The following is a 62,982-nucleotide window of genomic DNA, read 5'->3' on the forward strand; positions in this document are numbered from 1 at the left end:
TGATATTAAGATGTGCGATTTGTTTGTTTGCCCTACAGTGTTTTTGTTTTGTCTTTAACCAGATTTACTTTAACCAGATTTACTTTTTTATTTTTACTAAAATGCCAGTGAGGTGTGAAAAACATAACCTTTGAAAGTCTTTGAAAACAATAATTAATAATTTAATGCTTTGTTATTATTATTTGTAAATTAATTTAGAATAGTTTGCATTATTTTAATGATTTTTTTACTTTTTAATAGAATAACAAATTGCTAAATAAAATTATAATTTTGGTGATAAATTGTGCACATATGAATCAACTTATAATACTACAATGTATTGTGTAAAGAGTTTAGCTTAAATTTGTAAATTAAAACAGTAAGTTTGACTTGTTTTAATGATTTTTTATTTTTAATTAACATTTTACAGTGCTAAAGATGATAAATTGTGTACATCAAGATCAACTAATAATTATTATTGTCTCTGCATAAAAATATTATAGTCTTTTTTGTGTACGCACTAATTAATCGTTAACTATTACTTTAAGTATTCATCTTTTAGTCCATTGGTACTTCTAAATGAAAAGCTTTGGGAAAATATCAGTCCTTATATTTTATTTTTTTTGAGTACACACTAGTTAATCTTTAATTATTACTTTAAGTATTCATTTTTGAGAATGTTCAGCAAATGTATAATACACAAATAATCAAATAATAAAATGCATTTAATAGCATATTAATTGATAGATGCGCTACATTTTATTAGCATTAATATCTACAACTGCAGTTTAGGTCTCAGTTTAGGCTACCATAGCTTTGTCAAACATATTGGAGTGAAGTATTTTGCATTGCCTTGCTTTGGTTTTACACATTTCAAATAGGCAAAATCTTATTTGCATTTAACTTTTCATATCAAATAACCAAGCGCCTGAGTTCCACCCTAGACATTTTCAGGCCTTAAACTGAAGCAAGGCTTTTGGGTTTCAGCATTGACCTCCTCATATTGAGCGCAGATCATCCGGTGTTTATCACACTCTCCCCAAATTCAATGGCAAACTAATGAGCAACTGAACAGATCAATGTCTGTCTCACTATTTCAAATGCATTACTTGTCTTATAGCTCGACTCACAAAGATTCCCAATGATTGATCTGCTGCAAACACACAGCAACTCCACAACTAGCAACTAAATGCACCATGATTTTAGTTGAAATGGCAGCAGGGTTTTGTTTTGAAACATTGAGTCATTCTTAATGACTTCTGTAACAGGAAACGTACTATTAAAGTTATCTCAAGTAAACCTGTCTTGCTGTATTAACGTTTTAAGGACATTATTACTGACAAATAACCCATTACTTAAGAAACTGATGATTACGATTAGGATAAATTGTGTACACTGACATCAACTCATATTATTAATTGTCCTATAGAATCAGAATCACGTTGATTACCAATTGCTATCACTGCCCTAACAGTAAGATTCCTTAATACAGTGTTTCTTTACTACATTTCTGGAGGACCACCTCCAGCTCTACACATTTTCCATTCTCCTTAATCAAACACACCAGATTTAGACCATCACCTTATTAGTAGTTGTTTTTGACATTATGTCATGGTTATTATTATTTTTTTCATCAGTTATGTACATTAGCGTTTTATATTATGTATCACTTTGGTTTCATTTATGCTACCATGATATTGTTTAGCTGTTGCGTAAATGACACTGAACACCTTCACCACCTATATTTCTATGCTTGTGGAAAAGCTGTTTGTGATGAGCTTCATCATACACTAAAAAAATTCTTGCTGCCTTAATTTTTTTAGTTGAATCAAATGAACTTTTCTAGTCATTTCAAGTCAATCAAACTGACTAATAATATTAAGTAAATATTGTCATATTTTTGACAGTGTATGACTTTCTCATGCACACATGCTTTTGGAGGTGTTTTTGTCTTTGTAACAAAAGTCCAATGTGTACAATGTGTTGGCACTTCAAACTGCCTGCTCTACCTAACGGTTGACCATATTTTGACTGTTTTAAATAATGACTGTTAAAGTCATTTAAAGAATGACTGTTTTACATAATGGTTTACACACGCAACATTGTTGGTTTACAAAAAAAAATCTTTAACCATAAACCAACATATTAACCATTTGGTAGAGGTTGATTTTTTGAAAATTATGGGATGTTTTGGAAAAAAAAATGCATTGAGTGTGTTAACTGGCGACATTAGGAGTTAAGAAATGCAATCCAAATTTTTTTCTTGGTGGGGCAGTTAAATGGTTAATGAAACCCGATAGTTTATCATAAGAAAATTATTTAATATATTTGATGGTTTCTACAGTATTTTTTACCTTAATTTAGTTTTTTACATACATGGACAAAGAACTTTTCTTGGTAAATTAGTGGTTAAAAAAAGACAACAGAACAAGTAAAAATAATTAATAGCATCACAAAAGGTAAACACTTGTAAAGTGAGTCGAGCAAAAGCTATAAAATAAGAGCTAGAAAGAAAAAATGAGAAGTCAAACTAATAGCTTGGCTATTCAAACACTCCCAATGATTGATCTGCTCCAACCAGACAGCAACTAGCAACTAAACGCAGCATGTTAAAATGGCATCAGAAAAGCAATTGATCCATTCTTAATGACTTCTGTAAAAGGAAAACTCCAAATAATGAGGTGGATGTGAATGAGGAGGGAGTAAAACACAATCATTCTGGCCGCTCTTTTTACCTCATTCTGCGATCTGTTAGTGGTTGAAATGATCAGCGCTCCATTTTCAGGAGACTAATCTGCGTGCCAGAATATAAATTGGGCTGCAAGAAAAAAGGGAGAGGAATCGAGCGACGGGGGAGGGGCGAGCGAAGACAGAGTGTCATTTCCTCTTGACTAACAGCCCTCACCGTCTATTCTTTATCCCTCCACTTCTGCCTGTAATTGCACAAAGCAGCCGTATTCATCTGACTGGACGTTTTCCACTGCGGCTCCCTCTCACATCTGTTCCCTGTCTTTCAGGTGGAGCATTACTACTGCTATTTCCTCAGCTGCCTCCAGCCGTCCTCCTCCACTTCCCTACGTGGCAAAACCCCCCACGCCTCCGCTTTGTTCACCTGATTGTGTGCGCAAACCTGTGCCAGGCTTCACCAGGGAGAACAGAAAGACAAACAGCGAGGTGAACAATGAATCCAGGCCGCAAACATTGGCCGCTGTTGTGAAACGGCGACATTTATCAGTCCTGTGGAAACACTGAAGACGGCTGTTGTGAGCAGGCCTTGTGCTTTCTAGCATTCAGGGAAATTATAACTAGCCTACAGCAGCAGCGGCGACAGGAAAATAATTACACATTTTAATTAGGAAGAAGTATACCGGTGGCTTATTTTCAGAGTGATTTCCAGGGACTGCAGAGTTAGAGAGGAAATGGCTGAAATGGCATTGACAACTGTTTTTAGTTACTTAATGTGACATTTTAGGGTTTCAAGTAACATTGGGGTCGTTGGGTTGTGAAAAGTGGGTTGTTTGGAAGGTAAATGGTCAAAAAAGGTTATATTTACTGAAAAATGTATGTAATATATGTCTAAAGTTAGACTAAAATGTCATATAGCTAATTAATGTGAAATTTTAGTTGATGAAAGGGCAGATTTTCAATCATTTAGTCGCAGACAGTTTCACAACAAAATCTGGTTTTAGTTGTTAAACTTTTAGTTTGCAAGAATTAAACCAAATAGTTAAACATGTACAGTAGTTAACATTTAAATTGGATCAAAAAATGACCAGAATAAGACAAGAATGGGTGCTGTTGTTAGTTTTAGGACAACTTTGACGACAGGGTTTGACGCACTTCAAATGCTGACTACTGTATATATATTTAAACCAGAGATGCCCAAACAAGGGCCCGTGGGACAAATTTTACCCATATTAAGCTTTGATTTGGTGCACCATACCATCTGAGATTGGTTTAGAGATTGTAATTTTAATGTAAACTGAAATTAAATAGTTAAATTTCAATGATGTAAATGAATCAGATTTTGTTTAAAATGTACTTACGACAGATAGAGGATAATGCAGAGACTTTGGTCAGCGAATCAAGGCAAAGAAGGATTCTGCTTGAGTAGTGTATTCAGCATTGAACTCCACTGTGTTATAAATATGATTTTTGTTTTGTAGTTTAATTTGGAATGTGTATCTTCAGCCCACGGCTCTCTATGATATTTGGTTTTTGGCTCTTTATACAAAATAATTTGGGCACCCCTAATTTAAACAATCACATAAGCGATGCAATAACAATGTTAGTTATAAAAAGCATATTTAAATCTTAACATTGCACTAAATTATGGCTGCACAATATATCGTTTCAGCATCAATATCGCAATATGATCATTTGCAATAGTCACATCGCGAGCATACGCAATGTTGAGTCTAGACTATAATTCATCTAGCATGTGTTTTTGACGTCTGTGATTGTATTCAGGCATAATAAATTGTACCATTTGTAACTTTAACAACGATTAATTTTATTGAATTCTTTTTATTTTGATAATTTCGTCAGTCACTGTACTTGAATACTGTTAGACTCGGAAAACGATAAAACATTTTTTCAATTGTATCTTTTTTCTTGATTGTATTTATAGATTGTTAAAATACTCACAACACATGCAAGCAGAAACACATTGCAAATAGCACAGACCACAACGAAAATGTGTCTGGGGACCCCAAAAACTTATAGATTGTTTATTAGATTTTATGGACATGCACTCCCACTGCAGAATCATCCCAATCCATCTAACATTATTACTTCTTTCGAAACAGAGATATTCAAGTTATCTGGTCAATTTGTATTCATATCACAATACTTATCGCAAAATAAAAAATATCACAATGCTAGATTTTTCCAATACCGTGCACTAAATACTTTATTAAATATCACATTTATTTTTTTATTAAAATAACTACATTATAATAAATGTGTACTGTTTGTCTTGTGTTTATAAAAATATCAAGACTCAAAATGCATTATTTATATAAGAATATTACCTATTTATCAAACTATTAATTTGCTTTCTTGCTGCCATTGGCATCCATCAAGTCCTTGACATTCCCATTTTTGTGATGTTGCAGCATGTTAATAATTCTTGTGCGGTATCAATCAAATCTTGATGTGTATTTCACAGTACATTACCCAGACTGTTGCATTATGGGATGTTAAAATGTTTCTAAAGGAGCAACATATTTACTCTAAACTAAACTAGAACTAAAAACAAAAAGTAAACGCCACCGCTCATGCTTAATTTTCATGTGACGTCCACCAGGTCGAAGAGCTTTCATAGTGTGAGGAAAATGCTGATACCCGCCGACATGCTAGCCAATGATCAAATTAGCATAATTTCAAAAAAGAGAGGGAAGAAAAGCGATATAACTCAAGCTGTTATCAAGCAGGGTGCTAATTTCAAGTCTGTCATATCTTAAACGCACAATTGGACATCTTATTCGAACTAAGCAAGAAATATTCTGGGCTCACTAATGAGGGTGCTTTACACACTCCGAGGCCAAATCATAATCTGCCGGTCGTGGGCTGAGTCCAGGCACTCTGTCAAGTCACATTTTGCTGTACGGATATTTGTTGGAGATGAAAGCCGTAACAGAAAATGAAAAGAGAGGTTATTGGATACCTCATTTATTTTCAGCATAGTTCCTCCAAGGATCTTAAATGCCTCCTGGCCTCCAAAATTACTCGACGCTTTTCCCTTTCTCTATACTTTATTGAAAGTCACACCCAATTTCGGTGATATAATATGCCGTGGAATAAAATCATTGTAAGAGGAAATTCAAAGCATTAAAAGCTCTGTTGCGCAGTCTATTCCTTGTTCCCTGGAGATGCACCCAGCATCGCACCCCAACACCTGTGTATTTGATTAGTGCCAGCGACAGCTTACTTTCTGAACCGTGAAGGTGTGCCATCTTCCTCCCATGGCATCCAATTTAAACAATAAAAACAAGGAAGCCAGATCCTTAGAGAACGCAAGCATAATCCAATCCTTGTCTTCGCTCTTGAGTCTTACCTGCTAACCAGGAATAGGGTGAAAGGCCATTCATGTAACAGAGTGCAATAGTCAGGGTTTTAGAAGTAAAAACTCATTCTCTCCATAGGGAAACTGATTTCGACACTAACTGATAAATGCTTAAAAACAGACTCCATGTGAGTGCTGAAGCTGTTAATCAATTGTATATCTTATTGTCGGTCCTATGTGTTTGCATTTATTCAGGTTAGTTTTAAAAGTAGAGTTCACGCAAAAATGAAAATTGACTGGCTAATTGACCAATCTCATCCTGGAGGGCCGGTGTCCCAGCAGGATTTAGCTCCAACTTGCCTCAACACACCTGCCTGGATGTTTCAAGTATACCTAGTAAGACCTTGATTAGCTTGTTCAGGTGTGTTTGATTAGGGTTGGAGCTAAAATCTGCAGGACACCGGCCCTCCGGAAACAAGTTTGGTGACCCCTGCTCTAGACGATGCAAATTTTTATGAGTTTATTGAACACAAAAGAAGATATTTTGAAAACTTGTACCCATTGGCATTCAAACTATAGAGGGAAAAAAATCTGTCAATTTTAGATTTTTGGGTAAACTATAGTTTTAAAAACATATTTTGCAATAGAATAGTTTCTATAGATAAAAACCAACCAGTTTTAACTGATCGATTTTTATTTCACAGTTTGTCTTATTCGTAATATGAATGGGTTTATACAGTATTCAACATTTGAAGAGGATCAAAGACATTTTTCACAATTGTCCTTATACAAGAATGGGTGTTGTTCAATAATTGTAGGACAACTTTGATTAAAAGTTTTGATTCACTTCAAATGTGTAGCTGCTAAGTACACAGACTTGTATTTTTGTCTTTCAATCCAATTTCCATTTACTCTCCTTGTAGCTGGTTGGTTTGGTTTGTGGTGAACAACGCTTTAGCAAAGACTTTTTTAAAAATCCCTATGGGGGATTTTACATATACATGAGAAAAATACTTCTGGAACCAGCACTACTGAAAAAGTGAGCATGCAGGCACTCCAACTCTCAGAAATAAAGGCACAAAAGTTGTCACTGAACTAGTCCCACTTTTAAAGATGCACATTTTAGGAACATGTTGTACCTAAAGGGTACAATTTGGTTAATTAAAGTACATATTAGTACCTTAAATGTACATTTTAGAACACTGAAAAACCTTCAGCGTTAAATGCAGTGTTTGTATAATTCTCAAAGTGTTAAAAAATTGTGAGATAACCGATAAGGGTTGATTTAGCATTAATGATGAACACCAGCACTTAACAAGCAGAATCACTGAAGAGAAACACAAAACTACAACTTGCTTCAGTCACAGCCTTAGATGAAACCAACTGAAATGAAGTTTGTTGAGTTGTTTAATGATCTTCTACTGAGATTTTGAGAGATTGAATGTTTTATTTATTCATCTAAGACTATGACTGAAGTCAGCTGTAGTTTGTAGTTGATTCAGCTTATTAATAGCAGGTGTTCATCATTAATGCTCCATCAACACTTATCACACTGCCTTAGTGCTATATGTAACATCCTGAGTGAGATTATATAAACACTGACAGTGTTAATTTAACACTGGAGTATTTGCTGTCTACTTAAAAAGTCAATGTCAGTGCCTTAAAGGTACATATTAGTATTGGAATTGTACATATTAGCACTAAAAGGTTCAGTCCCAGTGCCAATTTTGGTACCTTTGTTTCTGAGAGTGTATAGGGTGAGATTTAATGATTAGATAATGCCCAAATTTTCCTAGAAAAGTACTAATAGCTCTAGAGTAACACAAAACAGTAGTAAACACAAGCACAGCACTGGACATGGATGACACTGGATGATGTGTCAATTGCCTATATTTGTGTAATAACAATTATTAATAGTTTAAAGGTGACACTGGGTCAATAATGTCCTAGAATTGGGTTTGCCTGTATAAATGGTGGGAGGTTAAATCTCTATCTCTCTTGTCTCTGTGGTTGTGTTGGAGGTCTAAAATGTCTTCATCATCCCTGATGGGTGTCCCGCTGGGAGGCAGGGACAGATGGTGGACAATGAGATGGGTTGGCTGTTTCTGCATGATCTCACCCTGCTCTCACACTCTCGCTCAGAGAGACTTTCTCAATTTTCCACAAACTCCAGATGCCGCCATCTTTCGCATCATTTCCTGGTCGCCCTTTCTGTTGCACAGATATTTGTCTTTCTTCAGACTACTAACATAAATCATCTGCTTTCTGCTGCAGTTTGTTGCTACAATGTGAAATCTTCAATAATGATGCCGCAAAGGAATTTATGAGCACGATTCTGATCAATTGTTAAAGGTAAAGTCATTTCTGCATCAATCAGTGCATGTTAAATACGCTCAACTGCCATATTGATTACTGGAATTAGGGCTAGGTGATATGGCAAAAATGCAAACTCTATAATTATTTCTATATTAACCGATAACGATATACATTTTAATATAAGTTGTTAATGCTTACGCTTTAAAAAGAGTATCCCAAACATGAGCGAAGGTGGATACTGTTGGCGGGAAAGTGTACTACTGGTGGGAAAGTGAAATGAGCGTGCTAAACAATACCTATTTTTGAGACCAAAAATTTGGTGACTCTCCAATATCAACACAATTATAGATTCCTGCTGTTGCAAGCTTCTGCTGTGTGCTCCTAGAATCAATATTGACGAAAATGTCCAGAGCTTATCATTGTTATCATTATAAATTTTATTGGGATTCGATATGATATTGTTTATTGGGCCAGCCCTAATTGTTTTGCTATTTATTTAAATAATAATACATATATTTTAGTTTCTACTGTAAATGTAAATAATATATAACATCCAATGTAATACAATTCAACATTTTAATTTAGACAATTTTTTGTCATGTTATTTGTTTTTTTTAACCAATTTTACATAAAATTATATCTTTTTCAGTGACCGATAAAAATGTAATTGTAATACAAAAAATCATATTAATATGAATTTTATTTTTAATTTGTGTAACTTTTTACCTAAAAACAATCTAATTTATCTTTTCAGCTAATTTGATATGTTAATTTTACATATTTACTAAATAATATATCATAAAATGGAAAATTTGAAAAAAAAAAACGAAATACATGTAAAAAATAATAGAGAAAATTCCTTCATATTAATAATATATTATTTTCAAATGTATATAGCGTGCTTGCAAATGTATATATTTTATTTTTAAAAAGTATACCTGCTTTTTAACCCTTTAATAAACTTATCAACATTATTTTTCTCTTTTTTTAGTAACAAAATGATTTCTCCCTCCTTAAATTATCCACTCTAATTATCGTTATCTTTCCTCATTAAGCTGTATTCAAAGGAAGTGTTTTAATACAAATTCCAATAAAAAAAAAAAAAAGAAAAACCACAATAGCGAGATTAAGGACAGCATGTGAATGACTTTCCCCCTCTTCAAGCCCTTTAGTTTTGACCCCTTATCTGTGCACCACTGTTTTGCTCTCTCATACATCATACTCTTCCATCCTCTCTCCCAAGAGACGATCCAGGGTAGATACAGAGAATAAGCTTCCTCTGAGAGATGGGCGATGCCATTATGAGCACAGTCAGCACATTTCATAAAGCGATGTGCTTGCAACCCAGATAATGATATGAATAATCATAAAAAAGATATGGAACAGAAGCACTTGTATTTATTTATAAAGGTGCATAAACACTGACTAATATTTTCCAAAACAAAGCATGAGAAACAGCTGTTCAGCAATACACTAAAAGCTCCAAAACACACACTAAATGCAACTTGCATCATCACCATCACCCCAAGGTGAATGGCAGAGATGGTGTAGAATAACACTGCATTATTTTATCAATGCAACCTCACCCTTAAACCACTGCCAGAGAGTTAAATGAGCTTTTGCTGATGGTGCAATACACAATCATGCTATTGCTGCACACTACGGGGCCACAAAATCCCCATTACGTAATCACACACACATAAGAAACAGGTACCAGCAGAGGTGACACCATTCAAACCGCCATTCACCATTCAGAATTGAGCATGTTTCTTTATTGAGGACATGTAGTGCTGTTGTTTTCCCTGAGCATGCACACATTTAGTGTGTAATAGGAGAGTGTGTGAGCCTCAGCAACTCTGGGCCATTTGTTTAGGTGTACCTTGACTGAAACACAGCCTCCGGTGTTTGGGCTGGCACAGTTTGGGGATCGGAAATCTATTTATAGGCTTGTGTGTGCGTGTGTGTGTGGTGCTATTAATATATTCATCACATATGCCTCAAACCAGTGTGGAGTAAATTAACCTAGTTTGGTGGAGGATAATAAGGCCCAGAGTGTGAGACTCGCCATAGGGCTTCACACCTTCAAATGCAAGGGACTCGTCACTTCTGCTAACTGAAGTAGCGAACTCTCTGTTTTTGTCTTTTCCATTGGTTGCACATTATTCATGTCAGTGCACATGAATGAGGCGCTAATGTTTTGTGTGGGTCTTTTGCGATTCTTGAGGGTTATACAAACACTTGTAGGGTAACACTTGCATTCATTTTCAGGGTGTTACTTCATATTTTTATCCAACAATACAGGCATAACTTAAATAAGCAACCAGAATTCAAGAAATCCAATTAAAGCAATGACATCTCTGCGGTTACATTTCGAATGATAAATATTTAGATATATTGGTTTTACCCAATATATATCAGTGACAGGTTTTAAAACGTTAAACTCACATTTGTTTATAGATTTCTTGTTGTTGAATTGTTTATATATTCAAAAAAGGCGGCAACACCAAAGCTCCAAAAATGCAAAATTTATTAAATTAAAGAGGCTGACACTGTGTCAGCCTTTTTAATTTAATAAATTTTTCATTTTTGGAGCTTTGGTGTTGCCGCCTTTGTTGAATATATAGTTTGCACCTTTTGCTTTTTTGGCTGAGCACCCAGTTAAGAGGGCTGTGCATGCTTTTGTACAGTTTTTAATTGAATTGTTTATAACCAATAGTCATACAAATACTTATTTGAGAGTTCGGTGGAATATAAATAATTCATATTTTAAACTAAATATTAATAATAAAAACACAACCAATAATTATCAGCAAAGTTTAATCAACTTACTAATCAACGTTATAGCCTACTTATGTTGTTAATAACATTAACAACAGTAGTAGCAGTAATCCTATTGATTGTTGTTGTTGTTACTTTGGTTATTTATTTCCTCCTCCGTATTATATTATTATTATTACTACTACAACTATTATTAATATTGTTATTGTTTTATTATTACTATCATTATTATTATTATTACCAAATTATTCGTGGCTAATAATGGAATTTTTATTTTAATTAACTGTTGACCCAAAACCATTATTATTATTATTATTATTATTATTATATTAATTGAATTAAGTAGAATATTGTGGGAAATGGGCAAAAATATATCGGCCTATGTGAATATCGGGTCTTGGTTTAACTCATCACCATTCTGTTTGTTTTCATAAAGTTACATTAGACATCGGGAGCTACTAACTTTAGGAAAACAAATAGAATGGTTGTGATTTAATTTCTCAGGTTTTAGGGATAGCATCTTATGGGTTCAGAACAGCCAAAACATGATCCACAATTTGTATATCGACACACCTTTCAAGAAGGATGTTTGACTGACATCACGTCTGCACTGCACACATTGACTGACAGACATAGAGCATCATTGTCCTACCGTTTCGGATGAGGTCCTCAATTTCTTGGTCAAATCCCAGCCGATGGCACTTGCTCCAGAGCCCCATGTTGGTGGAGTTGTAGCGTTTGCTGCACTCATCGGCGGCGCTCATGGCGAACAGCTGCCGTCTGTTGCGCGCCAGCAGCAGCTTCTCCTCCCAGCGGTCCAGGCGCGAGCGGCTCGCCCGCAGAGGGAGGCTGTTGTTGGGGATGTAAATAAAACCCCGGTCCTTCCGGCGGCTGGAGAAACTCTGACACCTCTCTCGGTACCTCCGCGCGTCCGTCTCGTACCAGTGGTCGGAGCAAATCGCCACAGCCAGCATCCCAAGCGCGCAGAGGGATAGAGACAGACCGGCGTAGAGCAGCAACTTCCCCGCAGCCATGCTCGCGTTCACCGAGAGCCGCGTCAGCACCACAACAGCACGGAGAGCGCCTTGACCTGCACCCGCATCCCGCCGGGCACGCGGACGGAGAGAACGGAGACCGCTGGGGTGTCTTTTGTGGAGAGCTGAGCGAAAATTATAAGCCTTATTTAACGTCCATCCAAATAGTGGCCCGTCCCATCCAAATAGCACGAGCGAATGAAACCAGACGAAGACGATTCAGTCCAGTCCTCGTTCACGCGAGCCGAGCCTTTCAAAAAAAGGCAGAGGAAGTTTTACTATTTTTATTATTGTCAAATATAACATTCTGTATTTGAGCTTCGAGGCAATTGTGTTTCAGTCCAGTCTGTATTACGAAATAAGCCATTGCGTCACCAGAACCGTCCATCGGTTAAGCTGTGCGGTATTAAATGGAGATCAGAAAGCGTGCGTGATTATTAATGTTTGAATCCTTGGAGAAACTCTGAAAAGATGTTTGGGGTACAAACTAGGCCTGCTCAAGTTTTTCTTTCAGTTTTATGCGCAAACGTTTTAATGTAGAGCGCGAATTTTCAGTTCAGGCGAGCGAAATCGCGTTCACCTGCTGATAGTTATGCCAATCAACAGTCACGCGCATTCTGGTATTCAATGGCAGTAATTTTATAATCGTTAACCTATAGCTATAAAAATGTATATGGCCAATAGGCCTGTAGCACAAAAACAAATTGTTTTGGTAATTATTTTTATAATACTGTAATAATACAGTAATAAAGTCAAATGAAAACTTCAGTTGAGAGCTTTAAAAGGCTACCTACAGGGATTAATTTCAGATTAATTTGAAAAGAACCGAGTCATCTTTAATCTGGAGTCGAACATACTCGTAAAGAGTCGTTTGATCGGGAGTTGGGCGATGCTTGTGGAAAGATTTTAATTCATTAAGGAAAACCGACTCATAATGAGTCACTTTGTCGTGATCTGGGCTACGATGATGTAACCTAGCTACTGCCTTCACTAAAAAGAACCGGGTCGGTTTGTCATTTGCTCCTGAGTTTGAACACGTCGGTGGTTCTGAGTGTTTTTAATTGATTAAAAAGAACCGACTCAAAAGACTCGTTTTCAAAATACACAGAGTCGACCTACAGATGCAATAAATCTAACAAATTGGAAATGGTCTTTCAGTGTGTTATCATTTCGATGTAAAATATTTGTAATTATTTCAAGTAGCCTACTGAATAACAACATGCAATTGACTCGGTGGCATTAAGATACTAAGAGCCCGTTCTGAAAAAGAATCGGTTCACAGCACATTTACCTTGCGCGGACAGACTATAGATTTTTGCTTCCCAGATTATGTTACATATATATTTCATAGACAATCCAGTCGTCTCATATTCTCTCTGGATTAGACTATAGGCTACACGATGCATTTATCAAAGCACTATGACTGTTTAGATGTAGCATATGTTAAAATGACTCGACATTTACAGTAAAAACGATCACAATCATGTAAAGGAATGTTTAGATTAATAATAATAACAGCTATGTTACGCTCCCGCAGCGTTCATTGCTGGAATATCAACGGCCTCCGTTTATAAGGCTGATAAAGTAAATTAAATTCTGCACTCACCCCAATTAAAGCTGATAAAATGGATTCATTCCCCTCCAATAACGCATCTCCAGCCCATTTTGCGTTTGCAGTCACTGTAAAATAAAGCCATACAGGATATGCAGCGCCAAATAATCCTATTTATCAGCCAGCGACACACTGTAATAACTGAAATCTCAAGCCGTTCAACGACGCCGCGTCTCAGAAGCTTGACGTTGAAATGAGTGTATCGATATTACAACATTTGGCGGATGGTGCATCCTCCTCCCCGGACAATATGGTCCCAGCATCCTCCGTGCATGCTGCCTCTGTCTGGGAAAAACAGCGGTGATGTCATGCTGTCAATATGAGATGTTCATTGTTTATTAAAGCGGCTTCTTAAAGGAGTCGCACTACTGCTCCTGGTTCCGTGTCGAACTGTAACTGGAGTTGCCTTGCTGGCATGCATTCTCTTTTACATTTACACACACTGACTGAAGTAAACCGGTGTCTCTCATGAATAAATAATCAAGGCGCGCAGAATCTTTCATTTTGTCATTCTGCATCATCGGAGAGCAATAAAACCACACTACACCAGACCAAAACCCTTCCATAAAGGGTTGTTATTTGAAACCACTACGCACTGTCCAGAACCAACAGCAGTCAGGTGTATTGCTGAATAATAAATGAGAGCTGTGGCATCTGTGTAAGCACACTCAGGGAGGCCATTGTAAGCTTTTTCTGTTTATTGGCTTGCCCACACCGCCTTCAGATGATGTACAGGGACTCTCATGCCTACTCCACATATGTTTCTGTAGCTGTACATGAGGCTAAATAGGTGCAAGTAATAAAATAACAATATTGTTTTAAGATTATGGAGATGTTTACCAAAGTATGCTAAATGTAATTTACATACTTTTTTATTTTTGGTTAGCAAAATGCTTAGTTAATAAAGCAATAAACATAAAGTGGCCATGAGAATATAGCATTATTAGAATTAAAGATGAGTTCAGAAACGCGTGTTAATAGCAACACTAGTGGCTGGAAAATGAACTACAGGCAGCAATTATTTGCTCATGTAACACTCACACGTAACATATAAACCACAATTTTAGGTGTACCTGTTATGTATTTATATTGTGCACCCTATATGCACCTCTCCAAAAATGTAATTACATGTTGTGATCATGGGGACAGCGAGATCCGTGATTGAACAGTTTGGAAGCACAAAACATCCTCTCTTCAACTAGTTCATGGGTCATTCATCTCCAAAAACACCTATAGTTGCAGTATTTTAGTTTTAGTAACTAAAATAAATGCCGGGTCGAATTTGTTCATTGGCATTAGGCAGATACCCATGCTTGCATGCTGAGGGGGGCTCAGTTACAACTTTGTATTACTTCACTGTAATTCTAAAACACTGCAAGACAATTACCATTAAAGAAAATATTGTAAAACATGAATTTCAGTTCATCTGAGTGGATCAAAATGATGGAGGGCCCAAATATCAACTAACTTTTATGCAATGACAGTACGCGGAGGTATAAATTCTCACTATGGTGGTGTAAAGGCTACAGCGGTCAGCCGGTCACTCTAAACTGATAAAAATGTAAACCTGTGTCTGCTGCATACGAAGCGCCTGATTGCTATTCACTGAAAAAGTATTCATAGTCCATCTTTGTCACTCTGGATACAGGAAATGTCTTGTGTATAGCAATGGAAAGACTAACTTCAAACAAAAAAATGCACATATTTTACAAGATTTGGGACTTCTTCCTTCGTTTTTAGAATGGGCTGATCGTTCAGTAACACCAAACAATGTGATCATACTGTGTAGGTATTTAACGACAATTGACTGTGATAATATGTGCACTGTGTTTGTTATGACTTACTTTAATATATTTTTCACTTTCATTGGAATGTATATCTGTTGAACTGTCAAGGTCTTAATGTTTTTTTTTTTTTACAAAATTGACCTTTTTATTATATTTATATAATATATATATATATATATATATATATATATATATATATATATATATATATATATATATATATATATATATATAAACAGTGCATCCGAAACACACAGTACTCCACAATGACAATGTTGCAAATTTATTAAAAATAAAAAACCTAAAAAAATCACATGTACATGTCTTTTTGAATATGATGCCACAAGCTTGGCACATCTGTCTATGGGAGTTTTTGCCCATTCCTCTTTACAGTACCTCTCAAGCTCTGTCCGGTTGGATGGGAAGCGACAGTGTACAGCCATTTTCAGATCTCTCAAGAGATATTCAATATGATTTAGGTCTGGGCTCTGGCTGGGCCACTCAACGACATTCATTGAGGTGTTGTGAAATATACAAAAACCCAAAGTTAGATAAAATTTCAAATTCATGACATTTTTTTTGTTTTTATTTTAAACTGTTGGGTTGTCAATATTTGACACAGCATTGGGCATTTTTAGAGATTTATTTCTTTTGCATGACACATTGACATTACAGTAGGCTACAGAACATTATTTCAGCCCTGAGTATTAAATGCTGTCACAATAAAATCAGTCTAACCCAGTGTTTCCCAACCCTGTTCCTGGAGGCACACCAACAGTGCATATTTTGGATGTCTCCGTTATCTGACCCATTAACTTCAGGTTTTGGAGTCTCTTCTGATGTTATGATAAGATGATTCAGGTGTGTTTGATTAGGGAGAGGTTGAAAATGTGGACTGTTGGAGTGCCTTCAGGAACAGGGTTGGGAAACACTGGTCTAACCAACCTAGGAATTTGAAGAAGTTCTTGCATTTCATTCATTCATTCATTTTCCTTCGGCTTAGTCCCTTTATTCTTCAGGGGTCGCTTATCCAGCATATGTTTTACACAGCGGATGCCCTTCCAGCTGCAACCCACTACTGGGAAAGATCCATACTCATTTACACACATACACTACTGTCAATTTAGTTTATTCAATTCACCTATAGCACATGTCTTTGGACTGTGGGGAAAACCGGAGCACCCAGAGGAAACCCAAGCCAACCCAAGCCAAACATACATGCCAACTGACTCAGCCAGGACTCGAACCAGCGACCTTCTTACTGTGAGGCAACAGTGCTAACTGCTAAGCCACTGTGTTTAAGTTTCATTAAAACTCACACTGGCAAAATACTTTTTTATTGTCTCTTTAAAATGTGAAAAGAAAAAACAGCTAAATTGGAGTGAACAGCACTGAGAAAACTATTTTAAGTGGATCTTTTTAGACAAAAGCGACCTACAACTGACAGACTGACTAACTGAATGTGACAATTTGTAGCATATATTGACTTGGATGTTTTGGATGGTCTGTTATTGCTCATTGCGAGGTGTCTTTTCTTTATTGAATTCTATTGGAGCGTAATCGTCTCTAGGACAGTTTGAATGACAGCTTGACAGCTAGATTTTAATTACATTTTTTTAAACGCAGTCCAAGTTTGTTTGGAACTTATTTGCAGCTAACAGTGAAAACGGAACAATGTAATCTAAAAATGCAGCTTATACACAAGGCAATTTGTCTCGAGCTATTTGAGGATGTGTTATCTTGTTTCTTTTTTGTCCCCAGAATTGTGTTAATAGATACATCCTCTGGAAGGAAGGGGAAAACGTGATTGCCATGCTAATCGGGAGAGCTGTCTATCAAATTATTTATTTAAATCACGTTTATGTCGTCCGCTTGCTTTTTAAATAGTTTTCTGTAATGCTTACATCGCCATCTAGTGAACAAAGATATCACAATAATTTAAAAAGATTTTTTTATTCCTTATTTCATTAATTTCCTTCGGCTTAGTCCCATTATTCATCAGGGGTCGCCACAGCGGAACGAACCACCAACTTATCCAGCATATGTTTTACAAAGTGGATACTTTTCCAGCTGCAACCCAGTCCTGAGAAACACCCATACACACTCATTCACACACATGCACTATATGGTCAATTTACAGCTGGAGGAAACCCACGCCATCACAAGGAGAACATGCAAACTCCACACAGAAATGCCAGCTGACCCAGCCGGGACTCGAACCAGCGACTTTCTTGTTGTGGTGCTAACCACTGCACCACTGTGTCTCCACATATTTATTTATTTATTTATGGGAGAGCGGGGATGGTTGCAACATGGAGCAGTTGCAACAAGACTTATTCCTCAATTCAGGAATGACTAGAGTGATGATATATACACATTCTCATTTAGACCCTCCTTCAGTCTGAGAGAAATCAGACATATATGTGACCATTCCTTCAGTATAAAACTAATTTATAGCTAAAAAAGTAATTTTTTTAATGTTAAGAAAATTCCTCATGTTGTCTAATCTGATTTTGTGAAACATTATTCATTCGTATAATTTAAATTACTGTTTTCTAAGATTTGAATAGGTAAAGCTATCAAGCGTTAAAGATATTGTATCTCCCTATAGTTTAATCAGGGTTGACAGAGTTGCTGAACATGCTGTTGCAACTATCCCCAATTACATGATTCATTTAAAAGCTTGACATATTAACAATGTACAATTTAATTTGATCACAGTTTCAATGTAATTCAGTTTGAAAAAATGAATTGTTTGATTAATTAATTCATTTCAAAGTTCAAAGAAGTAGTTTAGGAAAGCTTCAGTCTAGATTTTCAGTTTTTTTGGGCCTGCTAATTGGTTGTTGCTTGTTCTTTTAGTCTGTATTTATATGGTCAATTTAACACATTTAACAATTTAACCGATGTTCATTTAGCCTGTTTACCAAAAAAAGTAATTAAAACCCAACCCAATGTTTTTTTATTATTACATTTTAATGAATGTTGCAACTGTCCCTGGGGGTTTTTGCAAGCGTTCCCCCTTTGAACAGACAAATTTGACTTTGTCTGTTCAAGTTTAAATTCTGCGTATATTATCATGTGTACACATATTATAGCAATGTGGGTGGGTGTCCAATAGATATGGGTTTATTTCCAGTTTCCACAAAATACTGTCTATGAGAAAATAAGGGAAAGCAAAACTGAAGGGAGTTACAGCTGTCCCTATATTTATTTTTTATTAATGCTTAAAGAACATAATACAGAACAATACAAAGAACAAAAAAAGGAACATAAAAAGGTCAGGGCTATACAGAAACAAGTATTCACTAAAAAAGGGTATAAGGGCCTTGTGGAATTACAGAATTTCGAAGGTTTCAAGTAAAAAAACAGTTTTAATGCCTTTCTTATTAGTACTTTCTAATTAGTTCTTTAATTAATGTTGTTTATATAATGTTCTAATAGCTCTATGAAAGGGTTTTGGGTTAGTAAATTTGCATTTGTGAATATGGGATTAATAACATAAACTTTTTAAATTTTCAATAATAATAATAATAATAATAATAATAATAATAATAATAATAATAATAATATCACAACAAATCTGGTCTTCCTCACGTGTAGTCGATACGTTTATAATGAGTAAAAATAAGAATATTTTACCTATAGAGCAGAGATTTTTATTTAAATTGTTTAATAATATTATGCACATAAACACACATAACGAGGAAAATGTGTGTAATTTAATATTAAATTAAAATAATGCACAGCAATTTCCTAATGGTTAGATTATTAAATAATAAACAAAATAAAGGAGTGATGATGATTATGAAGGATGCGCTATAATGCAAATAATTATTTTAAATTATTAATGAACACGTTTATTAATAAATCAAAGTGAAATTTTTAAGATTAAAATAATTTATTGGACATTTTATAATAAAAAATAATAAACATAAAATAAACAAACAAATCCATAGAAATAAGGTTGAAATTATAATTATAACTAAAATAAAATTACTATATAATAATATATAACATTTAAAATACTGTATAATAATGATAAATAATAATAACAAACAAATGTAAAACTTAATACAAATATAATAACTGATGCAAAATAAATATTAGATAAGATTAATATAAATGTAATTTTTCAAAAACGTAATTGAAAGGTAATAAATAAAAACTGTAAATAAGTAAATACAAATTCTGACAAAAAATGATGATAAATTGATTAAAATAAATAAGTAAACAAATAAATACATAAATAAAGTACTACAATTATTATTGGAAAATACAGATTAAAACTATTTACTACTGAACATAATTTTAATAAATGAATATGTGTTTTTTATGTATTCATAATAATATATTTTCTCAGTTTTACATTTTATGATGGGGAACTTTTATCTTGATGATTACACAGGCGTACAACTTCCTGTGTTGTCGTCTGTGGTCAGGTCCTTTAAGCAGTATTCTTTACAAATAACAATAGTGAAATAAAGCCGCAACTTGCCACCTATACAGCACATTAAAACGAAATCCTATTTGAAATTTAGTATTTAAACTGGGGAAATTGTAAGCGTGTTAAATGAATGCTGCTTGACGTATTAAATGTCACGTATCATTATTATTTCAAGGTCCTGGCAGACTGCAGGAAACGGGAACACTGAATTCATCCGCGCATGCGTATGATTCACGTTCACCAGAGTGTGTTTGCTCGAATGAAGGTTGAACTGTTAAATAACCATAAATAAGAGTTTTTAGCAGTTACTAATGTCGCTATAATAACAGCTATATTATATTTGGCTTTGTCTGCTTTAGGGATTCCAGAAAAGGGTAAGCAGACGATATTTTGATCAGTAATTTACCTGGTATCTGCAGAGTGCTTAATTAAATGCATGATATAACGTTATGTGTTTAAGGATATGGAAGATATTTGTCCTGTTGTCACTGAGAACTAGTCTCATTATTTTATTCAGTCATTATGTGAGTCTTAAATAGTTTTAATTCGCTCTTCCACAACGTATATCAAACATCATTGACATTATTGCATGCACAGATAGATAGATAGATAGATAGATAGATAGATAGATAGATAGATAGATAGATAGATAGATAGATAGATAGATAGATAGAAAGAAAGAAAGAAAGAAAGAAAGAAAGAAAGAAAGAAAGATTTTTGTCTTCCAGTACAAATGTGTAAACAAATCAAAATACAGGCAAAATAAAGAAAAGCTTTTGGATTAAATAGATTTTTTTTCCTGAACGTATTGTGAGATTTCTATTCATGTTTTAATCATAAATGTTTAGTTAATAATAATTTTTTTATTTTAGTTTAATTTATATAAGTTTTTATGAAAACGTAACACTCAGTAGTGTATATCATATATATAATGTTAACAAAATTATCTGTGCTATTACCTGAAACCAACTAGAACAAGCACCAAAACACTAGCAAACAGCTAATATACAGCGCTGTCAAAAGCATCTCAGCCAAACTAATAGAATAAGTAACAAAATAGAGTGACATGTAAAAAGGCAGTAGAAAAAAATATTAACATATACATCTAAGGAAGGGGCCCCATATTTTATCATACATCTTCTGTTTGCCACATCTAGAGAAACGTAACCTTTCCAGCGTGAGGGATTAATTGCTTAATTTTGAACAATTTGAACTCAGAAAACAAGACTTATGTTACAGTGCTTACTGAGTAAATGTGTATTAATTTTAGAATCTTAAGACTGAAAATAAACCAAAAAAAAAAAAAAATGCTAAGAACATGGCTTTGTGCACCTGTACAGTAAAACATTTTCTAGTGTTTAGATTCAACAAACAAAAAAGCTTAGAAATAAATATTTATATTTTCAAAATGTTAAACTATTTGTTCTACCTTACAAATTTAAATCTGTTAATTTGTAGAAAATATTGACATAACATTTTATATAATTGATATACTGCAAATTATAAAAGTATTTTTAAAATTATATTTATGTATAAAAATATTATATATATATATATATATATATATATATATATATATATATATATATATATATATATATATATTTATTTATTTATTTATATTTATATTAATTTTAAATACAACTTGAAATTATAAACAAAATGTTGTTTATCTTGTCTTTAACCAAAGTCCTATATTTACTATCATAACCTGACCTGGAAACAGTCAATAAAAAAGACACTTATTGCATTTAAGAACAAAAAGTTTTGGGTACTTAAAACAAAATATTTTTAAAAAAGATAAAAGAAAAAAACATATTTGCATTAATGCAGTAATGTAAATAAATGCACAAGCCATTTAACGAATGCATTTTCTTCATTAGGTAACGATGGCTGGTCTTTCTAACTATGCTCTTCGCATGGCCCGTCTGAGTGCTCGAATCTTTGGAGACGTCTCCCGCCAGACAGACGGCAGGTCTATGAAAGTGGTGGAGTTATTTAAAGAGCCCCCATTGGCCCAGAGAAAAGAAGTGTATGACTGGTACCCTCCACACAAAATTTACTACTCGATGACCCAGAGACTTCGATACATGGGGCTTTTCAGGTAGCTAGTGCTATACAGTTATTATACTGCATTTACGAATGTTTGACCTTCAGGTTCTTTTGACATCAATTTTGATCCATTTCAGGGACGAACACCAGGATTTCAAGGAGGAAATGAGACGCATGAGGAAACTGCGGGGTAAAGGGAGACCCAACAAGGGAGAAGGAAAGAGAGCCACAAAGAAGAAGTAGATTTCAGCTATTTATGAATGGACACTTGAGAGAATCTGATGAAGAAGATAAAAACCTGTATGGACATTGTTTGTGACTTGGAGATAATATGGTAAAACAATACAAACAAACAGAAAATACTCATATGTAATGAAAATTAAATGTACATTTTTTTAAAACTGTTTGCATCTTCTTCAAGCAAGATATCATAGCATATTCTTTTTCTTTTCAGCCCATTTACCATCTGAAAAAACAGACTTTTTAGGTTATTCTGAAGACTACACAAGTGGAAAATTATTGAAAATTAGTGAAAATGGGACCGTTAGTCACAAGAGTCAAGGTGTTTTTGGTTTGGATGCATTTGTTCGAACATATTGAAAAACCTGGAGCTAAGTATGTAAACTAATCTCATAAATGCTTTGGCTATAGACTCATGAAGGAAATATGTGGATCAGGATCATGTTAGAAATGGTGCATTTATGTCATTTTGTAAACCTGCCGATTGCTGGTCATTTTTCGCTATCATTTTGATATCAGTGATAAAAAAAAGGTCTTTAAAAGCTGTTCAGTCAAAATCAAGAGGTTTAGTCATAAACCATATTGATATTGGTCTATTCTGCAGAACTGTCAAACTTGTTAAGTGTTATTGTGTTTCAGCATATAGATAGGGCTTTCCACAGCTCAATGATGCTTTACATGCGTGGTACATATCTGTACAGACAATATATAAACACAAAAAGATGGTAAAATCATTAAATCTTTCTATAGAACTTTAAATTATTAGAGCATTCTTGTATTTATTACCAGTTTATTTTGTTTTACAGGAGGAGTATTTAAATTTAACTTACTCCTGTGATTTTGCTAGTCCATTTTTTAATGGGACAGTTAACTGAAACTTTAAAGTCTAAAGTGATAAGAAAAAAGACATCAGACTCTTATAATCCATGTGGCAGGATATTGTGATAATATATTGTTATAAATGTATAATTAGATGCAAAAACAAACCAAAAATATGATTTCTATGAGTACGGGTCATGGTTTCAGGTAAAAAGATAGGAAGAGAAATTCAGAAGGCTTGTAATAAAAATAAATATAATTTTCTATCAGCATTTCTTATAAATATATAAATATTAGTTGTCACTCTTTGTCTTCCAATAAGGTTTATGGCCAAAGCTCTGTAGTTTTAATTGCAGGTGTCAAAAGATTTAATCATAATGCAATGCAATAAAACAATGATTGTGAGATAGTTAAGTATTTCTCAATGAATCTACATGAATCCATGTGTCATAACTAATGATAACACTAATGAAAATCAAGTAAACTGTTTTGTTTTCCAGTAAACTCCAGTAAATGTTCATTTTGAAATATTACTAACCATGTAAAAGTAAATCTTACATTTCCATCCTAAAAATTGTCAAGTGTACAAGAATTTTAATTAAAAAAAGACCATTTACCAATGAGGAACAGTGAATGTAAAGGTTCTGGAATATGATTTTGTGCCTCGCTGTGGTGGTGGTGCCATGAGCCAAAAAAGAGTTTATGCATTAAATATAAGTGCATCTTGTAAGTAATTTTGGATTCTAAAGGCATTAATGTTGATTATAAAGTAGGCTGCTTCAGACAGTTTCAGAGATTTTGGTACACCTTTTGATGTGAGATGATGTTGGATGCACTTTGCTTAATCTTTATAATGGGTATACATAAATACTAAAGTTTATACAATGCTTTTGTGTTACTAGATTCAACAGCTGCCTTTAAATGACATAACTGTCAAAGTATAACACAGTATGATTGTGTGGTGTGAATGGGATGACCGAAACATATTTGTGACTTGGATTTCCATCATTAAAAATATTAGTGCCCTTGTCGGAGTCCAGTATCCCCGTTTACCCCTCCACGGTTTTACATTTTGGTGAATCTGTCTCCCCCTCCTGTCTCGATCTCTGTTGCTTTCCTCTATTATTTTCCACTCAGTTTCTCGTGGTTTAAAATGGCGGCGTTGAGCAGCGCCGAGTCCCCACCGCCCGTCTTCAACGGAGACACCATGAACCGCGATCCGGAGCGGGACCCGGGACTGGACGAGCTGGGCGCGGGGCTCGAACCCGCCTGTCCCGGAGAAGCGGCGATCCCCGAGTGTCAACAGGGCATTCCCGAGGAGGTACAATGGGGGGGAATCAGGGTTGGAGGAAAGCTCGGCTGATGAGCGGAGCTGGGTTGGATGGAGATGTTCAGGAAACACCGGCTGTAATACAGATCGCGGGGGGGATGCAATGCATTGCAGGGGAATGAGATGATGCACGGAAATTGATGTATAATCGAGCAGATCTTGTATAGTGCGCTTATGCATTTTCGCAAGGTGCATTTCCGAATGACGCCATTTATAATTCTCTCAGTGCAGTTCTCTGAGCCAATGTTTATCAGAAGGCCTGTTCGTGTTTCAATGGCATTATTATCCCCGTTGCATACAGTAACGTGCATGCTACACATCCCACCTTGCAATGCATCTCAGTAATGAGAAACTACAGATGCAATGGGGCAAATGAACGCGCATTGTTTTATTTTCTTTGTGTCAGCAGCTGGCGCGAGCTGCGAGTCGAATGCATTTACATTTACATTTAAATCTGCAGTGATGTCATTGTGCTCGTGCATTGAGTCTTGCGAATTCTTTTTTACCCCTTGCAAATTTATTGCAACGTGCATCTCTTTTTTTCTGAGCTGTCAGCTGTCTGTCTGCACAAACCACCTATGCTGCCAGCTATATAAGGGGCCTTTTGCTGTTAGATGTAGCTACACACTGGGGTATTTCATGGGTACATTCTGCACCCTGCAGGAACATACATTAAGTTAGTAGTAGCTTGTACTGGAGCATGGTCAATCAGACCAGACCTTCTATTACATGTCACAAACCACCATATGCTGGTATTATCAGCCAGTGGTTGGTTTGTTGACGTCTAGCAGCTAGAAACCAGATAGTTATCTGACTGATGTGCATTATAAAAGTGTCATTTGTTTTACATTCTACACCTTATAGGAACAAAGTTTAAGTTAGTAGCTGTGGTTTGCATTATGGTCGACTAGTTTGGAGCCTAGTTTCTGAAAAAACAGTATACAAGCTAAAACTACATTCCAAAACATGATTTATCCAATCGGAAGCAGTGTTTAGGAACATTTCAGCTAACATTTAATCTAAAATATATGTACATATACTGTGTTTCAAAATATTTCTAGGCCTATTATGTTAATTTTATCCTGATGCAATTCCAGACTTGAGCATAAAAAGCATTTAAGCTTCAGAAAACTTTCAGTGACATAATAAAGTATCAATTATTTTATGTTCTGCACTCTGCAGATATAAAAGTTTAAATTAGTACCTGTGTTTTGAAACTTGAGTTTAAACCACATACAAGGTTTCAGAAACCACGTTAAGTGGGTATTACCAACTACAGTAGCAGCTGTTTGTCTACTGTCTATAAGCCTAAATGAGCTATTTTATGTTTCTCAGTCTGGTTTATCCAACCAAATGCTTCTTATTCCTGCTGTTTTCTTTTCTTCTCCGGCTATCTGGAAACCATCAGCTATATTTAAAAACTCTTTTGATTTTCTTTCCTTTTTAGACTATCTAGAAACCATTTTCAAAACGCTGCTACCAACTTGGCTTTTGCAGACAGGCATCCATTCATTTTGTTTAATTTGGAAAGTTTACACCGTCATGGAACAGGTCACAAACCTGGTTATTCAGGAAACAGCTTACCTATATTGCTGCCAGACTAGTTGGATTAAAGAGCTGCTTGTGTAAGTTATCATTATAGCAGTGCTTAGTGGTAATTAGATTAATTTTACTGCTGGCCAGAGTAACAGTGTTGTACTGTCTGATTATACACAACCTATTCTTTTTATATTAACGTCTGCATTTATTGACATGAATATAGAAGAAATAGATCAGGCAAAAGAAAAGTTCTGTCATCATTTTCTCATGATGTAGTTACAAAACCAATTGAGCAGTTTTGAAGAATGCAATGGTGTTTTACGCTTTGAAAATATTCAAAAGCATCATTAATGATATATGATGTGTTAATATGTAAGCTTTATTTATTTATGACTCATCTTTATCTCCTGTGGGCTTTTAAGCATCACAGGTTGTTTTAAGTGAACTTGATCAATCCAATTCATAAACAGATCTCTCATATATATCCTTTCATTAAATAATGATTTCATTTTCAGCCTATTTTATTATTCATATGACTTTGAAAGATTTGTAATATACGTCATATGGACTATTTTTTATGATGTTGTGTAATGTTGTGAAATAAATGAGAAAAAAGCAACCAGTATTTCAAAATTTCACATAAAAATGCAATGTTCAACACAATTCATTAATGTTGCCCCAATGGAAATAGATTAAGTTAGAGGAGAGCAGGGACGGAAGTAACGTGGGATGAAAGTAACAAAGCGAATTTCTCGAAGACCTGACTACATTTGCTTTCCAGGCTATAGCCGCACATTCAGCATGCAACCCTTGATGGAGTTGCCACATATTATATGATTTCAGGACCATGTCCCACAATTAGGTCCAAATATCAGTTTTTAAGAGCAGAAAGTGAACTATTGTAGTGTACAAGTTGTGTTTCTCTTTTCATGCATCACATTAATGATCAATCCACAGGTTATTTAGTACAATAACACATCCTTAAGTTTGCAATCTCTGAGTTTTTCCAGTTGAAATCAGGTTTAAATGGCAAGAGTTATATAAAAGCCATACATTTATTCACTTCCACATTAGAGTTTGCAGTCTTTTGATTCATATGTTTTATCAAATTAATGAATATAATAATAAATATACATTAATGCCAATAATAATTAACAATATTCAAAAATTGTAGGAAATTGTACCATTTTGCATAGCTGGATTGCTTTTGATGGAGCTGAAATTAAATACGAAAATGCAATTTAGTATTTGTATTACAAAAATTAAGAAAAAAATATGTTTGCAGTTAACATTAACAAGGTCGTAGTCATATATATATTTTAAATTAACAAGATTAATCTAGTAAATCTATCAAATATTGTTACTTTTGACCCACCCTGACATGGTCAAAAGTAACAATGTGAAATTATTTTAAAGTTGTTCTACATTATTTTCCAAAATACCACCTGATATTGATAGACCACACTTATGAGTTAGTAATAGGGTGTCAATATTTAATTTTTCTGCGATTATATATTGCAAAATACTGTTTTTGTCTATACCAGAGTTGAATTTAATAATCATAATGGATGTGGTTGTACTAGGGTTGTGTGATATTTATTGTCTGGGATTAATTCCGTAAATGTTGTTGCTGACTTTATTTTATATTACACGTATGCGTTAATAATAGGGCTGCAAGAAAAAGTCTGACATTGCGATATTTAGCTTTTCTGTGATTATTTATTGCAAAATACTGTTTCTGTCTATACCAGAGGTGCACAAACTTGGTCCTGGTAGGCCCGTGTCCTGTATTGTTTAGCTCCAACTCCCTTCAACACACCTGCCTGGAACTTTTTGTATACCTAAAAAGAGCTTGATTAGCTGGTTCAGGTGTGTTTAATTGGGGTTGGAACTAAAATATGCAGGAAACTGGCCCTCCAGGACTGAGTTTGGGCACCCCTGGTCTATACAATTCCAGCAAATGATTGAATTGCACTATTTAGAAAGAGATTTTTGGAAAGTCTTTATTTCAAGGTTCAATTCTCGCTTTGCGCAAAACATTATGACTTGCTTCAATAATCTCCCAATTTAATTCTTATTAATATTTATAAAGGTAATTTAGGTATTGTGTAGGATTAGGGATCATACAGAATATGTAGTTTACAAGTACTGATAAGCAGCCTATATCTCATTAACAAGCATGTAAGCAATGTGTCCAAAGTCTTACCGAACGTTTTCATTTGGATGATTGATCGGGATGATTCTGTAGGGCAGTGAATCATGCATAAAATGTATTAAACAAACTATATCCATAGATGAGTGTAACAAAGCAAAGATAAAAGTCAAATAAACAGTGCATGCTTTATGGTTTTGTATATGTAAACTGCGAAGTCAACTCAACATTGCATGTCTATGCGATGGGACTATTGCAGATGCACACATTGTGAAATGCTGAAACAATATATTGTGCAGCCCTAGTTAGTAAATTCAAGTGCATTAAACATAAAACAATTAAGTTGTCCCAAAGAAATCTAAAGAATTGTGTTGTTTCAGTTTATTTGATATAAGTAGCTTGAACAAGCAACAAAAAAAAATTGCACCAAAAATTACGTTAAGTTAGGACTCAAAGGTGATTAAGCAAGAATTTTCATTTTTCGGTAAACTATTCCTTTCTAAAGAAGCTGTGGTTGGCTGCAAATATTTCACTGTATTGAGCTATTTTAAACTGTCTTGCTTATGTTGCATCATGTTGGAAACACGCAGTCTATTACCACACGGGGTTAGCTTTAAAGAAAGGCTTGCAACAAACGTCTGTTTAAGAAACTGTCAGCAATCTTTGCCTGTCAGGAGTTTATACTGGCAAGACTACTGAGAATGGGCCTGCCTTTCAGTCTTTTCTTGCACTAATTTGACTAGTAGAGCCAGTTTATCTGCACCGTTGATTAGAAATCAAGTGGCAGCTTGACTTTTGGAATGCAGGATTTTTAATCAGACCTAAAGTTAGATGCACTTAAATGTGCAATTTCAAAGGGGGCGTAGAGACATTCTTGACAAGTCTGCTGGAAAATTGTTTCTCCAAATTGGCGATCATAATAAAGTTTGCTTGTAAGCTTTGTAGCGCTGTCAGATTGTGTTTACTTGGCTGGGACGTTTTCCAGTGAACTTGGGAGTATTTTATGGTGCCACTGCTTGTATTGCTTGGCAAAATTGAAAAATGTTTATTGGCTTTTTGAAACAAGTACATTGCTTGCACGTTTCCTTGAGCAACTGCTTGCTGCTGGTTGCAAATAGGCTGTAATTTTGTGGTACTTCGAATTAAGTGGGTGAATTTTATAATCATAATGGATGTGGTTGTATTAGGGTTGTGTGATATTTATTACCTGGGATTAATTCCGTAAATGTTGTTGCTGACTTTATTTTGTTGTCATTTGTAAAATTCACTTGGTGATGAAGTTGATTAGTTAGTTCTATGATTCAGTTCATGAAAGCAAAGAAAGTTTTAGTTTGGTGTATTTCTAAAGCCCTGCGATTTCAGCCCCGATTTTGTCATCTGAGACAAATTTGGGAAATTCTAAAAGTTTCCTGAAATCCGAGGCTAAAATCTGTGATCTTTAATCATAGGTTTGACATGTACACAGACAGCCGCTTAATGGCTGTTGCAATCAGATTTTTCCTCGATGAAGTTCTGATGAAGATTTCAGACACTTTCCTGCAATGTGACAACAGCTGCGATGAGTGTCAATTCAAGAACCAATAGGAGCGCCAAATTTGATGACGCAATCCATATGACATATGTCAATACAGTTTTTTTCCTTTCTGTGTTTATTATTGAGACACACTGTGTGCACAATTACGGCTACAGTTTGTTTATGTTTGCCATGAGGATTCATTTCAGAACACAGAATAGTGAAAGCGTCACGGATTGATGACGTCAAACACCGGGCGAGGTTTCTTTCGTGTTTGGCGCATCTTCATTGTGGTTCAGTCTGACATTATGACAGCTAATATCTTACGGTGTGACATGGGAGCCATGTTCGTGCAGTCTGACATGCTACAATTGTTCAGGATTATAAAAAATTGCACAGTGTGAGCCGGCTATAAGATATGTTAGCAAGCAAGAGTGCTGGTTTCCAGAATATAAATACATCACAAATCAATGCATTGATGACTTTATACAACAGTTGAAGACTCAAATAAGATTGTCTTTTGCTGCTTGTTCAAACTACTTATTTAAAATGAGTTGAAAAAAACACCATTTTAAAGATTGTTTTGGGACAAGTTAATTGTACACTTTACTCATTTATAAAAACGATTAAGTTAACATTGGGGCTGCACAATATACCGTTTTAGCATCGATATCGCAATGTGTGAATCTGCAATAGTCACATTGCAGGATCAGTAATATCATGTTGAGATTATAGTAAAGTTTATCCCTAGAATAGAGTGAAAGATGGATGTGTTTTTAAGACCCGTGACTGTAAAATTTAAGCAAGCTTAAGCCAAAAGGTTATGGAAGGTCTATATAGAGCTAAATTATTTGTATTGAATTATTTATACAATGAAGACTATACACTATAAAGTGTTATTTTATTTATTTATTTATTATTATTATTATTATTATTGAATTTCTGTACCTCAATACTGTTAGATTCCACAGAAAATTATAAAATTAGTTCGTAAATAAAATTCGTAAACCAAAAAATTTATTCGGTTCAACAGTATTGTATTTATGCAGAAACTTCTCTACAAAATAACCCCAATCAATGTAAAATAATGAACGTTGGGACAACAAGAAGGAATTGTGTGGAACCCAAAATTTATTACATTGAACAATGTTAATATTGAGTTTCACATTATAGACACAACATTGCCTTTTCCCTGTTTTGCCATTGATAATAGTTACAGAGTCGGTTCTAAATGAATCTGTTCTTGAACAAACCAAGCAAGTCAATGATTCAATTATCAATTCATGAACACATTCACTTGCTTTTTGTTTAAATGAATCAATCGTATTGTACAAATCCTTTTTGAATGAACAAATCATTGAATTTCTCATTAAATTTCTTTTTTTTTAAATCTAAGACAGACATAATCGACCCAATATATCAGCACAAAACACACACTCGGCAAAATATTGTTGAAATATCTTCAATAAAAATATGATTTGGGCAATATCGCACACAGCAGGATTGTACTTTTTATTTTTTACAACGTATATAGTGCTCTCCCAAATTGCCACCTCATCCACACCAATAATTTAGTTCTAAATGCATTCATTCTAATTAAAATTTCATTGATTTATTTATTTTTTGGGGGGTGTCATGCATGCATTTTTGACATGAAAAGGAACTGTAAAAATAAAAAAGTGTCCTGGATGTCTCCTTCCATTAGTTATAGACAGTAATATACCCCCTCCCCAACACAACACTGTTAAATCAGTGTTGCTCTGTCAAGTTGCTCTAACAAATAAGAGCATTAATATTTACAAACAATCCATGAACGGCTTAAAATTGTAAGGCATTACAAAACTGCTTCTTTGCTAGAGCTCTTTGTCTGTACTCATCATGTCGCACCTCATACTTAATCACTATATCACAGTTTCTATGACCATCGCCAGTGTCAGTTTTTGCAGCTTTAGCGAAGACAAGCAAGCGATTGAGTGTTTATTCGATTTACAGTAAGGTTCTCACTCATTAGTTCTGAAGTTCGAAAGTCTATTCTTAAACACTTGCTCATTTAAGGGAATGTATTTTAAAAGGGAAGCATTGTTTTGCTAACTCTGGTTTTCTTTGCAGATATGGAACATTAAACAGATGATTAAGTTAACTCAAGAGCACCTAGAAGCCCTTTTAGATAAGTTTGGAGGAGAACACAATCCACCGTCTATATATCTAGAGGTGAGATATCTTGTTTTCTCAATGTTATTAATGTTTGTTTTGTCACTAAATGTTCTCTCGATTGCCCAAGACAAATTTCTCCTTAGGGAGGCAAATAAAGCTGAAGATTGATTGATATAATCTAAAGGTGTCTTACTATAGTAACCCCCCTTTCTATTAATAACGCATTTTCAGTGGTCTGATTACAGAATCAGTCAGCCAAGACACAGTACATTTTCTACTTCTATATTTCTGTTATTCTTGTGATCTTGTGACTTGTGCTAGGAAATGAACGTAGGGTAAAGTACGCAGGAAGGCAAATGAATAAAAAGGCTGTGGGCGGATTTTGATTGTAATCCAGGCTCCTGTTAGTTTCTGAGCATTGCTGTTGTAAATAGTTCAAAAAATAGAAATAGGTAGTATTAATAGCATTACAATTAAAACAAATATATCAGTTTTAAAAAGAAAACTGGTTTCAGCAATGATAGCATCGTGGGGAGTGTGCCGTGTCATTGTGCTTCAGGTGTCCCGAGTTCGAGTCCCAGCTTGTGGACCTTTCCTGATCCCATCCCCTTCTCTCTAGTTTTAGCTTTGTTTTCTGTCCAACTACTGTGTTGTCACAATAAAAAAAATTGCTCATCCAAATCTTTTAAGAGCTTTCAAAAAATATTTCAAAGTATTTAAAGATATTATCCCAACGATTATTCCAAAAATGCACTGCAAAGAGTCTAATGCAGAAATTAGGTGGTAGAATTGATTGAAAATGTCGAAATTGTTTGATACATTACATTATAATTTGTTCTAAAATCTGTTTTAAAAGAAAATCTCATTTAAATATGACTATTTAAAAAATATTTGTTTCTATTTTCCCATAAAACTACCCTACAGTTCAATAAACAGATAAAAAAATATTTTCTTTTTTCTTCTAATAATTGTATGAATGTACCTGTTATGCTAATTAAAAAATAGTTTACTTAAAACAAACTAAAAGAGAAACTTTCTTGTTTAGATTTTTTATTTTATTTTATTTTTATGTAGGCCTGTCACAATAATTAATATATCAACTTATCGCACAACACATGGACATGACCTCGATCATTTTTGGTGATGCAATATATATCGCCCATACATAAATGAACGATTCTAGCAACATTTTAGCTGATTGTGCAACATGTCTATCTAGGCATGGGCCGGTATAAGATTCTAACGTTATGATAACCTTGGATAAAAATAATACATTATTGTGATTACTGCTCTAAAATATCTTCTTTTTAAATGCCGGTGTAAAAAAAACACACCTTTTTTTCCCCACTGAACACAATACAATTTATTTTAAGAACCATTTAAAATGTTTCGGAACAGTAAACATGTCAGGCTAAATAATAATAAATGATCGACTCTCAAAAACTAAATAAAATAGTCCTAAAATTAAAAACCTACATATACAGTGGGAATGGTGTAACAGAAAATTTGGGAGGTTTTAAAATCTTGACTTTTCCAAACCACGGTAAACCTTGAAACTGGTTATCGTCCCATGCTTATCTTTATCTGTATTGGAGGTGTCAGTGTCAGTATGGTTAAAAAAACACTATAGTATTTACTATACTATTACTTTAGTATATTTTCATGTGGCTGTCTGACAAATGAAAATAGATCTGGCAGCAGATATCGCAGCTTCTGTTACTTTTTACCTTGCACATTTATTATTATTAATTTATTTATGATATATGTTTTCACATTGTTATTACATTGTTACATCACATTGTTTTTCAGATTGTTAAAATGACTATAATTAAATGAAATACTCTTAAGAATAAAATGATATGTGTTCTTTGGAAGTGTACTTGCATTGTGATGATATTATTTGTTATTCTGGCATTATATAATGAGTGACAAAATGGTCTTAAAATGACAATAATATTGTTTATCGCAATATATTTTTGTGCAATATAGTGTACAACAAAAATAGATATAGTGACAGGCCTAGATATAGCAGAATGAAAAACTGCATTATTTTAAAACAAATGTAATTACAAATTTCCCTCTTTTTAAAAATATAATACAAACACAAAAATAAACAAACTAAGAGACAAATAATATTAACATCAATCATTTTAAACACTTTGGAGGTCCGATTTATACTCCATTTTCTCCAAGTTTCATTTATGTTCTTGGTTTATGGTAGAGATTGTGGGAGAGAAAACTGTTTATTTATGTAGAACACAAATTGTATGATGCTGTTTCCTTAGGAAATCTCTCATATATGAAACTACTGAGTAATACTAATAAATACTGACAAAGCTTTTGGTTTGAGCAGCAAAATGACCTCCCTTTTTACATCCATTCTAATGCACAATCTCAGATCTTCATCCTTCTGCAGGTTGAAAAGATGAGCATCTATGCGAAACGTGTTCATAAATTATTAATGGTGTATTTCCTCCATACCACAGGCCTATGAGGAGTACACTAGTAAGCTGGATGCATTACAGCAGCGGGAGCAGCAGCTTTTGGAAGCTATTGGGAACGGGACCGAGTTCTGCTCCTCGCCGACACCCACCCTGCTGGACGTGAAGGGACAGGGCGTTCAGAGCGCCCCCGCTGCCCCAAACACCCTGGCTGTCCTGCAGATGCCCACTGACGCAACACGAGGCAATCCCCGCTCGCCCCAGAAACCCATCGTCAGGGTCTTCCTGCCCAACAAACAGAGGACAGTGGTGAGTTGGGGCTGGCTGTATTTAAATAAGTGCTCATCGTAATTAAGTACACTCCGTTTTAAAAATGAATATTTTGATCCATTTCTCAGTGAATATTATGTAATATATTTTGGTGGATTTGAACAAAACAGATTTATTTAACAGATATATTTATTTAAAATATATATTAGTCACTGAACATCTTTAGAAATAGAAAGATAATAAATTTAAATTCATGCGAAATATAAAAAAAAAAATTACAAAACTACAACATTTCGACAAATCTTTACACTTTTTTTGTTTCTCTTGTTTTTTGCTCTTTTTTTGATGTTTTATTTACTATTTATCCCTAACATAAATTTGTGTGTACTAATTTTGGACCGTTATCATAAGTTATTTTGATAGATAAGCTCCAGATTTGGCTTCAGTACTGACTAATCTAATGTATATGCACAAATATAATATTGTTAAGCTTCCTATAGAAAATATGAATTTAAATGAGAGATTTGTGAGGGGTGTACTCGTATATGTTGAGCACTATAACTTCTTTCTTCTATATCACAGTAAAATAATACAAAATATGCTATATGAATAGTCCTTACAATTATACAACAAAAATCTCTGAAGCCATAGAAATCCAAATTTGAGTTGTTTACACTAAAAATCTTGTAAAATTCAGCGTTAACGGAAATATTAAAATTAATAAATACATAAAAATTAAATGAGAATTTAAGATCATTGGAAATATTAATATTTTTCTAGTATGTAAATATTTTATATAATATAATATATATAATATTATGCACTGGATCTTAATTTTATTTTAGCACAGGGCTAAAATGATTTGCAATTAATCGTATCCAACATAAACATTTGTGTGTTATATATATTTATCATGTATATGTGAAACACGCACATGCATAGGAACAAAACTATACAAAACAACACAAACTGTGATTTTGGATGAGATCATTTTTTTGCTCAGCACTATTTTATTTGGTGCATTTTATCTGTTATTTTTTTAGTGTTGAATAAGTTACTTGAAAAAAGTAACTAATAGCTACTTACATCATTACAATTGTATTTAAATCACTTTTCTATTTACTTTGTAATTACTCAATAACTAATTTAATTACTTGAGTTAATAAGACTTAAAATTCATATAAATCTAAACACAAATACACAATAGAAAGTAAACTTAATTAGTCAAATAGAGACGTTTAGTGGCGCAGTGAGTAGCAGTGATGGGTTGGAGCTGGAAGGGCATCCGCTGCGTTAAACATGCTGGATAAGTTGGCGGTTCATTCCGCTGTGGCGACCCCTGATTAATAAAAGGACTAAGCTGAAAAGAAAATGAATGAGTGAATGAAACTTTTAGTTTTATTTTTCGTAACACTTCAAATCTTCAAAATGTTTCACATTAATTACTCCATATTTCATAAATACCACATATTGACAAATTCCTTATTTCTTTGCTTTATAGGCATGTGCAATTGTTGGATTAGTCTAACATTCTTTAGTTGAACAACATCTAGTTATTTTGCAAAAAAAAAAAAAAAAAAAATATATATATATATATATATATATATATATATATATATATATATATGTATGTGGATATATATATATATATATATATATATATATATATATATATATATATATATATATATTCACACAGTATATATTTACACTATTATATAAATGTACACTCTCCTTCTCTCTTATATTGTTATTAATTAATTACTAAAAAGTATTAAGCATGTGCAACCATCATGATAAATGTAACTTTTTATAGTTGACATATTTTATAGTAAAATATATTTTTAAATAATACAAAATACATTTACTTACTTTGAATGGATTTATGCAGAACAGTTTTAGATGTAGAAACAGTATTTAAGGCAAGTACATTATAAGTAATTAAATGACCTGCAAATTAAAAGTAATCCCTTTCTGATTTTTAGCGGAAACTTTGTAACTAATTACACCCAACACTGAATGTTTTGCCCACAGCTCTATTTAAAACATTCTGTCTCTAACAGAGATAGTCAAAATATTTGCGCATGAGTTTTCACAGTAAGACATCCGGCAGGGCTTTAAAAAGGGTATTTCAGAAGGAATTTCTACTCCAGATCAGATTGTAGAGCAATAGAGTCCATGGGAATGAGCAAATGTAGGTGACCCCTTTTATTTTGATTATCTGCTCAGCTTGTCTCTGTTGGTTTAGCAGAGAGAAATGGCTGTATGAGAAGAAATCAAGAATCCAAACATCCCCAGATGAACCACAGTCTCATTGTAAGGAGAATAAAGTTGCTTGAGAAAATAATTTGTGTGTGTGTTTCAGGTTCCAGCTCGTTGTGGCATGACAGTCAGAGACTCCTTAAAGAAGGCTCTGATGATGCGAGGCTTGATCCCAGAATGCTGTGCAGTCTATAGGGTTCAGGATGGGTAAGAACCATTGCATTACCATCACTGTGTCTAAAAATTGCAAACTTCCCTTATACATAGTATGCGAAAAACAGTATGTGAGCGGAGTATTATGTCAGAATTGTCATAGTATTTGATAAACTGTCACTTAGTTATGTACACAAGATGCTGTATTGGACACACAAGACTTTTATATATATACAGTTGAAGTGAGAATTATTAGCCACCCTATGAATTGTTTTTCTTTTTTAAATATTTCCCAAATGATGTTTAATAAATCAAGGAAATTTTCACAGTATGTCTGATAATATTTTTTCTTCTGGAGAAAGTCTTATTTGTTTTATTTCGGCTAGAATAAAAGCAGTTTTTAATTTTTTAAAATCTATTTTAAGGTCAATATTATTAGCCCCTTTTAGCTATATTTGTTTTTGATAGTCTACAAAACAAACCATCGTTATACAATAACTTGCCTAATTACCCTAACCTGCCTAGTTAACCTAATTAAACTAGTTAAGCCTTTAAATGTCACTTTAAGCTGTATAGAAGTGTCTTGAAAAATATCTAGTCAAATATTATTTACTGTCATCATCTCAACGATCAAATAAATCAGTTATTAGAAATTAGTTATTAAAATTATTATGTATAGAAATGTGCTGAAAAAATCTCTCCGTTAAACAGAAATTATTATACATAAATATATTAATTATATTATACATAAATAACATAAATATATTATTAGTTTATAATATATATTAGGATAATTTCTTTCAAAATTTCCTCCAATAGCAAACAAACTGTTATACATATAATTTTAGAACGCCCTGTTTAAATGTTATCAGACGACCATTTTTTACTTGAAGAGACTTTAAAGGAATTATTTGTAAATATGAGTCCATCAATAATGGTATAATTTTTATCAAAATATTTTAGATTTTGATCTTATTTTATGCATTATTCATTGCTTTTGATGTCTTTTTATTGCTTTAAACCTTTTTTATAATATTAAAATAATAATCATAAAGTAATTATCTGTTTTTAACATGGCATAGCCAGAGAGGCTGATATGGCAGTAAACTCTCTTATAGTTATTATGCATAGTATAATGTTACATATGGTCAATATATGATGTTTTTGAATTTGAATGATTATTCTTTATATTAATTGTTCCTGTTAGTTTTCATATTGTTTTTGTTTGTTTAATTGTCATAAAAATCAAACAAATACATTATACATTAAAAAAAATGTATAGTATTTGAAAATCAGTAAGAGAGCCAAAGTACCAGGATGACCCACTGCTTTAATGGCCATAAATCTGAAATGCATGTTCAATGGACACTTCAATATGGGGATGGGGTGGTTGTTGGTTCTACGTAGATTGCTAGACGACCATCAACTATTCTCTCAGGATGACAAGCTGACAATGGGCCTCCAATGGAAATAACAAACTTGTGCACGGAAAAGATGCGATATGCGAACGGCCCCTAAAGCCGCTATCATTTGCGATCTCCAGCAGTTGATCTTCTTGCACAGAGACATACTGGATTCACCCGATTTGTTGACAAGTGGGATGCAGATCAATTCCTTAGCAATTTGTGGGTCCTTCTCTGGGCCTTTTCCCTTTCGCAAAGAAACTTTTCAAAGACGTCTGTTTTTGCTAGCTTCAGGATTAAGTGACCGAGATGTAGCTTGGAGAATATGGTCATTTTTCAAAGTAAAAGATTCTTCAGATTAAAAGATCGTTCAGACTCTATATAAATAAAATGAAAATAATTAAGGATTTATTGTGTGGCCCGGTACTAATTAAAACCCTGCAGTACCAATTGAACCCCCGCAGCCCGGGGGTTGGGGACCACTATGTAACGCATACTATTACATGACTAACGGTCATGGAGTCCACTCAAATTCTATTGTAGTATGTAATTTTAGATGCACCAAAACATTTAGGGTATCAGTCTTACCCATACTTAATAAATGTCCTGCCTATTCTAGAGAGAAAAAGCCCATTGGCTGGGACACAGACATTTCCTGGTTGACGGGGGAAGAGCTTCACGTTGAAGTTTTAGAGAATGTGCCATTGACGACCCATAATTTTGTGAGTATGCTGAAACAGATCACAAAACTAAATATTAAATAACCTAAAAGGATGGAATTTTGTGTTTTGGAAGCATCCTGAGCATTATTTTCATACTCGACAGGTCCGAAAGACCTTCTTCACGCTGGCCTTCTGTGATTTTTGCCGGAAGTTGTTGTTTCAAGGCTTCCGCTGTCAGACGTGTGGCTATAAGTTTCACCAGCGCTGCAGCACTGAGGTCCCGCTCATGTGTGTCAACTATGATCAGCTGGAGTGAGTGCTCATGGGAGATCTTTCCCTTCTTCATAAGGGGTGGGGGGGGAGATGCTCAGTAAAATAAAGTTTGGAAATATTATAATTAATTAATATACACTAGTTTATATTCGCCATCTAAGACATTAAGTTTCAGTCATTTATTTGAACTTTTTGTCATTGTCCTTTATATTTTTTTGTTGTTGTTTAGTTTATTGCTGGCATCAAAATTTCTGGTGCACCACCCCATTACCCAGGAGGAGGCATCATCAGAGGGCACGACACCCATTTCAGAGATGTGCCCCTCGCTACCACCATCCGAATCTACTGGGTAAGATTTATTTAGCATCATTGCATGTTATATGATATTAATATGTAATAATTATAGTAGTTATAATTTCATAATAACATATCAGAGTTACAACTTCTCTAATATGTGGTCAATAGAGTGCAAATGTGAGCATTTTACACATCCTCGTGATTAATAATTAGTTTTTTTTAGCTTTAATTGTTGTTAAATGCTGAAGGAATGTGTATATGTAACTTTTATATTCATTTTGTCTGTAACACTTTATATTACTTATCATGAAAAATACTTGGAAAACATTACATTTAGTCATAAAGCAGACACTTTTGTCTAAAGCGAATTACAATTGAGGAGGCATTCAGCGCTTCAACAAGAAGAGGCAATACACAATACACATTTTTATAGAGAGAAGAGTGTTTTGACAGGTGGTTTGTCAATATTACTCACCTGTGTGAGGCACACTTTATTAAATGCTCAATTTTGGGGGGGATTTAAAGTGATTGTAAGACACTGTTTGGTGCAAGTGTCGGTTAAAGTGTCGGAAATATTAAAGACTGTATTTCTACTAGTGGTTTGTCAAGCCCACTCACCTGTCTGAGGCATTTATTAATTTGAATTCCAACATGAACAAGTTTAGCTGGGCCCCCCACCTGGCTTGCTTTACATAATTGGGCCCTTGGGGAAAAATAATTGGGGTTTAGGCTTGGTATCAGAACCAAAATTGTATTGTAAACAAACTATGTAGAATGTCATTGTGCTCTTCTGTCTTTTTTTTTCCTCCAGTTCTCTGTGCCATCCTACTGTGTCCCCGTCCAAATCCATCCCTATCCCGCAATCCTTTAGACCTGGAGAGGAGGACCACCGTAACCAGTTTGGCCAGAGGGATCGCTCGTCCTCGGCCCCTAACGTCCATATCAACACTATTGAGCCGGTCAACATTGATGTGAGAATAATATTTTAGTCAAAAAGATTCAATCCCTCTGGAATAATTGTAACGTAGGTGGAATTTTCTTCTATAAGGAGTTTCAGAAAAATGAATACTGTAAATATTATGCTTTAAATAAGTATAATTTTATTACAAATTATTAATATTAACTTTATAAGATATGTTTGTAGTACCCTGAACCAAAAGGCACCAAATCTCCCCTTAGTCCTTGCTAATCTGTGTTATTTCCATCCAGGATTTGATTCGTGATCAAGGCTTACCGAGGTCAGATGGAGGTAAGGGTTTTACGAAACATACACTAAGACACACTGAATTCAAATGGCTTTCCGTCATCCCATGTCTTTGTGCTATCTCTGTGTCATTGGCCTTAGAAGTTTGGGACAGCTGATCCATTTCACTCTGCCTGCTAGTAGAGCTGACAAACAGGCCTTTTTCTCCCCTGTCCGCTTTGTGAAGTGCTTCTGCCATTTTCTTTATCACTAGCGGCCTGCTGTAAACTACTAAATCCTAATCAATGTTCTCAAACTTGCCCCTGTCTTTTCTGCTTCCTCAAAACATGTCCCAAGAATATGAATACTTTGTTTAAGGAGTAGTTCACCACCAAAAAATGTAAATTCGGTTATCTTTTACTCACATTTCATACTCCTTTGGCTTTATTTTTATGTGGAGCACAAAAAGATGATGTTTAGAAGAATGTTCAAGTTGCTTTTTTCCATAAAACAAATGTAAAAAATAAATCATTTATGGAATATTGGAGTAAAAATTAGGCCCTTGCACCTTTTATACAACTTCAGATATTACTATTCATGTAGTGTGTAATATAACTGTAAACATAAAATGTTAACAAAAGTTTCAAAGATTAAAACAAAACAAATAGATTTATTGTCTCCCAAAGAAAGAAAACAATTCAATGACCAATTAGAGCCTAGTAGATGTTTGTAACTATCATAGACTGTAAAAAAAAAATCACATCTCCACTTTCCTCCACAGTAGAAAAGTGAAGCCGAAATATACCTTTTGTGGCAGCTGCCATCTTGCGCCAATGACATGATTTGGAGCCAGAGTTTATGCAGTAGTGATTACAACTCCGCCCCCAAATTCCTACAGAATAAAATGCACAGTCATGATGCCACACCCTCTTTATATTAAATTAAACCACAACCTAATACCAAAGATGTTAGAACACTTTTAAATAAGAGGGCAGGATTTATGACCGATACTGCAGCCAACCACCAGGTGGCAATTGAAATGTTTTGGCTTAATTTTTCAGGATATTTGCAATACACAATCACAATAGGGAAAAAAAATTAATTTCTAGTGTAATAGGATTTTTAAATTTGGTTGACATCCCATTTGTGTACATAGAGGGTGGAATTTGTGGCCTATACTGCAGCCAGCCACCAGGGGGCAATTGAAATGTTTTGGCTTCACATTTCAGGATATATTCGCTTCACTTGGTTATAATAAGGAAGAATTTCGTTTCTATTGTAATAAGATTTTTGAATTTGACTCACATTACGTTTGCTTACATATAGAGGGTGGGGTTTAGGACATATACTGCAGCCGGCCACCAGGGGGTGATCAAAATATTCTGGCTTCACTATTCTGACTTTCAAGGTCGCACCAGTGCAAAAAAGACTATTAAACCTACAGTTTCGTGCCTTCAAAATAAACACGTTCTCATCAAAGCTACATATCAACACAATGGAGAATAAATGATAACCGAACAATCATTTTTGGCTGAACTATCCCTAGAAGGACAGACTGGCTCTGTGTCACCTAGAATCCACTTGATGATCTGTAAACAATGTCTGAGAGTAGACACAGGATTTTTGGTAGTGGGTGACTGGAGGTGCACCTGAGCTTCGGGGGCCAGTGATCCCGTGTCTGTCTCTCTCCCCCCTGCAGCCCCCTCGCAACACCCAGCCCGCTGCTTGAGGAAGAACCGAACACGGACCTCAAGCCCCCTTCTGTCCTCCCACCCCAATGACATTGTCTTTGATTTTGAGCCTGAGCCAGTGTTCAGAGGTAGCGAGGCCGTTGTGCGTGGCTGTGTCCTACACCTTGTCTTGTCTTTTGCTTGTTTGTCTGTCTTTCTGGTCTGTCTGTCTTCCACCTTGTATGTATTGTGGATGTATTTCACTCCTTGTTTGAATTCAAGCTTTCTCTGCCACTTCTTTCACACAAATGCTTTCACTGACGTTTTTTAAGGGCTGCAGTCACTTTTCTTTAACTTGATGCACTACAAAATCACTTAATTAGGCCAGCAATGCCACTAATGTGACATCAAGTATCTGTACCTTTAAATCATAATGTATTAGTATTGAAGATGTGTTGATTGATAATGTATTTTTAAAAGTGCCCATTCATTGAGATCGTCATTGCTGTTTTGTAATCCCTACTTAAAGATAATATTTAACAACACAAGTACTTAATATCACCATTTAATTAAAACATTTCAGAATGAATATTCCCTTTTTCTACATTTTATATTGTAATGTTGTGATGCCTCAATTCATTTATGTTATTTGAAATTAGTGAGTGTTTATTTGACATGTGGTATTTAATATTTATTTATTTAAAATATCTAACACTACAATATGTAATATTATTTTAATAAAAAAACTGAGTTATTTTAACAGATAAAATCATTTTAATATTTAATGACTATGTATTATTTTTTAAACATTTTTATTAGTGTATTAGTGGCTTTTATTAGTTATTAACATAACAAAAAACAATTATGGGATATTATTGTATTAATACTTCTTAATTGGATCTCAATTATATATATATATATATTGTATTTCAGTTATATATCCGTTTTATGAACCTAGTATTTATTTCAGATTATTTTATCTCAAAATGAATATTCCCTTTTTTCACATTTTATTTCATAATAGTGTGATGCCTCAATTCATTTACATTATTTGTAATTAGTGAGTGTTTGTTTAGCATGTAGTATTTAATATTTATTTAGTTAAAATATCTAATACTACAATATCTAATATCTAGAGCCAGACAGAATCTGCTGACATTTTTTGCTATTTCTGCAGAGAATTTTGAATTATGCAGGAAAAGTTGGTGGTTCATTCCGCTGTGGTGACCCCAGATTAATAAAGGGAATAAGCTGAAAAGAAAATTAATGAATGAATGACTTTTATTTAATGTTCACAATCCAATTAGATCCATTGATTTGGTAAACAAAGCAAGTCTCTCATATAATATATCTACTAAAGATAGAAAATATTACTTTACTAACTGTATTCTAGATAAATCATATGAACATTTTCATATCAGTCAAAAATATTACTGAAATTAATTTTAAAATTGAATTAATATAAATTTACACACATTTACACAAGTAAATACATAGACTCAATTAAGATTCCCGTGTGGGCGTACTAATATCTAATACCATTATAATTAAAAACTGTTTTAATAAATAGTTGTTTTTTAATAGATAAAATCATTTTAATATTTAATGACTGTATTTTTTTCTGTATTTTTTTCTGTATTAGTGGCATTTATTAATTATAAAGCATAACAAGAAATCAATTCTGGTATATTATAATTATGTATATGTAATTTTAATACTTCTACCATAATTTTATTTCAGTTATAAATTTTGTATTTCAGTTATATATATTTTATGTAACCTAAAATATATTTGTTTATTTTAATAAATTATTTTTTACAAATTTTTGTTAAAAGTAACCAGATATATAATATATAACCAGAGATCACAATAATTTTGGGCCATATCTGGCATTGGAGACATATTTGGGGTGTAGTTCCGGGCATGCATCGCTCACAGCCCCTTGTTTGACACTGCATGGGCTGTGATGTGACCCTTTCCTCTCTTCTTCTCCCCATGTGACTCTACACAAGATTTTCTTCCTGTCCTCCTGTCTCCTTCCCCTCTTACTCTGTCTCTCTTTAGATTGACTCCCACATTTGCTGTTGAATTAACTTGATTTTGTTTACAATGCCAGGCTCCACAACAGGCCTGTCCGCTACTCCTCCTGCCTCCCTGCCTGGTTCCCTGCCCAATGTGAAGGTGTCAAAATCACCGTGCCAACCGAGGGAGAGGAAGCCATCGTCTTCATCTGAGGACCGCAATAAAATGGTAAAAATGTCCTGTCCTGGTTTGGCACTTTCAGGTGATTAAGGAATGGTATCTGATGCTTGTTTTTGTCAAATAGAAAACTCTGGGTCGACGGGACTCGAGCGATGATTGGGAGATCCCAGAAGGGCAGATTACTCTGGGCCAGCGGATAGGATCTGGTTCTTTTGGGACAGTTTACAAGGGGAAATGGCACGGTGGGTCATCTGAGAGCGGTTTTTGGTTTTTAAACAATCAAGGAATGTAGACATGTGAAAATATTCAGTAATTCAATATTTAAGGATAATGAACATGCAGAATATTTATATTGATATTAGTATTGACTTCAAAATACCACAAACTTTTAAAACATATATTCATTATTTTTAGATGATTTTTAAAGAATATTCAGACAACTACAAAAGAATTTATGAGTCTTAGGTGGGGCTGGGTGGTATGACCAAAGTTTTGTTTCACAATATGTGAAAGTTTATTTTATGGTAACTAAATATTTCACAGTCTAGTTTTTATAAAGGTTCCATACCAGAACATTACCATTTTCATTCTAGAAAATCAACAAAAGGGCTTTAAATAATAAATATGCTTGAAAATTATAAAAGAAAAGGACGTGATCGTATTTGATTATGTTGTTTCATTTTTAACCTTATAAATCTAGTAAACATAATATGGCTTTAGATGAACTATAAATTCCACTATATGCCACAGTAATATACAGACAGTAGATATACACAGTATATTTCACATTATTATGTGGACTGATTTCATTATTATAAACATTTCTCAAGTAATATCTTCTTGCAGATATAAAATATTATATATATAAAATATAAATATATATGAAATATTATAATACATAAATTACAGGAAATGTGAACACTTTTAAGGAAATATAAAAAAAAAATACAAAATATAAACAATTACTATTCTTGTTTATATACATAAACACACACATATATATATATATTATATATACTGTCATATATCCCTAGCCCTAATCTAAGCTAAGAAAATTATTATTATTAATATTTTTATTTATTTTTTTTGACTGCTTTATCAGCAAATGTTTTAAGTGATATTCCAGTTTTGCGCACAAGTCTATTTCACATATTTGGATGGAAACATAGCTCTAGACTTCCACTCTATAAGGTTTTCCTACAATGGATTTTCCCTTAAAATTAAATTGTTGAGACTAACTTTATCAAATAACCATAATATGGCTATTTTTCACTGTTGATTTGAATGCATTTACTAGCGTTTACTAATAAGACTACATTGTAAACTAGTCTCTAAACGAGTATATTGTGTTGCCTATTGTACTTGATCACCCTTTTTCAATTTGACTTGTTTAAAACGTTTGTTCTGTATATCCGTAACGTAATACACACAGTATTTTTGGTTATTACACCTGTACTTGTTGCAGCTTAGGTCAGTATTATGATAATACCGTACACCGTGATGAAACCTTCAGTAATTAATTGCAACAAGAAATGTTGACATTGGCAGAAGCCTAATATAAAAGTCTAAATCGTATGTTCTTCCTCTGTTTTTTTTAAAGGTGACGTGGCGGTAAAGATGTTGAATGTTACAGCTCCCACTCCACAGCAGCTACAAGCCTTTAAGAATGAAGTGGGTGTCCTCAGGTAAGAGAAAGCCTAATGTTCCTGTGATTGACAATGAGGATGCATCTGAAATTGCAGACTTCTTTTATACTTGGGCAAAGCCAATGGCAAATTGATGATCAATTAATTGTGGATAATCCTTTAAATCCTTTGGGGGGGTGTTTACAATATATATAATCCTTTGCATTTTCCCTGTACTGTACAAAAATTGTAGTAATAAAAATAACTGCATCACAACATATTAAGAAAATGATAACTAATGAATATCTTTATAACCTATCTATGATGTATAACAGGCAATTACGAATTTAACACAAAACTTCCTTCACACAAACAAATAAATAAATAAATACTTTCCGTGATATAAGCGTTTACTAATAAAAACCAAGAGTGATAATCCAGGACAACAACGACACATTACATTTAATCTAATATCTGATCAAGTATTGATAGTGTGTGAGATGTGCTTAATTGTTTTTCACACACTCTGACATGGTGATTTAAACTTTTCTTTCCTACACACCTATTGTTTCTTCAAGTGCAAGTGAGTTTGAAGGTCATGCTTCATAGAAAATGGTTTGTTTTTGTGCAGGAAAACCCGTCATGTGAATATCCTGCTGTTCATGGGCTACACTACCAAACCCCAGCTGGCTATTGTTACTCAGTGGTGCGAAGGCTCGAGTCTCTACCATCACCTGCACATCATCGAGACCAAGTTCGAGATGATCAAGCTGATCGACATTGCCCGACAGACGGCTCAGGGCATGGAGTGAGTCACTGCTGCTAAACACCGACCACAGATCTGCACTGTTGCACCAAAACACAATAACTTGATGATAATGAATGATAATGCTCTGTTTAGTATAAGCACAGTCATCTGATGATTCAGTGCTTGAGCTTTTTTTCTCCATTTATTGTGGCTTTATTGTAGCTGTTATTATATTTTCAGTTTTTATTTTAACAAAACTCAGCTACTGTTATTATTATTATTATTATTATTATTATTATTATCCTCCTCTTAATGCCTAAGGTGTTTTTTTACATGCATTTTTTTTCTCTTTGCTATTTGGGCTTATTGGAATCTAATTAGAATAAAAATCTAAGTATCATATTTTGATATGATGTACTTTTATAGAAAAATGACGTCCATATATGTGGACTCGTGGTCCGAATTTACATAATACACTTTTTCCTGAATGTTTTTAATGTTTTTGTTGACTATCAGAGAGTAAAAACAACATTTTCCCATTTTGGACAGTTAAAAATAGTTTGGGTCATTTCATATGCTGCTAAACAGTTGCAGGATGACATTGTATGTCTGTAACAAAATATAAAACATTCAAAGTATTTTAAATAGCCACTTATGAGGACACTCAAGCCCTAGGAGGTTATTATTATTAAGCAGATACTTGAATAACAGTAAGTTAATGCTTGATGTCTTAACGCAAGTTAGATTCTGATTGTCTTCGATTGTCTTTTTATTTATTTATGTATCTATCTGTCTGTCTATCTATCTATCTATCTATCTATCTATCTATCTATCTATCTATCTATCTATCTATCTATCTATCTATCTATCTATCTATCTATCTATCTATCTATCTATCTATCTATCTATCTATCTGTCTGTCTCTATATGTCTATATGTCTGTCTGTCTGTCTGTTTATTCATTTCTTTTTTTCCACAGCTGGAAAAAATCATTATGAACATGATTCCAATGTACTTTTGTGTTGTTATCTTTAGAGTTGTGCTGTGGATTCTGCTTTTCTCTTGTATTTAGAAAGATTTTACAACTATATATTTGTTGTTATGAGCATAGTAATCATCCTTGGTGTAAACGTTCATGGTTTAGAATGAAAAATGTATTTTTTGTCTTGAATGAAGGTTGTAAACCAATTCTAATTGTATTAGTCACATACAGTCCTACACCGTATGATCTGCAGTGAAATGCAAAACTAGCAGTTATTATAAAACAGCTGCTCCGGTTGTAATGCATGAATTTAACCCTTTTAAATCCATTTCTTTCACAGCTATCTGCACGCAAAGTCCATCATCCATAGAGATCTGAAGAGTAACAGTATCCTTTGAAATCAATTACTGATTTGTATTTATTGAAATATATTACATTGTATGTAAAAAGTTTATTATTAAGTCTAATATTATGTTATAAATCGGTTTATAAAAATCAATAAATGTAAAACGAGACAGATAAAATCGATTTAACATAATAATAATGCAATTAAATTAGTTTAAATGTTTACTTTTTATTTATTAAAGTTTTATTTATATATATATAATATATTTAGGTTATTATTGAAAAATTTATTTAAATAATTAAGAGAAAAATATGGAAAATTTTCCCTTAATAGGAATTCTGAAGGAAGCTGATACAAATCTTTTGTCCATATAACTTGTACCACCTGCTATTAATTTACTACTGTTTTGATACCTTTATATTGTATGTGTATGCATATGCATTAATTTATTTATTTATTTGTTTTTATACTTGTAATTGTAATTTTTATTATTATATTTTTAGTTTTTATAATTTAATATGTTTTTAATATGATTAACGTTTCTAAATATTAATAAAGACAGTGTTTTTCTTTGGTCACTATTGGTAGGTATAGGAAAATTCACACACAGTAATGTCCAGTTGTTTATGCGTATGCTCATATATTAGCCTTAACATCACTTCTCTAGACATCTTTTTGCACGAGGATTTAACGGTAAAGATTGGAGATTTTGGTCTGGCTACAGTGAAGTCTCGCTGGAGCGGATCGCACCAGTTTGAGCAGCTTTCAGGCTCTATCTTGTGGATGGTGAGTGAAGGAACACATCTCACCTACTGTATATCTGCCCTGATTTTGTGACATTTGCATCTGGACTGAGTCATTGGTTTGTTTTCAGGCTCCTGAAGTGATCAGACTGCAGGATAAAAACCCATATAGTTTCCAGTCAGACGTCTACGCATTCGGCATAGTGCTTTATGAGCTTATGTCAGGGGCTTTGCCTTATTCCAACATCAACAACAGAGACCAGGTAAAGTCTTATGAGTAACTATTCTTTTCTAAATTATGACCAGGTTGAAATTTATGACTAGTGGTGTGTTTTTTTACTCCTTGAACGTGCATTATATGTCTGTTTGATAGTTCTACCTTTTGTTTTGTTTTTTGATCCTCTTTTTTGTATGTTAATGTTGAACTGTAGGTGTGAATGAATCAATTTTGCACCATGAAATATTACTGCAGATATCTGAATATAGGGAAAGCGATTGAGAGTGTCTTTTATTAATCATTTAGATTATCTTCATGGTTGGCCGAGGTTACTTGTCTCCTGACTTGAGCAAAGTGCGCAGCAATTGTCCCAAGGCCATGAAGAGACTTATGGCAGATTGTCTGAAGAAAAAGCGAGAAGAAAGACCTCTTTTCCCTCAGGTAATATGCTTTCCCACATACGTTTTCCCAGTTTGGCAATATGTCGATTTGATTGATGTGAATTTGTAATGCGTGTGAGTTGCCACAAGATGGCAGCAGAGTGTCTTTAATAATTCTGGATTCAAAATATTTCAGTGAGGTTTATATTTATGTCAGGATTATTGCAGTTTTTCCTGTTTACATTTATTTCAATATTGTAATTATATTAAATTAAATTTGTTTTATGACGTGTAATATTTATACTAACAATTATAATTATGTTTTATTGTACATACTGTGTATTCATACATAAGCATAATAAGTGCAAGTAAATTGTGTAAGTGATTGAATATTTCAGATAACTGCGGATATATGGGTATATTTTTATGAAGAAAAAATTACTATTAAATGACTAAATATAAATAAATAGTGGATTAATTAAATAAAATTAAGCTGAATGATGAAAAACTTAATTAAATGAAATTATACATGGCATATTTGCAACTAATTGGCATATTAGTCAGTCGTTATATATTAATTATGTATTTTAATTTATACAATTCCAATGTATCAGTAGGCCAATATTTAGAGTAATAACCCATATTTTTATTTTACTGAAGGAAAAAAATGCTTTAAATCACAATATTCTCTGATCTTTTCAGAAGAAAATAGTAAATCCAGTGAAATGTAGAATTTCAAGTAATCTCTAAAATGATTGATGTATTATTCTTGTTTAAAAATATATGCTATAAGAATGTATTTATTTTTTATATCTACTATATACTCATATTTAAGATATCCATGTGATTTATTTATGATAGATCTTGGCCTCCATCGAGTTATTGGCACGATCTCTGCCCAAAATCCACCGCAGCGCCTCTGAACCATCCCTGAACCGCGCTGGCTTCCAGACGGAGGACTTCAGCCTATACACCTGCGCTTCCCCCAAAACACCCATTCAGGCCGGTGGCTATGGCAAGTACACGTTTCTAATCATCCTTCTTGACTTGACATTCATTTAGCATCCAAACTGATGTTTCATTTTGTTGCCCTTACAGGAGAATTCACAGCGTTTAAATAATGCTGCAAATCCTAAACCTCCATCCCTTGTCAGTTTTTAAGACGTCTTGTGTTCCTACGGTGGGTTCATCCATAACAAAACAGAAAAAGGACAAGTTTTCAAAGAATGTGCTGTTTTTCTTCCTCTTTACCCGAAGAGCTGCGGCCTCAACGGAATTGCATTAAAATAAAAACATCTCTGCAGGGTGTCATTTTACAAAAAAAATAAATGTCATAAGCATCACCGGACAACTCTTAATACAGCATACAATGGAGAAGGAAAAACAAAAGACTGATCCTGATCACTGGAAAAAGAAACAAACCCGAATAGGTCAAATAGCAGGGATTAAATAAAAGAGAGATGAATGAGTTTGGGATGAATGGAACACAAGCCCTGCCTTTGCTCCGCCCCTGGAGGGGAAGAACACACAGCACTGGCCAATCAGAAAACGGGGTCCGTATTTGGACCAGTGGTGTGGAAAAAAGAGAGAAAAGATGCCGTGAAATGCCTGTCGTGAAAAGATGCTGGAGGTCAGAAAATAACCTGAACGATATTTAGAAACGGTTCGTTCGTTTGCAAAACTTTAATGTGACGTCACCTATGGCTGGAGTTGCTAATATTACAATATTTTTTTCTTAAGGGTCATAAGTTGTAGATAAACAGACCCACTTTTTGGTTACAGCTAGTTTGTGAGCAGAGGTAAATGAAGATACCATTAAAAATACTTTTTTATATACATGTATACGTTATTCAATAGGTTTTTTGCTTTTAATTTTTTGTCAAGGCAAACTCTGATGTGTTTTATTTTACGTTTCAACTCCCCACGACTGGGCAAATGTTTTTTGCCTCTTCGATCGGCACAGATATCAGACATTTCCCAGGTGGGCAGATTCAAAGCGGTTTTTGTGCTTCTAGAGAATGTGATTATTCAGTTTTTCGTTTTGCTGCCTTATAGTAGCTGACGTCATGTTTCTGAATAAATTATTATATTATTATTTTAAGTTTCTTGTAGGAAAAAACCCACTGTATAAAGCAAACATAAAGCCTTGCTATGGAGTTCAGATGTGGGCGTGTTTCAGATGTATTTCTGTACTTTTCACTACAAATTTATGCTTAACTGTTGTTATTAGAAGCCATTCCTTTGAGGCCATAATGGTTAACAGAATGTTTCTTTCCTTATTTTTGAGATTTGGTCCATCCACAAGACAACTTTTTCGGACCTTGCACCACTGGATTCATTCCAACTTTTTTTGTTCACAGGTCATGGTTTTTGATGTTGTTGCTTTCATAAATATTTTTTGTGTTACAGACAGGCAGGCCTGCAAAGTTACATTAATTTATATTGCTTTAATTTTATTCTTTTTGTTTAGTGTTTTGCTCTGAGGAGTGTGTCTATATATGTATGTATATATATATATATATATATATATATATATATATATATATATATATATATATATATATATATATATACATGCACATATATTTTCTCACACATTCTGTAATTTTTTTAAATGGACATTACGCAGTGCATCTGTGCACTTTGTATAAATGACTGAAGCAGATAAGCAATTTTGCCTTTTTAAAGACTTAATATATTTTGTCATATGAACAGGTTAAAGCATGGTTACCAGATTGCAAAAGGAATGAAAATCGATTTCAAAAGCAGGCAGGGCCATGGGACACTAAAAACCAAAGCTTAATCCAACCTCCTAACGCCGTCTGTGTCCACCTTAGTCATTGCCGGAGAAAGCTTATCTGGATCTTCGACCAAACCAATTCGTCCTTTGACTCAAACAGGCTTCCAGCTCGCTTTATTGGTCCAAAGACTTCTGCGTCAACCCTCTAAGCATAGCTTTGGGCTGTAGTGACTCTAGCACTGTGTAGCCCTGAAGTTCACCTAGACATTGTGGACATGGAAGTGCCCTCGTAGGAATGCTTTTCGTTATTATTAAAGTCAGTGGCTCCACCTCTCTTTTTTTCCCTCCCTCATATGAAATGACACATTTTTGCTTTCGGCTCCACAAAATGCTTGATGTTGCACAGATAACTGAGGCTCTGCGCTTGGTTCGCCACTCGTGCTCTGTTACAAAAGCGAGGACGTGCCCCATCTTCTTGCTTCTCCTGAGATGGATTGAATTATTTATTTTGGTTCTCATTTTGATTCTTTTTGCAAGGACTACACTCTGTGAATTGGTTCCACCATTTTAACTTGCCATTAAGAAAAGGAGGAGATCCTGTCATTCATAATGGTGGTCAATATTTTCACATGTATAGTTTTTGACGAGACATTTGAATGGACTTCTCTCAGATTAAGCTAGCCAACCTAATGTGGGTTGCGTTTGGAGATCGTACAGGTGTATTTTAAGAGTGCTGTATTTATTTTCTATGGGAATGTTACTGAAGAGGTCTGACTTGCGAAGGATTGATCCTTCCTTGGAATATTTGGGGACCCATTTAATTACAAGTCTATATATATATATATATATATATATATATATATATATATATATATATATATATATATATATATATATATATATATATATATATATATATATATATAACCTCAAAAAAACTTATTTCATTTCCCCCAAACCCCATTTTATTTGCATTTTAAGGCCTTCACCAAAACGTCCATATCACATTCCTTTCTGTTGCCTTGCCTGCACTTTAAACCCCCAACCCCACACCCCCAGTGCAAGTTCATTCAAGTGAGAACTATCATACAAATGTTTGGGAGACTCTTTGTAAATAGCTGTACAAAGAAAGTACTGTCCGTTTGCTAGGAGGCATGGAGATAAAAACAATGAAATGACTTCAAATGTTTCAACTTAAGAAATAAAGGTTAAGAAAAGACATTTTGATAGATGAACTTCTGAGAAAATATTTCTGTGTAAAAATATTTAAGACTGTATTATATAAAAGGAAAAGAGCTTAATGTATTTGTTGTGAATATGAAAAACTGATATATTAAAGAAGTGCATGAAAACTGAGCAATGCTTTTGTGCAGTTATTACAAAGCAAAACGTTGTGTTTAAAAATGTAGTGTGTGTGTGTGTAAAGTTTATGAGGAGCTCAATTTATGAGGAGCTAGATCTGCCCACTTTTCTTACTCAGCCCCTTCAAATCTTTGTCTCAGTTCTTGAGAGAAGGTGCTTTAGGTTAGGCTTCCTAACAGACCATTCCTTATTTTTGTGTCCTTCTTTGTATGCTTTTTTAGTTCTTTAGATAAAAAAAATAAGATCTACTAAATGCTTGATGCAGCATCCAAGGGTGAGTAAATAAGTATAAATACTGTGCGTTTTATTATTAAATTGTATTTATCTTGTTCATGGTTCAGATTGCATATAGTGTTTAAAATTACTTGTGTGCATGAGACTTGTGTCATTAAATTTAATGTACAAATGTAATGTGTTCGTTTTTATCAGAAGCTGTAAACTTGGTGCTACTCTAGTGTTCATTTTATATGTGAAGTAATGAAATGTTATGTAAGAAATGTGTTGGTGTGAGCTCTCAACTTTTCTTGGATTGTCAGTGGATCCTGCATGTCTTCCTCTCTTTCAGACGAGTGTGTCATGTCCAGCTTTAACCCTCTGTCTAGAAGAAAAAGGCACAATGAACGAGGTATTAGTATTTTTTTTTCTAAAATCCATGTATACATTACTATATATTCTCTTGAACTGTATTTTATAATATAGTAGTGTACATTTGAAGTGAATCAAAAACATTGGAGTTGTTTGATAAAAACTTTTTTTATCCACTATATAAAAAAATACTAATAACCTGACATTTTAATTAAACCTTTAATAGTTTTAACCTTATAAAATTTTTACATAAATATGCCTGTTACGCTGTGATTTAACCCATATCTTGAAATGTAAATTGACAAAAGTTATTTGACTTTAACTTTACTTGCATTTATTTGGCTTTCAAGATACATAAAAGTACTTTATCAACATTTTATTTGATGCACATACTAAATGTATCCCGTTGTTGACCCACATGATGCATGTTTTATTCACATTTTTCATTTCATGTCAATTTCAGAGCGTTTCCTGGCTAACGCACAGCGGCGTCAGAGCATGGAGCTTGAGCGAACCCTGCATGCCTTGGATGTTCAGCATCGACGCAACCTGGCAGGGGTTCAAGTTGCACAGAAAGAGTTGAAAAGATCCCTGGATCGTTTTGGTGACCGACATGCTGTAAAGAGGTTTTCTGTGGCTCTGCCTCCAAAATCTTCAGACTATTCAAACCAACCCAAACTGACTTCCTATCAGCCCTGCTGCCCAAACCATATTGTGTGCTCAAGCTGCAACCTACGTCTACGGTTAGCTGACACGCTGACCCACCGTTTCACCCCCAGTCTATGGACCATGTACACCTGCCCCATGGCCTCCTTCTGTTCTGGAGAAATGTATCATATGCCCAGATTTGTACAGCAGCGCAACCTCTCAATATCAGACATCTCTCTCAGATATCTGCCATTTATGTAGTCCACGTAGTGTAACTGAAGAGTTGTTCAGTTTGGAGGTGGAGCTGATGTTGTCTAAGTGCTTATAGCCTGGTTCAAATCATCTACTCCTTTCAGGCTTGACAGCAGGATTGAATAAATGGTGCACAAACACATTAAAATAGAGGGAACTTTTCCAAGGGTTATAAAATCACTCTCTGAAGACACGCATTGTTCCGACTGAAAGCTCTGTTCACATTTTTAGTGCTGTGCACATTCCAGTGCCCTTGAAAGTGTTTCTACGGTCTTGATATTGCACTGATCAGCACTGATTTGGACATTCATTGAGGGTAAATTTACAGTAGGAAACACTAGGAAAACAATTTTGAGCAGTTTAGATAAGCATGTTGTGCTGAATGAAATTACATTTTATCTTCATTCTTGTTTTAGTCTTGTTTAGTTTACATGGAAAAGATGACAGTTTTTGCAACAACTTTGTTGCCCTCTGAAAGCATATATATATATATATATATATATATATATATATATATATATATATATATATATATATATGTGTGTGTGTGTGTGTGTGTGTGTGTGTGTGTTATAAGAATGTATTTATTTTTTATATCTACTATATACTCATATTTAAGATATCCATATGATTTATTTATGATAAAGCACAGATTTGCATTTTTAGTGCCCAAAAATGTCTTTTTGTCTTGTAAATGAATGGCCAAAATAGATTTAAAAAGTTGTCATTTTTGCTTTTATTAATTTCATTTTTATTTGATATACTTTTGGCCTGTTCAGATTAGTGCTGATGTGGTTTAAAGTAGTTGTTAGACTAATGGGTTTCAGGTTGGATTTTCACGTGGGCTCCTCCCACTTGTAAGATTGGCAGGTCACCTGAACATGATTTATCCTTGTTTTAGTTACAAAACAATATATTCTAAAATCCTTTAAGAGATTTTTTATAGACTTTTTAAAAGAGCATAAATGTTCAAATCTTTTTTTTTTATGTTTGACAGTTTTGAATTTTTTTATATGTAGATTGTTAATTATAAATAATATAAATGAATGATCACTAACCCATCTTTATTTTATGAGGGGATTGATTATCATCACCTTTTATTGTCTGTTGTACTAAAAAGCAAAATAAAATCAGATTTCAAACTTGTGTTATAAGTCATTCATATTATTGAGAGACTTTTACTGTGACAGAGTTGTATGACAATAATTTTATAAACTGATTGTTCCTATTCATTTTGTGGCATAACATATTTGATCTGGATCTGAAGCCCAGCTGAGACGTGCATTAACGAATTCTGCGGCATTCTTCAGCTGTGGATAATTAATTGTTTCAAATGGAATGAGGCATGTGTAATCACTTGCATTTGTTGGTTATTTCAATGGGTCAAATAGCTAAACTCATTGATAATGAAACCGTTGGGTCATGGGGACATGGGTTTGAGTCCAGCTTCAGACCCATCAATAAATCCAAACTTGCAAATGTGACTTCCTCCGCATTCAAACAACAGTTCAAGAGCCAGAGCAGCAGAAATCCATTACCCCCTCAACTAAAGGGATAGCTTAATGGTTAGAGGGTCAGACCTGTGAGCGTGAAGTCACAGGTTTAAATACTCGTACTAGCAGGGATTGTAGATGGTCAGCACTATCAATACCATGTAGGTATGGGGGGAAATAAATAAAGAAATAAAAATAATAATAAAACTCAAACGTGGATGTGGGATTAGAACCCAAAACATTGTGATTCAAATGCAAACAAATATCATTAGCACCACTAGGTTTGTGACTGATTGATAATCTTTTAGATTCTTTCAGTCTAATGTTAAGATTTTCCTCACCTATGTTAAAAATTTAAATATACTACACTCGTAAACATAATAAAGCTTCACAAGCTCAGTGGTGCAGAGGGTACTGGTTTGCCGCTGAATCAGAAAGTTATAGGATTGAATCCCACAGTCGCAGGTTTTCCTTTCCTATACCATGTTAACAATGAAAACATACAAAATGCAAAAACAAAGGTAAAAATGTCACTAGCTCAGTGGTGCAGAAGATAATTGTTTGCCTTTAAATCAGAAACTTTTTGGATCAAATCCCACAGTCGCAGGTTTTCCTTACCAATAATATAGCATGTTGACAATAAAAACATACAGAATGCAAAAACACAATGTAAGGTGTCACTAATTCAGTGGCGCAGAAGATAATTGTTTGCCTTTAAATCAGAAACTTTTTGGATCAAATCCCACAGTCGCAGGTTTTCCTTACCAATAAAGTTAAATGTTTACAATGAAAACATACAAAATCCAAAAACACAATGCATGGCATCAGTAGTTCAGTGGCGCAGAAGATAATTGTTTGCCTTTAAATCAGAAACTTTTTGGATCGAATCCCACAGTCGCAGGTTTTCCTTACCAATAATGTAACATGTTTACAATGAAAACATACAAAATGCAAAAACACAATGCATGGCGTCACTAGTTCAGTGGCGCAGAAGTTAATTGTTTGCCGTTAAATCAGAAACTTTTTGGATCGAATCCCACAGTCGCAGGTTTTCCTTACCAATAATATAGCATGTTAAACCATGAAAACATACAAAATGCAAAAACACAATGCAAGGCGTCACTAGTTCAGTGGCGCAGAAGATAATTGTTTGCCTTTAAATCAGAAACTTTTTGGATCGAATCCCACAGTCGCAGGTTTTCCTTACTAATAATGTAACATGTTTACAATGAAAACATACAAAACACAAAAACACAATGCAAGGCGTCACTAGTTCAGTGGTGCAGAAGATAATTGTTTACCTTCAAATCAGAAACTTTTTGGATCGAATCCCACAGTTGCAGGTTTTCCTTACCAATAATGTAACATGTTTACAATGAAAACATACAAAATGCAAAAACACAGCTCATGGCGTCACTAGTTCAGTGGCGCAGAAGATAATTGTTTGCCTTTATATCAGAAACTTTTTGGATCAAATCCCACAGTTGCAGGTTTTCCTTACCAATAATGTAACATGTTTACATTGGAAACATACAAAATGCAAAAACACAATCCAAGCTGTCACTAGCTCAGTGGCGCAGAAGCTAGTTGTTTACCTTTAAATCAGAAACTTTTGGGATTGAATCCCACAGTTGCTGGTTTTGCTTACCCATAATATAGCATGTTAACAATGAAAACATACAAGAGGCAAAAACACCATTTAACATGCTGTAAGCTCCATGGTGTAGCACATAATCGTTTACCTTTGGATCAGCAAGTTTTAGGATCGAATCCCACAGTCGCTAGTTTTCCTTAGCAGCAATAGCAGAAATATACAAAACATGACACAAAGCACCAACAAAACCACACAACAGACTCAGTGTCTCACTTGGTAAAGCACTAGGCTTTCATCACGGAGACCTGGGTTCAAATCCAATCTAACATTAACTGCATTGTGGAGCCGTTGAAAGGTTAAATATAGGCTCTAGCACATAATTAGGTATGTGACTGTGGCTCAGTGGTAGAGCATTGCCTCAAGGGTTAAGAGGTCGCTGGTTCAATCCCAGCCAGATCACTGCGATATGTGTGAGTGTCGGAGTGAATGAAGGGGGAGGATGGAGCGTTCCTCCCCTGACCTACGGGGCCATGTACAGCAGGGGTTATGCTACTTTTTACTAAAAAAATAAATTAGCTCTATAAAAAAGGGGTCCCCGTCCCTTCTCTCCCCGTTTCGGTTACCATCACTTCCTTTCTGGAGGGCATGACCCTCCAGAAAGGAAGTGATGGTAACCGATAGCACAAAACACAAAAAATGAGCGAGAGGTCTTACCTGTCCGCAGCAGATGTCCATCACGCCAGTAAATGTAGTCCAAACGTCCCAAATCGTTGCGCCTGTTGACTGTACAGTCCAAACACGTGCCTCATTCTGTTAAGGTAACAAAAAACCCACAAACATTCAGCATTTAAAAGATTTTTAAAGGAATTTAAGCACACAATTACAACAAAGACCTGTTTAAAACTCACATATGCAGTAATATTTTACCCAATTCAACAATAAAAACTCATAAAACCCTAAAACAAGTCCTCCCTCAAAAACTCTGTGATACACAGTGACAATCATTTGCCTTTAAATGCTAACATTTTGGTTTGAATCCTACAAACACAAGTTTTATTAACCTACATGTGACAAAATGTCAATTTTTAGACATTCAGAAATGCCCAATTCACACATTAAATGCTGAATAAATCCAAAAAGCTTAATAAAATAAAAAGCTGAAGAAATAAGCTTCATATCAATGTATGTTTTGTTAGAATGGGACAATTTTTGACTGAGACACAATTATTTGATTATCTACAATCTGAGCCTTAAAGGTGCTTAGCAATGTATCTTACTAATAAAAAATAGCCAAATAGCCATAACCCATGCAATTTAAGTGGTCCAGGGTAACATTATACTTCAGTAATGCTGTATTAACAATAAACCTTTTATTTTATTTATTTATGTTCTTTATTTTATTTATTTATGATCTTTTTCTCAGTCTACTTCTGATGGCACAACCTACAACTACACGTTTAAACAACAACCTATTCAAACAATGAATATAAACAACAGCAACAACAACAAAACCTTTCTTCCCTCAGCTTTGATGTCAACAAAAATAAATATTTGAGTTTGAATATTTACTCAGTTTTGATCTAGAGAAGACCCCAAGTGAAATCAACACCACAACAAATATGTAAATAAGCCATATGCAATTAAAAGAGCATTATTAACAACTTTAGGACTACAACAACATAAAACACAACATTCTTGCTTTGCAATACCAGTATCAGAAGCCGAATAACTGCTTGTTAGTGAGTTTACCAATACAACAGAATGTAAACAAAGTCTAAAACCCTTCACACTGCCTACAATTATGCTTAACTGACAAATATAAAGCAGTCCTTTTAAAATAACAAGGTTTTAGAGTAAAGACACCATCAAAACGCTGACCTTCAGGTAAAACAACAACAGTGACTGAAGGAGCACCCTACAAAAGCAATAAGATTGAAAACAAACACTTACAGGTGAGTCGTTTGACACTCCAGACTCTCATTATCACATTGTGCGTCCTTATTACGTGTTGATAAGCTGGAAAACGTGTTGTTTATTGTTTTTAAACCATTGTAAGTGAGCTGTCATCTGCAGCATCTGTGTGTAAAACGGTCTAGACATGTTTTCCTGTTTTCCCAACAGAATGTTGTCATTCAGAAGCTCTGAACGTGACTTCGGTTACGCCACCTAGAGGAGCGGAGGAAAACTGCGTTCAGTGACTAGTCTCTCGTGTTACCCGCAGGTGAAGAGATCTGAGATTTTAGCGTCGTGTATTCTTACAAAAACAACGCTGATTTTATCAACGCCATAACTACAAGCAACATGTATCTATCAGTTTCTGGAAATGAAACATTAAATCTCGAGTGTTGCTGTAAGACTGATAAAACATTGTGTTGAACAGGAAAGCACATGGTCAACAAACAAACAAACAAACACACATCAGAGAACAAACGGTTGTGTTTTTGAGTCAGTTATTGTAGATGTGTTTGTTTTATTTCATTGAATGGATGTGTTCAAAACAGTTTTGTGCTGTTTATACGTATATTGCATTTGTATTTGCAGAGTTTTATAGTAAAACTTGAATGGCAATATGGAGGACAGATTTGGACGAATCTTCGTTGCATCAAAATGGCTGCAAGTATATATCTATTAGCTAAATATTTATGTAACATCTCTTTAAAATGATGTTTAATGGAATTTCTGTTATTAATAAAAAGGCAGATGCTGGAGGTCAGATGGGTTCATTTTCTTCCCCCTGAGCAGCATCTGGATACAGAATCAGGTAATAGTTTTTTGAATTATTCATAAATTATGCATCATGCTTTTTAGGTACTGTATTCATTTATATTGTGCACTATAAAGAGAAACATTTGATTTTAAGATACTTTTTAAACTAATAACTAATATGTTTTTTCACCACTTTAATAAAACTGTGTTTATTGTGATTCCAGGATCTGAATTGTTTTCTCTTTCCATTTTCTTCATCTGATGTAGCGTCGTTTAAAATGTTGTCTAATGGCTTTTTATATTAACATTTATTGCAGGATATCAGATGAGTTCATTGTCTCCCCCTGTGGAGAATCTGGATGCTGAATGGTTCCATTTATTATATATTTGTTTAATTATACATCATGCTTTTCATTTACTGCATTCATTTATATTGCGTAGGATAAAATAGAAACATTTTATTTTAAAATACATAAGACTAGTGGTTTAATAAATGGTCACTTGAATTAAATGGTATTCATCATGTGATTCCAGCATCTGAAATATTTTTGTGTCTTTGTTTTCTCCAACTGATGTAACATTAGTTAAATTGTTGTAAAATTTGTCAAAAATGTTGTCGAATGTAATTTTTATTATTATTTATGTAAGGCGGATGCTGGAGGTCAGATGGGTTCGTTTTCTTCCCACTGAGGAGCATCTGGATAGAGAATCGGGTAATAGTTTTTTTAATTATTCATAAAAAATTATGCATCATGCTTTTTATGTACTGTATTCATTTATATTGTGCACTATAAAGAGAAACATTTGATTTTAAGATCCTTTTTAAACTAATAACTAATATGTTTTTTCACCACTTTAATTAAACTGTGTTTATTGTGATTCCAGGATCTGAATTGTTTTCTCTTTTCAGTTTTCTTCATCTGATGTAGCGTCGTTTAAAATGTTGTCTAATGTAATTTTTATTAACATTTATGTAAGGCAGGTGCTGGAGGTCAGACGGGTTCATTTTCCTCCCCCTGAGGAGCATCTGGATACAGAATCAGGTATGGGATACATTTAACATGCAGGTTTGTTTTAAAAATATTTTATATAATTACACATCTTACTATTCATTTGCAGCATTCATTTATTTTGTGCAGGACAAAGAGAAACATTATTTTGTTTTTGAAATACTCAAAACTAACAGGTAAAGAAGTCTGTCAATTCACTTTTTTCAAAACGGTTGCCATTACGTGATTAAAAACTTATCTTTTCTTGTTTTTCAGGTTCTCCATCTGATGTGACATTTTTAAAACATTGTCTATTTAATTTTTTTATTAACATTTATTAAAGGCAGATGCAGGAAGTCATTTGATGTGTCCATTGTATCCCCCTTGAGGAGCATCTGGCTGGATACAGAATCAGCAGGTAATGGATACGTTTAACCCTCATATTGGTTTTTAAATTATTATTTAAAAGTATACGTCATAATTTGTTTATATTTTGCAGGATAAAGAGAAACAATTTTAAATGTTTCATCGTGTGATTTCAGCATTTGAAATGTTTTCTTTCATTCTTTTAGTATTCTCCATCTGATGTAAAATCTCTGTAAAATGTAGTTTAAAGACTTTTTTTTACATTTATAAAAGGCAGATGCTGGAGTTCTGATGGGTTCATTTGTCATCTGAATACAGAATCAGCAGGTAATGTATAAAATGAAAGGACAGGTTGATTTTGAAATTATTCTAATATAATTGCATATCTTTTTCAGTTACATCATTTATTTTGTGCAGTACAAAGAGAAATAAGATTATTTTATTTTTGAAATATATATAAATAAATACATAAATACATCAGTTCATTCATATTTAATTAAATTGTCGTCATTGTGTGAATCAAAACAATAAAATATCTTGTTTTTCAGTTTTATCCTAATGTAACATCTTTTTAAAATGTTGTCTAATAATTTTTTATTAACATTTATGAAGGCAGATGCTGAAGGTCAGA

The 62,982-nt window shown here is 34.0% G+C and overlaps 3 protein-coding genes and 1 long non-coding RNA gene across 5 annotated transcripts in view; 2 read left to right on the forward strand and 2 right to left on the reverse strand.

Annotated features, from left to right (window-relative positions):
* Window positions 1-14,103, reverse strand: part of tmem178bb (transmembrane protein 178Bb) — a 122,525-nt gene extending 108,422 nt beyond the window's left edge. The window contains 2 exon segments of the mRNA XM_056455854.1: window positions 11,733-12,364; window positions 13,721-14,103. Coding sequence (XP_056311829.1) covers window positions 11,733-12,114 — 382 coding nt within the window. The 5' untranslated portion in view covers window positions 12,115-12,364; window positions 13,721-14,103.
* Window positions 14,104-20,185: 6,082 nt separating this feature from the next.
* mrps33 (mitochondrial ribosomal protein S33) lies at window positions 20,186-22,413 on the forward strand. The gene is made up of 3 exons (XM_056455095.1): window positions 20,186-20,334; window positions 21,844-22,064; window positions 22,150-22,413. Exons 2-3 carry the CDS (start codon window positions 21,850-21,852, stop codon window positions 22,253-22,255), a joined length of 321 nt encoding a protein of 106 aa, XP_056311070.1. The 5' UTR covers window positions 20,186-20,334; window positions 21,844-21,849; the 3' UTR covers window positions 22,256-22,413.
* Window positions 22,414-24,209: 1,796 nt separating this feature from the next.
* braf (B-Raf proto-oncogene, serine/threonine kinase) lies at window positions 24,210-52,103 on the forward strand. 2 transcript variants are annotated; one of them, XM_056455857.1, is made up of 20 exons: window positions 24,210-24,392; window positions 31,715-31,816; window positions 34,246-34,509; window positions 36,836-36,939; window positions 38,908-39,010; window positions 39,114-39,262; window positions 39,453-39,572; window positions 40,332-40,491; window positions 40,730-40,769; window positions 42,403-42,522; window positions 44,490-44,623; window positions 44,700-44,817; window positions 46,176-46,260; window positions 46,832-47,008; window positions 48,271-48,317; window positions 48,944-49,062; window positions 49,151-49,282; window positions 49,543-49,677; window positions 50,478-50,631; window positions 50,715-52,103. In XM_056455857.1, exons 1-20 carry the CDS (start codon window positions 24,225-24,227, stop codon window positions 50,735-50,737), a joined length of 2,454 nt encoding a protein of 817 aa, XP_056311832.1. In that variant the 5' UTR covers window positions 24,210-24,224; the 3' UTR covers window positions 50,738-52,103. The 2 variants fall into 2 exon arrangements, with proteins under 2 accessions (XP_056311832.1, XP_056311830.1); XM_056455855.1 differs by lacking the exon at window positions 42,403-42,522 and having other exon boundaries at window positions 24,218-24,392.
* On the reverse strand, window positions 34,400-60,434 carry LOC130223130 (uncharacterized). Its single transcript, XR_008836580.1, has 4 exons — window positions 60,241-60,434; window positions 59,005-59,100; window positions 54,238-54,316; window positions 34,400-34,485 (listed from the first exon to the last, which is right to left on the reverse strand). It is a non-coding gene; the product is annotated as an uncharacterized LOC130223130 (long non-coding RNA).
* Between the last annotated feature and the right edge of the window lie 2,548 nt (window positions 60,435-62,982).

This window comes from Danio aesculapii, chromosome 4 (assembly GCF_903798145.1).
Source record: "Danio aesculapii chromosome 4, fDanAes4.1, whole genome shotgun sequence".
Lineage (NCBI taxonomy): Eukaryota > Metazoa > Chordata > Actinopteri > Cypriniformes > Danionidae > Danio > Danio aesculapii.

Bases quoted from the DNA above. Each gene is read 5' to 3' on its own strand.
- mrps33 (XM_056455095.1), top strand. From the start codon at position 21,850: ATGGCTGGTCTTTCTAACTATGCTCTTCGCATGGCCCGTCTGAGTGCT. The intron at 22,065-22,149 runs GTAGCTAGTGCT...GATCCATTTCAG, and splicing joins CGATACATGGGGCTTTTCAG to GGACGAACACCAGGATTTCA.
- braf (XM_056455857.1), top strand. From the start codon at position 24,225: ATGGCGGCGTTGAGCAGCGCCGAGTCCCCACCGCCCGTCTTCAACGGA. The intron at 39,573-40,331 runs GTAAGATTTATT...TTTTTCCTCCAG, and splicing joins CCACCATCCGAATCTACTGG to TTCTCTGTGCCATCCTACTG. The intron at 48,318-48,943 runs GTATCCTTTGAA...TCACTTCTCTAG, and splicing joins TAGAGATCTGAAGAGTAACA to ACATCTTTTTGCACGAGGAT.